The 60,948-nt window shown below is 41.5% G+C and overlaps 1 protein-coding gene and 1 pseudogene across 8 annotated transcripts; one reads left to right on the top strand and one right to left on the bottom strand.

Annotated features, from left to right (window-relative positions):
* The first annotated feature begins 9,140 nt into the window (after window positions 1-9,140).
* SOCS6 (suppressor of cytokine signaling 6) lies at window positions 9,141-48,385 on the top strand. Of its 8 annotated transcripts, none has more exons than XM_077883761.1 (5): window positions 9,141-9,296; window positions 14,797-14,993; window positions 15,120-15,306; window positions 42,308-42,602; window positions 42,760-48,385. In XM_077883761.1, the coding sequence occupies exon 5, from the start codon at window positions 42,885-42,887 to the stop codon at window positions 44,490-44,492; it is 1,608 nt and encodes a 535-aa protein (XP_077739887.1). In that variant the 5' UTR covers window positions 9,141-9,296; window positions 14,797-14,993; window positions 15,120-15,306; window positions 42,308-42,602; window positions 42,760-42,884; the 3' UTR covers window positions 44,493-48,385. The 8 variants fall into 8 exon arrangements, with proteins under 8 accessions (XP_077739887.1, XP_077740079.1, XP_077739901.1 ...); XM_077883700.1 differs by lacking the exon at window positions 9,141-9,296 and adding an exon at window positions 9,678-9,786 and having other exon boundaries at window positions 14,801-14,993; XM_077883882.1 differs by lacking the exon at window positions 9,141-9,296 and adding an exon at window positions 9,679-9,786 and having other exon boundaries at window positions 42,386-42,602.
* A 1,050-nt stretch (window positions 48,386-49,435) lies between these two features.
* LOC144323819 (large ribosomal subunit protein eL31 pseudogene) lies at window positions 49,436-49,962 on the bottom strand (annotated as a pseudogene).
* Window positions 49,963-60,948: the final 10,986 nt, after the last annotated feature.

Genomic DNA, 60,948 nt, shown 5'->3' with positions numbered 1-60,948 from the left:
CCTCATTGAAGGATGGGACACGCAAGCTTCTTTTCTTCTGTACCCCGAAGCTAGGTGGGTTGGTTAATTCAGGCAAAACAGGTTTGGAGCCACTCCTTTTGCATGTCTGGCATAGATCTGGCATAGATTAGCACTTAATGTGGGGGGCCCTTAGCACCTATTGTTCCAACCTCCACCGAAACTCTGAAACTCTGAACCGAAGGGACATTAAAATGGATGCTGGCGGGAAACCATTCACTGAAAACATTTTTACACTTCCTTCCAAGAGAGTGCCTTTTGATGTCAAGTCCTTTGACCAGCCACTGCTAAGATTTGACTCAGGATAGGGAATTTTATTCATACCAATACCAAAGGTATGCTCATTATTGTTATGCAACAAGATGTTTGCATGACCAATATTTTTCCTTCCCACTCCCCCAAACCTCCTACTTTTCAAATGTCTGCTGTTAATTGAAAAGACTAAAATTACTTCTATATAAAGTATAATTAGTGTAAATGCCTTACTAACCATTGACTGGTGACCTTACGTATTTACTTACATTCTACATATTTGCCTTGGGTTCCTCACTTAGTGATATAATGCTACCTTTTTTACAGTTCCAATGTCTGACCCTTGCAGTATTTTCTCTGAGATAAATCTGACTTTCAGCACATTTAAGGTATGCTGTAACCTTCAAGAATGTAGCTGAATAGTAAATTCTAAGATAGCTACCCTAAAATCGCTGTAGCAGTTTTTAATTTCTGAGGGTGGCCAGTGTATACCATGCCAAGGTATGTCCCTTGGGCATAGTGATTGATGCTTTTGAGCTAAAGGTAATTGGAAACAGCAGACACAGGAATGGCTCTTTCCCTCCTCCTTTCTTCCAAAAAGCAGGGCACATTTTTCCCTCTGTAAAGGTGATATACATTTCTATTTGTAGGGTGTTCTTTCCAGGAGGATCAGAGAGGCCCTGAGATGAGAAGAGATGAGATGAGTCTGTGTAACAAACCTTATTCTTAATCACTGTGTAGTTCCTAGTCTCCTTCCCACAATTTATTTCCCTAGAGCACAGTCACTCTTCCTCTGTCTAGTTACTTCTCTACAATTTATTGCCCTTTCTTAAAATTGCATATAAGCCCAATTCTAAATGCTTCTTTGGGTTTTTACTTTTTTTGGGGGGGGGTTACTTTTTTACTTTTTTTGAGGGAGAGAGAGAGAGAGAGCAGGTGTACATCAGCAGGGAGAAGAGGAAGAAAGAGAGGGAGAGACAAAACCCCAAACAGTGTCCACGCCCAGCTCAGAGCCCATGCAGGGGCTCGATCTCATGACCCTGACATCATGAGACCTCATGACCAGAGCCGAAATCAAAGTCTGCTGCTTAACCCACCGAGCCACCCAGGTGCTTCTGGGTTCTTATTTCTTTTCCGTGAAGCCCATGCCCATAAAAATATTAACATCAATAAAAAATATATGCCTTTTTGCCTGTTATTTTGTCTTTTTGTCAGTTTAATTTGCAGGATTATGATTGAAGAGGTCAGAAGAGAAGTTTTTCTTCTACACTTTGGGTTTATATCCTTTGAAAAATGACAGTGGAAAAACAAAATTTCTGGTAAGGAATTAGGCTTTTATTGGTGGGATTCAGGTCATCCTAACCCCAAATATATGACTCCTTGACATACTGAATGTTTGAAGCTGAAGGAGTTCCTGGGCTTCGCCCAAAGCCGGTCAGAGGTGTTCTATCACAGAGGAAAGGAGCATCGTCATCTCCAGAGATAAAGGGACACTGAGAGGGCTCTGAACACCTTGCTAAGTTTCCTCCAGTTTGCGCCACTTAACTCAAACTCTTTGTTTTGTCATATCTTGATGTGACTTTTCACCATCCACCATACTCAGGGTGGAAACTCAGTTTTCACCAATCCTTCACGTCTTCATTTCCTTATGGAGACCCCTGGGCAGCATAAACTTTCTCTTAAATAAATTTGCTTTGTTTATTCAAAGAGAGTCATAACAGCCCAAATTCAAGGGGAGGAGAGTGTCAAAGAACTTCTAGATGTGTATTAGAATCACCAGAACTCCTTCGTCTTGCTCTTGACTTAGTTGCACACCTCTTTTTAAGGTCCTAATGAGCAAATCGAATTCAGTTTACTTCTGTGACCTCCACCCCATTCCAAACTGCCATCACCCCTCCTCGAGGCTCCTACTCTTCTTACTTCTCACCTTTAGTCCTGAGAAAATCCATTCTCCATTCGGGGAGAAGACAGATCTGTTAAAGTGTGCACTAGTTTGCACCAACCCCCGATTAACATCCCCTTGTTACTGCCCATCACTCAGAATAAAACTAAAACTCCCTATGTATAAGACTGAAATGATTTACCACCCCCCCCCCGCCCCATTCCCCTTCATCTCTTCCTGACCCATTACCATGTTCCAGCCATGCCAGTTTGCTTTTGCCCAGAAATATGCCAAATTTTGTTACACCTCGGAGATTTTCCCAAAAGGCTTCCCTGCCTAGATCTCCACATTTTTTTCTCATCCTCATCCTTCGAGGCTCAGAATGAGGATGACTTCCTCAGAGAGGCCCTTCTGGATTGACTCATACAAGGGCCACCAATCCTTGCCCAGTTACTATCTACCTCATCAGTAGCACATTTGTAATCTAGGCCTTTCTGTTCATTTGCTTACTTATTTCGTGTCAACTCTTTCCTCCCCTTTCTTCCCCCATTCCTATTAAATTAATCCCTTTAAGGGCACTTTAAATAACGTCCTTTATTCCTTATCTACCACACCAAGAACTGTGACTACGATACAGTGGGTGCTCTGTTAACATTTGCTGAAATATCCCCTCCACTCAGGACGTAGTGTATGTCCTGGAACATAGATGCTCAAGAAATACTTGTTGGATATTGAATGAGTTGGAAGGTGCAGTCTTGCTCCACGCAACTCAGCAGTCTCCACGACTGGGTCTCTGCCTTAGAATGAGAGGGCCCTGTAAATTGCCTGTGTTCTTTCCTAGGGATGCTGTAGCAAAGTACCACCACCTGGGTGGCTTGGAACAGTAGGAATGCATTCTCTCCTAGCTCAGGAGGCTCTAAGTCTGAAATCAAGGTGTCGGCAGGCAGGGCCATGGTCCCTCCAAGGGCTCTAGGCCAGAATCTGTCCTTGCCTCTTGCAGCTTCTGGTCCTCATTAGCAGTTGTTGGCATTCCTTTGATTAGAGCTGCAGTACTCTATTCTCTGCACACCCCTTCCATCTTTGCGCTCCCTGTGTTTCTTTTTTTAAAGATTATATTTATTTATTCATGAGAGACTCAGAGAGAGAGAGAGAGGCAGAGACACAGGCAGAGGGAGAAGTAGGCTCCCTGCGGGGGAGATTAATGGGGGACTGGAGCCCAATGGAGGACTCTATCCCAGGACTCTGGGATCACAACCTGAGCTGAAGGCAGATGCTAAACCCCTGCGCTACCCAGGTGTCCACCCCTGTGTGTTTTTATTCAGATTTCCCCCATGCAAGGATCTGTCAGTGGAATAGGGTCCACCCAAATCCAGTTTGGTCTCAATCTAAGTTGATTACATCTGCAAAGACCCTATTTTCAGAAAAAGTCACATTCACTAGTATGGAGGTTAGGACTTCAGCATATCTTTTGGGAGATGTGATTTAACTCACACCAGTACCTAACACAATACTTATACTAGGGGCTCCAAAGGGAAATTTTCCTTTCAACCTTGACTTTTCTCTGACCCCTACTTGAATTTTCCTGCTTAGATTGGAAGGCAGCCCTAGCCCTGAATCTAGGCAGTTCCCTTATCCAAGGCTCTGATACCCTCTGGGCCCTTGAAAGCCCGTCCTACTGGGGGCTCAGGCCTGATGCATTTATTGAACCCTGTGGTTCCCAGCTGCTACACATTCCTTTGGAGCCTACTACTAACATGCTAGGATAGCTTTCACATGGTATATCTTGTATTGGATCACTAAGAGAATTTAATATTCATTCTAGTTGTATAATTTCATTGTATGATAAGCTTTTTTGTTGGGTAGAGGAGAAAATCTGGGAATCTAATGACCATTTAAACATTGCATTTTTCCTTAGAAACATTACATTGTAAATTGAATTTATAATCTAAATTACAAATAAACTCTTAGAATGGAATTGCACAGGTAAATTGGGGAACACCTAGATAAAAAAGGTTAAAAATGATGCAAGAATCAAATAACACTATGATCGTAATGTATAGATCACAGGGTAATGACACCTGAAAGTGATATTGCTTCTAGGAGTGTATTTGTACTTCAATCACTCCAAATCTAAAGGAATGAAGTTCTAATATAGAATATTAATCAATGGCAGAGGAAGCACAGTATTTTTTTCTTTTTTATGGTTTGTCAGGACTTTTTAGTGTTTTAGAATCTCAAACGTAGGTAGAAGTTTATTTTTCTGTAAATGTTGGCCCTAGCTTTTGAACCCAGTGAGCTAGCAACTCACTCTGTCCTGCCATAGAAAGGGGATTCTCTAAGAAATGGGAATGTGTCCAGGTAGTAGTGTCACCCAGAGCAGCGATGGCAGTTCAAGACTACCCTGAGCTGGCCATAGGAGTTCTGGCTCTCTGCTGACTCTAGGGAAGAATTCTAAAACATTCTTCCATTGCTGGCTTAATGGAGGGGCGGGGGTTATTCTCTGGAATAGAACATGCCTCCTAAATGTCTAGGAGGCAAATACATTGCCATCAACTCCTCACAATAAAGGGTATTTTGCATATATATATATATATATTTTTTTTTTTTTCTTTTTTTTTTTTTTTTGCCGTAAATCAACAGGATTGTGTTACATAAGTGCAAGATTCCGAAGCAATCAGAGGGGCCCTGGATCCTGGAAGTGGAGAGGGTAAGAAAGAGTGAGCTATTTCTTTAAATTGTCTGCAAATAGGAATCTTTGATGTGAAATAGAGAACAACGTGAAGCTAAGCCTGATGTGCCAAGGACTCCTAGAGGAACAATGTTTTGTTCGAGTGTCACCTTTCTGAGTCAACAGGTACCCACATACCTTCTATCAGATCTTAAACATCCTCAGAGCTCATTGTTCTGGAACATAGGCATCGTTCCTTTGACTTCAGCACGTTCCCAGCTTGCAGGATCTAGCTGCTGTTCAAAATAGCACATTTTCCCAGAAAGCAGGTATGTGTCACTTTGAAAAGGACAAACTAGCCACCCTATATCTTGAAGTGGATCTTTAAAAGGGTTTTGAAAGCCCATTTATCACCAGGCTATTCTTAAGTAGATGGAGAGAGGAATAGAATATTCATATTTATTTATCAAACATTTCTTGAATCCCTATTATGTGAAAATTCTTCACTCAAGGTACTAGCAGCATCATGCAAAGATGATAAGACAAAACATCTGCTGGGAAGCCTGAGTGGCTCAGTTGGTTAAATGTTTGCCTTGGGCTAGGTCATGATCTCAGGATCCTGGGATCCAGCCCCACCCTGGGCTCCCTGCTCAGTGGAGAGCCTGCTTCTCCCTCTCTCTCTGCCCATCCCCCAGCTTGTGCTTTTTCTCTCTCTCTCTAATTAATAAATAAATAAATAAATAAATAAATAAATAAATAAATAAATAAATAAAATCTTAAAAAAAAAAAAAAAGGCAAAGCATCTGCATTCCAAGAAGGATAGAGAATTATTGCAATTTAGGGGAAAGTGTGAAGGGTGCTCTAAAAGAAGTTGAACCCAAGGTGGGGTTTCTAAATAGGATGACATCACTTCTGACAGGGCAGACCTGAACTTTGACAATAAGATTAACAATAAACAGAAATAATCAGAAGGTAGGGGAGGGGTGAAATGGATGAACTTTCTCAGAAGGGAGAAAAGCATGAGTGAAGGCACAGGGCTGGGCCTCTCTGGAGACAGAGTTAGCCAGTGTGGCCTAGCCAGTGCTGGCCTAGCCAAGTGTGATATCGAGAAGAAATAGACCATGAGGCTGGAGAAGTAGGTTGGGTCCAATTCTCAAAGAGCTTTGATGTTAGGTTAACTGAGTCACAGTTTTACAGGTTAGGAGAAAGGCAAGGTGCACATGGAATTTATTGTCTGAGCTGGAACAGTTTTGAGGTGACAAGTGGCACTATGAACTTTTGTGCCAGAACAACAGTCATAACCTGGTACTGGTCTGGGCAAACTGGGACCTATGGTCACTCTAGTAACCGGGAGGCTGTCCAGAGAGAAGCTAGAATTGGGAGGAGACTTCCAGAGTGCAGGCACATGGGGCGGGTGGGCCTAGGAGTCCTGTATTCATTCCCCACGGTGGCCACCACAAAGTACCACAAACTGGAAGCTTAACACAGCACATGTATATTCTTTCATGATTATGAGAGCTTGAAGTACAAAGTCAAGGTGTTGGTAGGGCTGTGCTGTCTCTGAAGGCTCTAGGGGAGAATGCTTTCTGGCCTCTTCTTGGCTCCTGGTGGCTGCCAGCCATCCTTGAATTCCTTGGCCTGTGGGCGAATTGATGCAGTCTCTGCCTTCCTAGAGTTCTCCCTGTGTGTCTTTATGTTGTCTTCCCCTACTTATCTGCTTCTGTGTCTCTTCTCTCATAAAGACACCAATTATGTAGGATAAGGGTCTCATCCTACTCCTGTATGAGCTCATACCCACTTACCCGCATCTGCAAAGATGCCACTTCCAAACAAAGGCACATTCTGAGGTTCTAAGCAGGTTGTGAATCTTCGGGGGACATTCTTTAACACAGTGTAAGTACCAACAAGGAACCTGAACGAGTGGAGGACAGCTTGAGACCTTCAAAGACAGGAAGGCAGGAGGCAACAGAAAGGCAATGAAAAGGAGAAAGTCTGGGGATGCTTCTCCCTCCCCCCCCTCGATTCTGGAAAAAGGGAAGACATTTATTTAATACTAGAAATCAAACCAGACTGAAAATGGGGAGATGGAATGACTCAGCTGCTCTTAGCTCTGTCATCTTGGACGAGTCATATGATCTCTGAGTCTGTTCCCTCCTCTATAAAATGAGGATATTGATGTCCAGTAAAGGTCCTTCTGGCTCTAGAAGCTATGACTTTAGGAGGAACAGGTGGAACCATGCTGCCTAAACAGGATAGTTTCAATAAGACCCTTTGCCATTATCATCTTTTAGCAAAATACATATATCTATCAGGCAGCGTTTATGGTTCCATACAACAGAAATTGGTTATCTGGAGCAAAGCGGGAGTTTATTAGGAGGCTATCAGGGGTTGGCACCAGGAACAATCTGATCCAGGTACCCTACTAGGGTGGGTCTTGCACCCTTCCTGTTTGAATCTCCCGCCCCAGGGTTAGAGTCCTGGGCATGAGTGCTATTCCTGGGCACGCCTCTCAGCTGTGCTGAGTAGAAGCAAAGATAAGATTTCTCCCAAAGGGAGATGGAATTGCTGATAGAAAGGAGGCTTGGATGAGAAAACCTGAATATATAGCCAAGACGTGCTTGGAATTCAGCTGAGCATGAAGTTTTTAATAGTGTATTTAGCCACTAATAATTTACACTATAGTTGTTGCTGTACTACTAATATTATTACCACTATTATTTTAATCTAGTGTTTAAGATCTCATATTCTGGAGTCAGAACTAAGTCTGAATCTCAGCTCTGCCCCGTAGTAGCCGTGTGATGCTGACCAGCTGTGACAGACTCAGAAGCCCAAGGTGTGATCCTCTCTGCTGGAGAAGTTAGGTGCTTGCTAGCTCTGCTCACCAGGCCCGCTGCGTAGATCTCTAATCCATCTCACCCATTCTCTTTCGGAGGGGGCTTAAAACAAGAAGGGGTGGGGTTGAAAAGTTTGCTTATTATTACTTGGTATTCCTGCTAACCTCTCTGACCATTCTATTTTTTTTTAATTTTTTTAAATAAATTTTACTTATTTATTCATGAGAGACACATACACAGAGAGGCAGAGACACAGGCAGAGGGAGAAACAGGCTCCATGCAGGGAGCCTGATGTGGGACTTGGTCTCCAGGATCACGCCCTGGGCTGAAGGCGGCCCTAAACTGCTGGGCCACCTGGGCTACCCCCCTTTTTTTTTTTTTTTTAAGATTTTATTTATTTATTCATGAGAGACACACACAGAGAGAGAGAGAGGCAGAGACATAGGCAGAGGGAGCTGCAGGCTCCATGCAGCTTGATGTGGGACTTGATCCTGGGACTCCAGGATCATGCTCTGGGCCAAAGACAGGCACCAAACCTCTGAGCCACCCAGGTGCCCCTCTGACCATTCTATTTTTTTTTTTTAAACCATTTAGCACTTTATTTAATTTTTTTAATAATAAATTTATTTTTTTATTGTTGTTTAATTTGCCAACGTACAGAATACCACCCAGTGCTCATCCCGTCAAGTGCCCCCCTCAGTGCCTGACACCCGGTCACCCCCACCCCCTGCCCTCCTCCCCCTCCACCACCCCTAGTTCGTTTGCCAGAGTTAGGAGTCTCTCATGTTCTGTCTCCCTTTCTGACCTTTCCCATTCTATTTTGATTACACTCACTGCAATTAGATCTTTGAGAATTGAGTCGCACTTATATCAGGATAACAATAAGGGTACAGGTTTACACATAAATTCAGGTTAAGAACCGAAGATAACAAGGGTCTGGTGAATCACACACAGCCAATGACACCAGCCTTACAGGTGCCATCCAGTCATAAAAAGCGATCAAATCTCCTGATAATCCAATTTTCAAATTATTAATCTAGATTTTGTTTAGGCGAATACTGTAATTAGACGTTTATAGTAATTAAGATCAATTACTTGAACCTTTTCTAACTAGCAGCTTTATTGAGATGTAATTCAGATATAAATTCCCACTTGAACATTCCTTTTCTCCCCTAGCCTTGTTTTTTTTTTTTTAAAAGGCCCTATTAAAGAAACACAACTTTGAAAGTCAACCATCCTGAAGTTAGATTTTAAGGACACCTATCTTGAACCACTTTCCACCGAAAGAGGAACGCACGTTTTTGTCCTGTAGCTTCTCATTGACAAAAATAAAATTTGCTGTTCTTGCCGTGCGTCAGGGGCACCTTCATCAGTTTCCAAAGAAGTGAGTCAAGCTGCCCACGACGCAACTTTCCATCAGCCGCCGTGAGACCCAGCGGCGGAGCATCGCGCACCGCGCTCCGCGGGGTGAAACGCTCAAGCGCCGAGGGGAGAAGTGGCCGGCGGGGGGCAAGCGGCGGGCTCGCGCCCAGGCCAGCTTCGCCATGAGGCTGCAGAAGGGGCGGGGAAGGAAGGACGGGCTCCCTCCCCGGGCCCCGGTGCCGCCAGGAGCCCGCTGCGCCCGGGCCAGGGCCGCCGCCAGGTGCGCTTCGCCGCCGCGCCGAGGGGGAGCCGGAGCCCCGGGCCCCGAGGGCTTCCCCGCGCCGGGGGGGGGGGGGGGGGAGGGGGAGGGGCGGGGAGGGGGAGGGGCGGGGAGGGGCGGGGGGCGCAGGGCCGGACGCCGCTCCGACCCCCGCGCCCTCGGCCGCCCCGCCCCGCCCCCCGCGCCCCCCGCGCCCTCGGCCGCCCCCCGCGCCCCCGCTCGGCCCGCCCCGCCCCGCCCCCCGCGCCCGGACGCCCGCCTGCGCCACGGGCCGACTGGAGGGCGCGGGGCGGCCCGCTCGGCTCCTCCGCTCCCGCCCGGCGCTCGGGCCCAGCCGCCGCCGCCGCCGCCGCCGCGCGCCCCTCCTGGAGGAGGAGGAGGAGGAGGAGGAGGAGGAGGAAGGAGGCGGGAGGAGGAGTTGCGGGAGAGGAGGGCCGAGCGCGGCAGTCGCGCCGGCGCTGGGCGAGGAAGCGGAGCGGGCCGCCGCCGGGTGAGCGTCCGCGGAGCCGCGTCGGAGGCTGGTCTGGGCTTCGCTTTCCGCCGCGTCGGCCGCGAGGCCGGGGCGGGGGCCGCTTCTCCCGTCGCGCGGCCCGGGGTCGGGGAGGCGGCCCGGCCGGCGCGCCTGCAGCCGAGGTCCCCGCGCGAGGCCCGGCCGGCGGGGAGCGGCGCCGGGGAGGCCGGGCCGGGCGGGGGCCGGGCGGGGGCCGGGCGCGGAGGGCCGAGGCCTGCTTCCGCCGAGCGCCGCGCGACCCCTCGGCCTCCCGGTGCGCCGCGCGCCGGCCGGGCCTCCGCCTTTGTTGCCCGCGGCCCCGCCGGCGAGAGGCCGGGGCTCGGCGAGGCCTGGGGCGGCGGCGCGGGGCCTGCGCGGCTCCCCCCGCCCCCCCCCCCGGGCTGCGCCGGCCGGTCGGTCGGTCCTGGCCGTGGGCTCGGCCCCGGCGGGTCGGGAGGCCCAGGCCCCGCCGCCGCCCCCTCCCCCGCCCCCGCCCCCGGGAGGCCGCGCGGGCCGGGGGGAGCGGGCAGCGGGGAGCGGGGAGGGCGGCGCGTGACGGGGCCGCTGGGGCTGCGGGGGAGCGGCGGCCGCGGAGCCCACAGGCCTCGGTTTTCAGTTGCCCCCGGAGTTGGCAACTTGGTGCCACGGTGGGGGCTCGCGTCGGGCGCAGCCACCGGCGTCCCCGGCGGCGGGTCCTGGCGCAAAACTTGGGCTGCGAGCGGCGGGCGGGCGCCAACTCCCGCGTGGGGGTGCGGCCCCGGCTCCCGGCTCCCGGCTCCCGGCCCCGCTGCTCGGCACTGAGGGCCGAGGGCCCGCTGGGCGTGAGCGCTGGAGCCCGGGCTGCCGGGAGCGGCGCGCACAGTGTCGGGGCCGGTCGGCCTGGGCGAGGCCGTGCACGAGGCGGCCCGCGGCGCGGCGCGGTGCGGACCCGGCGGCTGCGGGAGGCGCGGGGCGCTCCCAGACGCCGCCCTCCCTGGTCGCGCGTTTCTTGGAGTCGCGGCCCGTTCGCAGCCCGACCGAGTGCGGTGCCGGCCCCTCAGCACCAGGAGTGTGACGGGCTCCCCGCCGTGGGACGCACACCTGGATCCTGACTTTCAAAGACCCAACGCGCTCCGGCATGAGATCCGCGGCGCTTATTTGAATGAGTGAATTTTAAAGGGAATACCTAGTGCCGTGGGGAATCGCCATTTATTTCATCTTAAGATTTTATTTATTCATGAGAGACCCAGAGACACAGGCCGAGGGAGAAGCAGGCTCCATGCAGGGAGCCCGGGGCGGGACTCGATCCCGGGACCCCAGCGTCCCGCCCTGGGCCGAAGGCGGGCGCTCAGCCGCGGAGCCACCCGGGCCTCCCGAATCATCCTCGTTGTTTAAAAGCATCCGTGGGGGCGGCCTGGGTGGCGCAGCGGTTGAGCACCTGCCTTCGGCCCAGGGCGCGATCCTGGAGACCCGGGATCGAGTCCCACGTCGGGCTCCCGGTGCATGGAGCCTGCTTCTCCAGCTCTGCCTGTGTCTCCGCCTCTCTCATGAATGAATAAATAAAATCTTTAAAAAGAAAAATAAAAGCATCAGTGGTATTGTTTACAAGTTTCACAGGCAGCCTGTGGTGCTTCTCTTTTCCTGTGTGCTTTCTAGTTTTCCTCACTGCTGCATCACCTGGCAGTGGATGCCTTAACTTTCACCGTCTGCCCCTGTTCTGAACCCAGCGGGTCACCCCAGCCCCTTCTGGACCTTCCCTGGTGTTTGCTCCTTGTCTTTGGGGAAGCTGGCTCACCGACCGTCCCTTGATAACGATTCTCAGAAGAACTTACTCTCTGGGGTTTGACGAGTACTTTCCACTGTTTGTTCTGGTTAAGGATGAACCTTTACCCTTTAAGGGTCTCCAGGCAACATCTCTTTTGAAATACTTTTCCCTTTTATTATTAGGCTCTTTAGATGCCACCTAAATTGGTACGGGGTACCTGGCACTGCCCATTTCCCCATCTTTTAGTGAGAAGATAGGGGCTCCCCAGGACTTAGGGGCTCACCCTCAGTGTCAGGTGGTACCTTCCCAAGGCAGCACCTTCCAGGGAGTGAGAGGGGGAGGGGTTTGGGTGTCCTTGACCTAGGCCGCGCCACGACCTGGGAGGACAAGGTCTGCTGTGCTGCCTGGGGTCCTACCCATTTTGCCATCTGAGTATCCCTTTCAGTGGCCGTTTTGGGGAACAGAAACAAGGTCTGCCTAAGACTGTCTTGTGTAACTTCTCAGAGAAAACTACCAGAGTTTTCTCCGTTGTGATCAGTTTTCAGGAAACGTTTGTGTTATTAATAGTAAATATCAGGTGCCTGCATGGCTCACAGTTGAGCATCTGCCTTTGGCTTGCATGATCCCAGGGTCCTGGGATCGAACCCTGTGTTAGGCTTCCTCTCCCTCTGCCTGCTGCTCCCCCTGCTTGTGTCTTCTCTCTCTGTCAAATGAGTAAATAAAATCTTTTTAAAAAATAGTAAATATTTTTTATTTTGCTCGTAGAAGTAATTGCATGATCTTACTTAAAAGTCACAATATAGTCTGAAAAAAGGAAATGTTATGTCCATTTCTGAATTTGTGGTAGTTACTGTCTTTCAAGAACATACCATCATGTGGAATGGGTTGATACACAAGTATGTTGACTATGAGGTCAGGCACCCCATGTTATTTATATGTAGTATAACTAGTAGTGTGCATGCATTGATTTTGACATTTAATAGGGTAGGTAGGTAAGTAAATGACCAAGCGAAGATCACCTTTTGCTGTTTTGTTTGTTGCATCTTTTATGGGAAGTGAAGATTATTTCAGTTCTTGGTCCTCATCCCTAATCTTTTTCCAGTTTTGGAAATGGCACATCTGTGGTGCCTGAGTATTTTTGTAAAATTACTGCTTTTACAAGGGAGACATTTATAATACTAGTGTATGTCATAGAAAGGGGGAACTTTCTTGTATGACTAGACAGATCGAAAGAGTAGTTCACACAGTAAAAGTGAAACCGCATTGGGACATATTTTAAATTGTATAGACAGTGAAATTGTCATTAATGTTTTTGTGGTTAATTTGGTATTCTGTAGAGTACACTGGTTTAGCTTAACAAAAAGTGAAGGCATTAGAACCAAGGGCACATTTTACTTTAAACCCACTTGAGGGTCTCTGATGACACATACAAACATGACATTTTTCTTGATTATTTTTTGGTGGCCGTTGGTCTTACTGATGTTTGAAGAGTAGACATATTCAGATAAAGTCCTTTAAGATTTGAATTCTTGTGTTCCATACTGAGGACTTTTTGGAGGTGTTTGATCTTTAGTATACATTACTAGCTTTGTGACCTTGAACACATTTTACCTCCTCTCCGAGCCTTACTTCTTCTGTGGGGCTCAAGTGAGGGTATTAAATCTGCCTGACAGAGTTGTTGTGAACATATATTGTGTTTAAAGTAAAATCCAGGGCGGCCCTGGTGGCTTAGCAGTTTAGGGCCGCCTTCTGCCCAGGGCGTGATCCTGGAGACCCGGGATCAAGTCCCACGTCGGGCTCCCTGCATGGAGCCTGCTTCTCCCTCTGCTTGTGTGTCTGCCCCCCCCCCCCCCCCCCTCTCTCTGTCTGTCTCTAATAAATAAATAAAAAATCTTTTAAAAAAATAAAGTAAAATCCAAACTCTCCGCCATGGGCCATGTGATTTCTGCCTAGTTCTTCAGTTCATCTTGACCAACTCTCTCTTCCTCACCACGGAGTCACCCTGTAGCCCTTCTGTTCTCTCACATTCCAGGCTGCTGCTGGCTTCCTCATCTTTCATAGGGTAGTTCTGTTTGCCTAGAACGTTCTTCTTATGGTTGATTCCTTCTCAGATCTTAATGCCAGGTTCACCGCATCAGGGAAGTCTCTCCTGACTACTCCTCATACAGCTCCTTCAGTGGTCCCATCTTCCCTGTTTGTATGTTTCCATCATAACATTTACCGCAGTCTGTAACTACTTTTTCTTTTGGTCTTTCTCCTTATATAAGTCCCACATGGGCAGAATGTGGTCCTCCGTGGTTCTTCTGTGTCTCCCTAACACATCCTGTGGGGACGCGATACAGAAAGTGCCAGTTGTATTTACGTTATTATCTACACATTAAAGGCAGGGATGTGCTGTGTAGATGGTGAGAAATCTGTTGGTTTTTTTTTGTGTTGCTTATTTATGCCATTCTGAGCTGATCTGCTCACCTGAATAAATCACAGCATGAATAAGACCAAAATTATTATAACTTTAGGCCCCAGGTCACCCTACCTACACACAGAGAACTGTTGTGTTTTTTGTTTTGTTTTGTTTTGTTTTTTAAGTCAGCTCTACTTCCAGCAGGGGTCCCAAATTCACGACCCCAAGATCAAGAGTTGCATACTCAACTGATGGAGCCAGCCAGATACCCCAAGAACTGTCTTTGACTGTAGAGCCATAACATGGGTCTGATTGATTTACATGTCCAACTGGCCGTTCACGAAGATCCACAGGCCTTTGTCACTTCTGGAAGCATAGTTATCTATAGCGTGTGGAGAGTCACAGCTCCAAAGCACATTTCCCTTGATGTTAGCTCACGTAGATTGGTAAGGTAAACCCTCGGTTATCTGGAACCTCTGGCATCCTCAGCTACATGTTGCGGAATTCAGCAGGAGGAAAAAAGCCTCGAAAAACCTCAGTTGGAATCAGACAAGTCGGAGGCTTAGATAACTGACTGGCTAGTGAAGGCAGTCTTTCAGAAGTCTGCAGATCTAGCTCTGTGACTTTATAGGGTAGGTTTTTAAAATATATTCTGTCCAATTGCTTTATCCATAAAATAATAATAGTGCCTTTCTCAGCGTTGTTGTGGAAATTAAATGAGAAAATGCATGTAAATGTATGGGTTCAGTGCCTGGAATATAGTAAATGCTAATAGTAATAATTAGTTTAAAATAAACTGAGTAGTTAAAGGGAGCAGTCTGGGTAATCGGTAACATGTATGTAAGACTTGGTTTTTCTTGTTAAGGAAGCCTTGTGGGGGGAAAGGGCATAAGACCAAGGAGACAAGAAAAACGAAAATAAAGGAGGAAAGACAGTGGGAGCCCACAGAAGTATTAACGGCGCCAGCTACTAAAATCGGGAAGGTTACAAATGTGAGCAGCTATTGAGTTGCTTGGCACTGGGTCACTGCAGTCAGGTGATGGAAGATGTAGAACAAAAAAGGTACTGCTCTCAGCCTTCTGCAAAGCTTCAGGCTCTTGTTTTCACACTGTTGTGATATATATGTATTTTTTTTTTATCACTGTTAACAGCCATCAGACTGAAATGTTTTCTTAAAATTATTAAAAGGGCATCACACTTGGAGACTATGTTTGGGGAGCGGTGGCTATCCCATTGTCCTTGGGAGCAGACTGTTTAGTAGAGAAGAAAGAAAGAAGAAAAGACGGCATATCTCTGAAGGCCCGGGAGACAAACCGTTATCTGAGCATCAGTAAACCTGAAGACGTCACTATGCCATCCTGAAATTTTCCAACAGGTAAATTTGGTCATTTATAGAGGCATCTGTCTATATATAGCACTTCAGTGACAGCATGAGATTATATTGGATATACATGCTTGTGTTTAAGGGTTCCCTTTTAAGAGAACAGAGGAATATATGGCTCCTAATAGGAAAGATTTCCATCAAAAACAATTTTAAGAATTTGATGTTATTCTGTAGAACGATTTAGAAAAGGTGTATTCGTCACATGCTCTGGATAGCCTATTATTTGGCAGTGCTGATGGTGGTTCTTCTAGCGATAGGTGTTATTCTGGGTACCCCAGAAGCACTGGATGGTTGAAGCAGCAAGGTGAATACACCTGGAAGTAAGGTGAATTCTCTTGGGGAGACTGTTACTTTGTATGATTTTCCTTTTGCAAATTTTGTTTTGGTGTTTCTAGTAATGAGATGATTCTTACTGAAGCTTAATTTTGGTTTTAAAGGAAATGTCATCCCCGCGACAACAGTCATTTTTATCTGTTGACATTGCTTTTGAAAGTGGAAAAAAATATACTTAGGGAATAATATTATTACCAAATGTCACAGACTGTCAGGATATGTAAGCATGTAACACATAGAATTGTTTTAGGATTTTAGTAGTTTTGTGCATTTGCAGAATTATTGCATCTTAGAATTGTAAGGAAGCTTCTGATTCATCCTTACATAGATGTTGGAGAAAGAGACTAAGGGTGATTAAGTAATCAGCCCAAAGTCCTGTTCCACATTCTAGCAGGTTTTAGAATGGAGCCTGAATGTGCAGCTCTTCTTGTGGTTGGTGCGGATGTTTTCATTTACTCCTTGGAGGTGGGGAATTTGGGTTTGTGTCTTCATGGAGGAGGTCACCACTGACCTGTGTTTGGGAAGAGCCATGGGCGGCAGGGACTGTATCTCAAACAGGCTGAGCAGCTGGAACTGTAACATCAACCTACAGATTCTTTTCTCCTCTTTCCTAAGTGAGGTGATCTGCATTCTGTTTCTTACTTTACTTCCTTGATTTGATGGAGCTCATTCTCTTAGTAACTTCCTGAGAAAGGTGATGAAGAAGTTGGGTTTTTTTTTAGACCTTATCAGAAAACATGTATGTTCCAGATATGTAACTTACAGTCTGGCTGTGTATAGAAATCTAGATTATTGTTTCAGTCAGGATGGAATAGGTGATGCTGCAGTGACAGATTAACTCTGAAATTTTAGTGTGGAAAGAGAGGTTATTTCTTGCTTTCACCAAGTCTGCACTAGGCCTAAGGCTCCTCTGGCGTCTTCCTTGGAATCTGGTCTGCTTTCACCTGGAGATCTCCCCATGACGAGGAGTCGCTGTGAGTGCGTGCCATATTGAAAATAAATTTTCTCTTGGTATTTTGAAGACGTTGTACCACCGACTTCCAGCTTTCAGTATTACTAAGTTAGTTGCTGTCTGTTTCCCAATCATTTGTATGTTATTTTTTCCTCTTTTTGGAGAAGCTTTTAGTACCATTTTATTATCTCCTAAAAATTTCATCATGGCGTGCCTGATTATTGTTTGTTCTTTGTATTGAGCCTTCCATGGATCCTTTCAGTCTTGAGCTCTGTGTTGTTCAGTTACAGGAAAATTTTCAAGGTTTCTTTTATCATTTCTTCGCTTTCATTTTCTTCTCTTGACTGAAGCTCTTCTTCATCAGATATTGGACCTCTTGGATCAATATCTTGATTTTTTTTTTTTTAAGTTTTTCCCTCAATATGTAAAGCCAGATGAAAAAAGCAGCAGACATAGATCTTTGGGCCTTACTTGTTACTAGTTTGTAAAAAAAAAAAAAAAGAAAAATTTCAAAGGGTCTTTTCTACTGGGTACTTTAACCAATGAGTCCATTCTGTGTCATAGGCAGTAAGAGTTGTGAAATTGTTTAGGAACTTGCTCAGTTTTTAGCTGTTACATCGGTAAGTGTCTAGACAGGTATAAAAAGGTACACACTAAAAATTTAATATGTATATACCTAATAGTGATAAACTGGTATATAGGTCTGCTTTTTTCATTTTTTAAATAATATTTTATTTTATTTATTTTTAAAAAGATTTTATTTATTCATGAGAGACCGAGAGAGAGAGAGAGAGAGAGAGAGAGGGGCAGAGATACAGGCAGAGGGAGAAGCAGGCTCCATGCAGGGAGCCCGATGTGGGACTCGATCCCGGGACTCCAGGATCATGCCCTGTGTTGAAGGCAGATGCTCAACCGCTGAGCCACCCAGGCATCCCAATATTTTATTTTTTATTTAATCTCTGCACCCAATATGGGGCTTGACCTTATGACCTAAGATCAAAAGTCACCTGCTCCACCACCTGAACCAGCCAGGTACCCCAAGTGTGCTTTTTAAATCTTTAAATGATAGGGCAGCCCGGGTGGTTCAGCGCCACCTTCAGCCCAGGGCCTGATCCTGGAGACCCGGAATCGAGTCCCACGTCGGGCTCCCTGCATGGAACCTGCTTCTGTCTCTGCCTCTCTCTCGAATGAATAAATAAAATCTTTAAAAATAAATAAATAAGTAAATAAATAAATCTTTAAATGTTAAAATCTGAATTAAAAAATTAAGGAGGAGTGAATTTATTTTCATTAGTCAATTCTTATAAGCCAGTTCCCTTAACATTTTGAATGATTGGATTTATAAACATTTTCATACTCAGCTTAATAGAAATGTATTGAACACAGTTAAAAAGATGCTTAGAAATGCTCATGTAAAATTTTGTGCTCTGCAGGTTAAAAAGTCTGCATATTTTTATTTCTGCTGAATCAGATACTTTTAGAGCTAGACATGCTTTAGATGTCTACCTCTTTATTTTATGTAGGAAAACAGACTCACCAAGTAGATAGTCAGTGTCAAACAGCAAACTAGTGCTATCCTATATTTTTGTGTCAGTAACCTACAGAGTGGGAGAGAATCACTTGAAAATTTATTAGAGCTGTAATTATAAATTTATTCTTAATTCATTAACTTTTAAATTAAATGACAATTTTAAGTCCATTTTTCTTAACTTGATTATCTTTGAATTTCTTTATTTACCTCTGTAACCATGCAAATATTCATGTTTTAATTTATTTTTTATTTTTATTATTTCTTAAAGATTTTATTTATTTATGAGAGATAGAGAGGCAGAGACGTAGGCAGAGGGAGAAAGGAGGCTCCATGTGGGGAGCCTGATGTGGGATTCAATCCCAGAACCCAGGGATCACGACCTGAGCCAAAGGCAGATGTCAACCGCTGAGTCACCCAGGTGTCCCCAAGATTTTATTTATTTGAGAGAGACACCGAGATAGTGAGAGCATGAGCATGGAGGAGAGGAAGCCTGACACTGGGCTTGTTCCCAGGACCCTGGGATCTTGACCTTAGCCAAAGGCAGATGCTTAACTGACTGAGCCACCCAGGCACACCTCATTCATTACTTTTTAAAATAACACTTATTATGTAAGATTTGGAGGCCCTAAAAAGAAGTCAAAGCAATTCTATTACACTTACTATTTTTCATTTATTTTTATTTGCATGTAGTTGTTAAGAACTGTGATGAGTAGAGATTTCACCCAGTGTGCAAGCCTGGCAGTTTCATGATGTTGCCAGAAGATAAGATGCTCCTGGGTCAGAGAGAAGGGACTTCATTACTCGGCACTATCAGCATTTGTGCCAATTCCCTAAGCACCAGTGCCATGTGGAGAAAAGCATGGAGGGGCCAAAGGAAGAAGCAAGGAAACAAATTGGGAGGCAGTTAAGTAATGCAGATGAGAGAGGATAGTAGCATGGGGCAGCGTGCTGGCAGCCACAAGTGATTGGACTCTGTGTGGTACATGAGACAGGACGCTGGGTGCGATGTGTGAGAGAGAGGAGCCATGGATGATTGTGGAGGTTTTGATCTGAGCCGTTGGAAGAACAGAGTAACCATAGACTGAAGTGGGAAAGGCTGCATGTAGAGCAGGTGTGGAGAGGGATGGAAAAGATCCAGAGTGTAGTATTGAGCGTGTTTAGGCTCGGGTATCCCGAAGACCATGAAGACCATGGCAGTGTCAGGAAGGGAGTGGACTTAAAACTAGTCTAACTAGAGATGTGGATTTGGGAGTAGGGGACACATCAGTGCTATTTCAGGCATGAGAGTGAGTGAGGTCACTGGGGCGTGAGTGTAGATGGAGAAAAAATGTCCAGACATGAGTGCTGGGCTGTCCTGCGTGTCGTCTGGGAAGGACTGATGAGCTGTGTCCCATGCTGCTGGGAGAGCATCTCAGGTAAGACCCGAGAATCGTTGCCGGATTGGCAGTGGACACGTCACTGGGGACCTTGACTCGAGTAGTTCCTGTCTCTGATGTGGGCAGAAGGGAAAACAGGAGGAAAGGAAGAGTAGGCCTCCAGTAAGCACGTCTTTCCCAAGGTGTTTTGTTGCAAAGGGGATTAAAGAGACAGAACCAGAGTTGGCAGGGAAGGTAGGGTTGAGACAGGTTTGTTCGTGTATCTGAGAAATGATGTTTTTAGAAGCGATACAGTAGAGAGGGGGCCTTGGGAGGTGAGGGAGATCTAGTACATGAATGGAGGGTGCCCCGAGGAGAGGGGCATGGATCGCTAGAGCAGCGGGATGGTTTTGTCCAAAGTTGTCTTCCCGTGTCCTGATTTTCTCAGTGAAGTAAGAAGCGGGGCCACGGGCTGAGATTAAACAGAGGGGGTCAGTGTTATGGCGCCAGCAAACACATAGAACGGGACGGTGGATGCATCGGGGAGATGTGGTTTGACTTCCAGGCAGCCTGAAGGCTCCACCTGACGTTCATGGTCATGACTTTCAGTGAGACCAGGCAGAGTGGTGTGTGTTTGTGCAGCCACACTTTCCTGTGCGGGGCGGGCGCGGCGTGGGCAGAGCCGGAGTTCAGCAGTGTTGTTGTTTTGCCAAGACAGTATTTCAGAGTAAGAGTGGGAAAGGGAATTGAGGCTACTTGCTAGGGAATGAAGACGATTGAGCGTGGAGTAGAAGCTGACCAGGGAGTAAAGATGGTCATTGAAAAGCTGGTGAGTTTATTACTCTTTTAGGGTTAATATTTATATAGTAAGTCTGTATTAATTAGCTCTATGTTGATGTAATACTTAGACTGAGTATTTCAGGCCAGGCCCTGACTATATACACACCAATCAAAATTAAATGTCAGATTGGCAAAGACTAGTTTTGGGTGGAGTGAGGAGAAAGAAGGCTGCCTAGGTTCTCCTAAAAAAAAAGAAAATACAGAATTCTTAACTATTGATTTATATTTCTGTTCAGCCGTGGCCTAACTGAAAGCCAAGAAAAGGCCTTGCATTTTGCTTTATCCTGATGGATTTACTCAGCTATTCCCTTTAGCAAAGTAACTAAAGAACAAACAAACTCACAGACCTCCTTATACAACCTCCATATTTACAGATTATTTTGAAAATAAAGTATTGAAAGTAGTATTTACAGAGCATTCTGTGGCCCAGATGGTGGTTCTGCTGCATTTCTTTCTGGTCTGGTGTGCCTCCCTATTTTTCCTACATAATCGAGACCACACTGTACATATGATTTTGTTTCCTGTGTTTGCACTTAACAAATGAACAATATGAACTTTTCCCTCATGTTATTTATAACCGTGTATAAATATCAATTTTAGTGGTTCCCTAAGGTTCCATTGTGTAGATGTGCTGGCATTTTGTTGACAGTTCTCAGACTGTTGGAAATTAGAATGTTTCTTTCTTTCTTTTTTTTTAAAGAGATTTTATTTATTCATGAGAGAGACAGAGAGAGAGAGGCAGAGACAGGCAGAGGAAGAAGCAGGCCCTATGCAGGGAGCCCCATGTGGGATTCGATCCCAGGTCTCCAGGATCACGCCCTGGGCTGAAGGCAGACGCTTAACAGTTGAGCCACCCAGGAGTCCCATGAATATTTTCTAATTCTTAAAATGAAAATTTATTTTTGTATCATATGTGATAATGTGGGGGACATTGTTATGCTTTTGTGTTATTTCTTTAAGAGTTATAAAAACAGCATTATTGGGTCAAAGAGTATGAATATTTTTAAGAGTTGCATAGAACCAAGTTTTTTTTTTAAGACATTTTCAAGTCATCATTTAGAAGAATCTCTGCTAATTTGAGTTGTGAAAAGTCATTTCTATTTTAATTTGCATTTTTTTATTCTTATCAGGGTCAGTATTTTTTTTTTTAAGGTTGATTTATTCATTTTAGAGAAGGAGGGAGAGTGTGTGTGAGTGAAGGTGGTGGGGGCAGAGTGTGAGAATCTTTCATGCAGACCCCCGTGAGCCGGGAGCCTTGGGCAGGGCTCGATCTTAGGGCCCATAGGATCATAACCTGAGCTGAAACCAAAACTGAGGTTTGGAGGCTTCACCGATTGAGCCCCTAGGCGCCTCAGGGTCAGTATTTGTGTGTATGTGTGTGAGTGTGTTAAGCCAGTTGGTTGTCCACGTGGAAAGATGGGAATTAACCCTTACCTTCTATAAATCAATACTAAGTTAATCAAGGGCTTACACGTGAAAAACAAAACTTCAGTACTTTTTTAGGAAATACGGAAGAGTTTATGATTTCAGCATTGGGAAGATATCTTAAGAAAAAGCGCAAACAATAAAAGGCTGAGAGTCAGCTAAAATAAAATGAGAAACTTCTCAAGGAAGAGTAAAGTTATTATACCAGCACCAGGCAGCTGGGGACAAAGGAAGTGGGTTACCTGCACAGATTCCTAGGGGTCTGACATGGACCTGCTATATCTTAGATCTCTTTGTTCTATGTATTTAGCCACATATTTTAACTTTTTTATCAGAGTAATGAAAATAGAAAAAATGTGTAAAAGTCAAACTGTTCTGCATTCCCTGCAGCGATGTACGGAGGTTCCAGTTTCTCTAGAACTTGTCAACATGAGGTGTGGTCATTCGAGTGGGTGTGTAGTGGCGTCTCTACAAATTAGCTTGTACAACTTCTTTGGTAAAAGATCTATTCATGTCTTTTGCCCATTTAAAAAATTAGGTTGTCTTAGTTCATTTGTAAGAGTTCTTTATTTGTTGTGCATAAGGATGTTATATCAGATATGTGATATACGAGTATGTTTTCCTAGTCTGTGACTTGCTTTCTCTTGATATGTTTTGGATTATAAAAATTTGTAATTTTAATGAAGTCCCAAAGTTGAGTGGTTTTCACGGATATGTTTCTTAGTTCTTACATGCTGTTAGTTTATCTCCAAAGTGCTAAACTGGTTGCTTTTGACACAATTTTGTGGTTGCCTTTTGCAGAGAGGATTTATCAACCTTCTCATGCCAACGTGCCTTCTCATGCCATCATGCCAGAAGGGAGTTCCCCTGGGTAGTTAAATGTTTGATTTCCATGTTCAGGTGATAAAACTGAGGCATGGATGCCCACGGTCATTAGGAAATGCTGGCTGAGATTGGAACTCAGACGGTGTGGCTGCAGGATCTGCACTAAGCTCTGCCCTGCCATTCCCCATGTTCTGCTCATCATCAGAAAAGGAGGCAGTTTCTAGATCATGCACCATGGGTCAGCACTCGTGTCTGTTTCTTGGCCCCTTCCCTTGTGACTTTGGACATATTGTTAAACTTTTTTTTTCTAAGATTTTATTTATATATTAACTTTAGAGAGAGCATGCTCACGAGTGGGGGAGGGGAAGAGGGAGGGAATCCTTGGGCAGACCCTGCACTAAGCGCAGAGCCTGATGTGGGGTTTGAACTCACGACACTGAGATCATGACCTGAGCCAAAACTGAGTCAGATGCTTACCTGACTGAGCCACCCAGGTACCCTAAATTGTTAAGCTTTCTAAGATTTAGTTTCCTCTTCTATAAAATGGAGATAGAGATATAAAGATAGTATCTTCCAGAAAGAGTTCTTATGAAGATTCAAGAAGATTAATGTACATTTTTTAGGATGTCGTCACCTCTGAATGGGCGGTGGTCGTGCTGATATTGGTAGTAGAAGTCGTATGGGAGCAGAGGTAGTAACTGGTGGCAGGACGCCTCCCTCTTCTTGGGTTTCTGTCCTCTGAATGGGGGTAGTAGCATCCTAAATAACTCTGTGCCTTTGCAGCCTTTCCCTCCGTCTTCAGCAAATGTCTGCTTATAGTCTGTCCTAGATCTGAGGTCCTTGAGGGTAAGGACTTTGTCTTTCATCGCTGTGATTTTACGGAGGGGTGGCAGCGTCCCTTTATAATTTTCAAGGAAGTGCTGTGTTTTATCAGTGTCAAGACAAGGGTGTCACCTGGAATGATAAATAAGGTGGGAGAGGAAGGCACAGAGGTGGTATGAGTTCAGGAAGCTTACAGAAATCCTAGTGAATGATGAGAAGCACTTGCTATATGGGTGAGCCCCAGGGTGCCAAGATGGCCAGACATCAGGGATTTGGGTTGCAAAGATGTCCATTCCCGGTACGCCTGGGGAACAGAGCTGCTGGAGGGGTCCCACTTACGAGCAGGGAAGCAAAGGACTGAAATAAGAGGGTGAGGTACATGACATGGCACATCACGAGATGAACAGCTGGGGAGAATTGAGAACAGTTTGGGAAGGTTTAGGGGGAGAGATGGGTTTAGGAAAACTGTTGAGACCTTTGACCCTGAGTGTATCTGAGTCTCCTGCTTTTCCAGATAAGAGGTGACTGAAACACACAGGTGCATATTTTACCTACATTGCCTGTTTTCTTTTCTCTGTGTGTGGTGGGGTGGTGGTTTTGTAGTAAAGTGAAATGCGCTTACAGGTTACGGAAAGATCTAACACAGGATTCCCCCCAGTCTGAATGCAGAGCGTTCCTGTGAAACCCTTTAGGAACCAAAGCCTCTTATGGTACGTACAGGAAAGAAACAGTTACCGATCTATATGGATAATGTTTTGAGCAGTTCCAGACCCAAAAAATAACCTGTTTTAGGCTTTTCTGAGACCGTAGAACACATCTTGCAAGCGGATGCCCAGAATACACCGGGATAAAGCACACACACTCCGAGACACGGTTCAAAGTGCTGGCGGCTGGATGCCCAGATGCCGCGTGCAGTTCCGGGGAAGGAACTGCTCGGGGTTGGTGTGGCCTCCCACCTGCTTGCTGCAAAGCAAACACTGAATGCTGTTTTTTGCTTTTTGCCTTTTCCATACAAGCAAAAATCCTCTTTGGATTTCTTTCGGTCAGCAAAAACAGGTACTGACGTCGATCTTTTTGTCAAAGCAACATGGGATAAGGCACAGTCCAACAGGCAGAGGATGCCTGGGTAGGAAACAGGCTATTGGGCGTCCTGACCCCTCTCCTTACCCACTAGGGTTGCAGTCATTGATATTTGGTTATTCTTTGAGACATTTACTATGTATATGCAGGGAAATAAATTCACAAACGGGATCATGTTTGCATTGCATTTTGTTTTGTAGCTTGTACTTTACCAACAATGCATCTTGGACCTCTTTATCTACGTGGTAGTCCATCGTATTGGTAGATGATAATTTATCAAACTAGTCTACTGTTTTTTTTTTTTGTTTTTTTTGTTTTTTTATTTATGATAGTCACAGAGAGAGAGAGAGAGAGAGAGAGAGGCAGAGACACAGGCAGAGGGAGAAGCAGGCTCCATGCACCGGGAGCCCGATGTGGGACTCGATCCCGGGTCTCCAGGATCGCGCCCTGGGCCAAAGGCAGGCGCCAAACCGCTGCGCCACCCAGGGATCCCAGTCTACTGGTTTTTGTTGTGTATCATTTTTGTTTCCTGATATTAAGGTTAACTGCGCATTTTTGCCAAAATAAATTATTTAGTAAATGTCTGAATAGTGAATAAATGGGCTCATTTTGTAAAATCAGTTCTTTGATCTTAAGCGTACCCTTAATCACTGCCTCAGCTTTCCATCTTTACAGCAGTAATATTACTGGTTTTATTACTATTTTAGCTGCAAACACATATATAGCCTAATATGTGCTAGGTGGTGTTGTGAGGACATCACATATATTACCACATTTAAACTTGCAACTAATTTAAGTGGTACATACCGCTATTTAGAAGATCACACAGCTGTTAAATCATGGACCCAGGAAATACATGAACTCATGCTTTCTGGTTCCAGAGAAATGCTTCCCACTATGTTGTACTGCTTTGTTCGTAGTACCAAATTTAGAGTTATAAGGATTAAAAGAGATGCAATATATTCAGAAGGCTTAAACCAAACCTGGCATATACTAGATCCATATGTGACCTGTATTTACCAGTACTAGGTAAATGGTCAAGTAATACTAGCTTTTACAAATTTTAATGCTGTAGGGAACATCATTTTCCATATATCCTTGTTTTTGGCATGAGTATAGATCCAAAACACAAGTCCCTGATCACATAATTACATCGTTAAAGCATATGTGAATTCAAAATTTTGATAAATATTTCCAAATAATTCTTCACAAATTGTACCAATTTATACTTCAGTAACGAGTTACGAGTGCTCAGTTTTTCATACCCTTGCCAACATTGTTATTAACTTTTTCAAACTCATAGATAAGAGATACTATCATTTTGTTTTCCTTTTCAGTGCATTTTTAAAGTTGGGTTAGAAAATACCTACAGGGAGGGGCACCTGGGTAGCACCTGACTTCTCTTGATTTCAGGTCAGGTCACAATCGATTGCAGGGTCATGAGATTGAGTCTTGTGTTGGGCTCACGCTGGGTGTGGAGTCTGCTTGTCCCTCTCCTGCCCCCCACATTCCTGAGTGTATGTGCTCTCTCTCTCAAATAAAAATCTTAGAATATACCTACATGAAAGTCAACCTTTTTAGCGTGTAGTCTGTTGAGTTTTAACAAGTGTATTCAGTCATGTAAACACTACCACAATCAAGATACAGAACAGTTCCCAGCACCCCAGATTCCCTTTGTTATGAATGAATTGAGAATCTTTTCGGTGATGATTACACACTTGAATTTGTTTTCTTCCTTGTTTGCTTGATTTCTCATTTTCTTGCCTTTCTTCCTTCTTCCTTTCTCCCGTTATTCTTTTTGTGTGAACTGTTCTCTATATTGTGGCCTTTTGCTTATAGGATTGTGTGCCTGTCTCATACTGATTTCTAAAAGCACAGTATGTGTGACAGAAATTAATCCTTTGTCATATGTTTGCCATTTTCCTCCAGTTTATCTTTTGGCTTTAAGTTACACCATTCTTCTGGTTCTCCAGAAATTTATAAATTTTGCATTGTTAGATTGTCAGTCTTTTCCTCTGTGGTTGCAGGGCTTTATGTTATGCATTAAAAAGGCTTTCTGAAGTGTAAAGGTTTGTTTAAAGATTTTTCTCCAACTTTTATATTTTTTAATGTTTGCATATTTGATCCTTCTACACAGTATTTTTATATAAGAAAATAAAAGCCTTGCTTTCTCCACCATTCTCAAATGGTTATCCAACCTGCTCTTCATCATTTCTTGAATAATCCATCTTTCCCCCCAGTCGTCTAATGTGTCCTCTTGGACACATACACTTTTCATATGTGTTTTGGTCTATTTCTTGACTTGCAAGTTTTTTTTTTCCCCCTCCAGTTTTAAGCTGTGTGTTTTCATATCTTGGATCACTCATTCTCCCTCAGTTGTCCTTTAGATTTTTTTCTTACCCTTTTCATTGTTTTCATGTCCAAATTAATTTCAGTATCACTTTATGTGGTTTCTTTATTTTTAAATTATTTTATCTAGTTTCTTGCAAAAATGTCATTGATATTTTCTTGAGATCTTGAGTTAATGTTTCGACAGGATTTGTTTTATATAAGAATAAGATGTATCTTTTTTATGTATGGAAGACTGTTATGGTCCTCTAAGGAGTTTTAAAGTTTTTCATGTAGTTCTGGACATTTAAAAAAAATTAATGTAATCTTTTTTTGGAAACTATTATAAGTTGAATCTGGTCTCTTATTTGCCTGCCAGCTTTTTAAAAATAATTACTAGTGATTTTTACATATAAATTTTGTAAGCAGTCACTAGAATGAATTTTTTTTTTCCCCTTGTAGTTGTTCATCTGCATCTGTTGTATTTTAGGTATTCACTCCTGTCATCTGTAAATAATGACAATTTGTATCCTCCTTTCCAATATTTATACTTACTTCTTACTCTTGCCTAATTAATTAGCTACTATGTTGAAAATAATGCTAATTAATACTTGTTAATTGGCATCTTTGTTGCTGTCTTTCAGCATTTCTTTATTATTCATATGACTGTTAATTTTGTTATATGTTCCATGTTAAATGTCCATGTTTTTCTATTTTATAGAGCTTTTTTGAGGGGGTTAGGATTGATGTTATTTTTTTTTCTGATCTTTTTTTTGTGTGTGTGATTTATAGCTGTGACTGTATAATTTTGCTCCTTTACCATAAATTATGGTAAATTTACAAATAATCAGCTGTGCTGGCGATTCTGGGATGTACCTCACCTGGTTGAATGATTTCCCCACACCATTCCAATGTTTGCTGATATTTAAGATTTGTTTTCAGTATTCATAAGTGAGATCAGTGGAGTTTTGTTTTGTTTTTAACGTGTTGTCTTTGTCCAGTGGTGGTATCAGTATTCTTTGGCTTCAGAAATAAATTTGGGAGATTTCTTTTTCTATGTCCTAAAGTAGCTTAGTAAGTATTGTATTTAATGTCTTTAGTGACTTGTCCCTTTTTCTCTCTAAAGGAAGAAGGAGCCATGGTGGTTCTGTGAGGATGTTCTCAGGTTATTTGACAACTATTCATCACTTTTGGGTTCCTGCCTCTTCTGAGGCAAATTTTAGTAATATATATTTTGCCACAAAATTACCCATTTCATCTGAATTTCACATTTTTTAAAAAAGATTTTATTTATTTATTCATGACAGACACACAGAGAGAGAAGCAGAGACACAGGCAGAGGGAGAAGCAGGTTCCCTACAGGGAGCCTGACGTGGGACTCGATCCCGGGTCTCCAGGATCACACTCTGGGCTGAAGGGGATGCTAAACCGCGGAGCTACTTGGGCTGCCCTGAATTTCACATTTTTACTGAGTTTTCAAAGTACTCCTATATTTTGACTTCTTGACTTCTTGTGGATCTTTTGTTACTTCATTTCTAATTCATATAAATACATTGTCCCTTTTTCTTGATTAAATGAAAGCTAGTTGTTCATTGATTAAGTTTTTGTGCTCTGATCAAAGAATTAACTCTTAACTCTTTTAATGTTTACTACTGCTGGGTTATTTATTTATTTTTATTTTTTATTTTTGGTTCTCATTACTGACTTCTGGAATTGAATGCTTACTTTAATTCCTTACTGTTTACTTTTGTAAACCTTTAAGGCTTCGAAGTTTTCTGTGAGTTTTAGGGTCTTGCAGAATTGCATAGATTTTCATCTGTAGCATATCCATTATTAATATTAGTTTAAAATGTACCATTTTCCCTTTGAGACTTCATCTCTTTGATTCAAAAGGATGTTCAGTGATTTTTATTTTTGTTTTCCTTTTCAGTTTTATTAAAATAATTTGGTGAAATATTTTCTTCCTTTTTTTTTAAGAGGTGGGTAAGGGTCAGAGGGAGAGGGAGAAAGAATCTCAAACAGGCTCATTGCTCAGTGGAGCCCATGATCCTGAGATGACCTGATCCAAAACCAAGAGTCTGACGCCTCTTGAACCAACTGAACCACTCAGACATTCCCTAATGAGATACTTTTCATTATGAGATATCATTATGAGATATTAAATTTACTGATATCTTCGTTGTGACTTAACATATTGTCACGTTTAGTAACTATTCCATAAGCTCTTGAAAAGCAGATATGTTTTCAGTTTTTTTTTTAAAGATTTTATTTATTCATGAGAGAGAGAGAGACAGAGAGATAGAGAAGCGGAGACACAGGCAGAGGGAGAAGCAGGCTCTATGCAGGGAGCCTGATGTGGGTCTTGATCCCGGGTCTCCAGGATCATGCCCTGGGCCAAAGGCAGGCGCTAAACTACTGAGCCACCCAGGGATCCCATATTTTCAGTTTTTAAAAAAGTTTACAGAGTCCCATATAGCTAAAAGATAAAATTATATAATTTAAATCTGCTATATTCTTCATTTTTGTTTATTTTCTTGGGCTGAAAGCAGTATTTTAATATTCCATCTCGTGTGTAAAGATTTTTTTTTTTTTAAAGATATATTTATCTTGGAGGGAGAGAGCAAGATCGGGAGAGGCAGAGGGGGAGAGAGAGGGAGAATCTCAAGTAGACTGTGCTTAGCATGGATGCAGTCATGGAGCTCAGTGTCCCGACCCTGACTGAGATCATGACCTGAGCTGAAACCAAGAGTCGGATGCTTAACTGTCTTTGCCACCCAAGCACCCCTGTGTGTAAAGATTTTTGGCACTTTTATTTTCTTTGTGGATTATACCTTATGTGATATATAACCCCTTTTTATTTGTATGACCATTTTTCTTGAATGTAACACTATCTTACTGTTACACTAGGTTTCTTGTGTTTTTGTTAGCATACTCCTCTTTTCATTCTTTTCTGTTAGAGGATTTTTCTTTCTTTTTAAAAAAATCTTTTTTTATTTATTCATGAGAGACAGAGAGAGAGGCAGAGGCACAGGCAGAGGGAGAAGCAGGCTCCATGCAGGGAGCCTGATGTGGGACTCGATCACAGGACCCCAGGATCACGCCCTGAGCCAAAGGCAGACGCTTTAACCGCTGAGCCACCCAGGCGTCCCTGTTAGAGGATTTTTCCTGAAGCAGTTAAGATTGGTGTTCATCAGTTAATTTAAAAACTTCACCTAACTATGGACTCATGTATTTTTAAATATTTCATTTTTAATTGAAAGAAGTAAATATGTGCTGTTTCATTAATTTCCATATATAGGACCAGTGTCTTTTTTTTTTTTTTTAAGGTCTTATTTATTCATGAGAGACACACAGAGAAAGGCAGAGACATAGGCAGAGGGAGAAGCAGGCTCCCCATGGGGAGCCCAATGCAGGACTTGATCCTAGGAACCCGGGATCATGACCTGAGCCAAAGGCAGAAGCTCAACCACTGAGCCATCCAGGTGCCCCACCAGTGTCTTTTATTTAAATATCCATTGACTGAACTCTTTACCAGTCTGAATTATGTAAAATCTGCCCTTAGATAATGCATTATATGTGATTTCCAACCTGGCACTTTTTAAGTAGAATTAGAAGTTAATCACACTTGCAAAGCAATCTTTCTACAAAGGCCTAGATTTTTTTTTTTTTTTTTTTTTTTTTTTTTTTTTTTTTTTTAGATTTTACTTATTCATGAGAGACACACAGAGAGAGAGGCAGAGACATAGACAGAGAGAAGCAGGCTCCATGTAGAGAGCCCGATGTGGGACTCGATCCCGGGACTCTAGGAGCACGCTCTGGGCTGAAAGCAGGTGCTAAACCCCTGAGCCATCCAGGCGTCCCAGGCCTAGATTTTTATTTAAAAGTCAAATTTTCCTAGGCTTTTAGAGTGATTTTATTTATACTTAAATGCAGATGTCTAAAAAAATTTTCTGTGGAATTATTTAGTGTTTATAAATCAGCTTACTATTTTTGTAGGAAGAACTTAAAAAAATAAAACTTACCTGTTTGCATGTTTAAAACATGCAGTGAATTTAAATTCAGAAAAGTTTGGATGAGCATCAGCCATATGTAGGAGGTACTTTATGTGATGGAGACATAGCCAGGGGTGATGACTAATAATATTCCTGATTTCAAGGAGAATACATGTAAATATGATTCACTTGATGGACTATAGGATAATCACAGGAAAGCTGAAGAAGAGGGTCGTTCAGTAGTGGCTAATAGAGATTTTATGGTATTTTGAAGCTTTCTGAGACCACTGGTTTTAGTGTGTTTCCATATATGATAGGATTTTTAAAACCAGACCTGAAAATCTTTTTTCTAATAGTTGAGTTTATCCCATTCGTATTTATTGGCATAACAAACCCTGGGACCTTATTTCTATCATATTTCATGTTCTGTTGGCCATTGCCCATATTTGCTTTTCTAGTATATGATCTCTTTTCCCTCTTTCTCCTCCCTTTCTGGAAGGATTTTTGTATCTGTCCTTTATTTTTTCCTTATTTTATAAAGTTAATGGTGAGTTATACACTGACAGATTCAGGAACAATGGAGTAGAATAGAAGGAACTGAAATGGAAGGGCATCAACGGTGGCTTGCTAAGAAACTGGCAACATTCAGAGCAGAGACAATAGTGAAACTCCTCATCTTGCTAATTCTTCTGTGGATGTCTTACTTGCCTTAAAGTCTTGCTCTTTGTTCTTTTAAACTGTCTTCACAGATAGTTTAAGCTGGTGGTTCTAAGTATGGTCTGTGGATCCCCTTTGATAATGATGCTAAAACATGATTTGCCATTCCTTGAGGGTGCAGAAGCAATGGTGGATAGAATTGGTGGTGCCCTTCCCCTGCCAGTCAGTGGCACCAGCTGTGGTTGCTTGAACTTGCACAGCAGTCTTTGGTTCTTTACCTCTAAGCACTTGTAAAAAGAAAATCACAGTTACATTTAAGGATGTCATTGAATGAGGCACCTGGGTGGCTCAGTTTTTTGAGCATCTGCTGTCAGCTTATGTCATGATCCCAGGGTCCCGGGATCGGGCTCCGCGTTGGCCTCCCTGCTCAGTGGGCAGGCTGCTTCTCCCTCTCCCTCTGTCGCTCCCCCTGCTTGTGCTCCCTCTCTAGTTCTCTCAAATAAATAAAATCTTAAAACTAATGCCATCAAAGAGGCTGTAAAAATTGTTACATTTATTAAATCTTGGCCTGGAATACACATCTTCTCAGAATCCTTATGATATTCAAGTGTATAGAGCGTGCTTTTTACCACATGCTAATGGAAGAAGGTTGTCTCCAGGGGAAGTGCTTGTGCTGTTGGAGATGCTGAGATAGCTATTTTTTTCATGAAAGGTCACTTTTACCTAAAACAACAGTTGATGGGACTCCTGGCTGGCTCAGTCATGACTCTTGATCTCAGGGTCATGAGTTCAAGCCCCACATTGGGCAAACTTACTTTATAAAAAAACAAAACAAAAACACAACAACTAAATAAATAAAAGAACCGTTGACAAACTATGGTATTTCAGCCCGGGTTTTCAGTAGACAGTATGATATATTCATTGATGGTATTGGTGTTGATAAATTCAAGTGCTCAAGCAGAAATTAGAATTGTGGAGAATGCGTGTCTACCACTATTAGCTTAACTGCCTTCCAGTGTTTATTAGTGTTTTCTGATGAGGTCAGTGGTAGTGATGTTAACATAGGTGATTTCTTTTTTTTGATATTGTATAATGAAGTCACTGATGCATGGTGTTATAAAATCACACATGCATACATACATACATGGAAGATTGATTCAAAATGCGAACTAGACCAATGGATTAGAGTATAATAGAATAAAGAAGTCATTGAAAGGGTTTCTGATTTCCCAGTGCAGCTAACTTTTTAAGATATTACTTGTTGATTTTTGGTATACTATCACAGGAAAGAATATCCACGGTTGTATGAAAAGATTATTAAAGAAAATATTTCTCCCTTTCCCAGCTATAAATCTGTAGGAGGTTGGATTTTCTAATTACACTGAAACAGCATATTGTAACAGATTGAATGCAGATGGAAACAAGAGAGTCCAGCTGTCTTAAGTCAGACAGAAAAAAGATTTACAATAAAGTAAAACAGTGCTACTTCTCTCACTGAATTTTTATTGTTTGGGTAAATATATTTTTCAGGAAAATGTTATTTATGTTAACATGTAATGAGTATATTGTCATTTAAAAATGAATAAATAGGGCAGTCTTGGTGGCTCAGCATTATAGCACCGCCTTCAGCCCAGGGTCTGATCCTGAAAACCTGGGATCGAGTCCCATGTCAGGCTCCCTGCATAGAGCCTGCTTCTCCCTCTGCCTGTGTCTTTGCCTCTCTCTCTCTCTCTCTCTGTCTCTCATGAATAAATAGGATCTTTTAAAAAATGAATAAATGTTTTAAAATCTCAGTTTTAATTTCTACCAGGGTAAATTTCAGTATATTATATAGCTGAAATATATAGCTTTTTGTGGTCTTAAGTAATTTGTAAGACAATGAAGAGATCCCCAGAGATCCCCAGACCAGAAAGTTGGGAACCACGGATTTAGCAACAGGCTGACTGGCTCGGCTGCCTGTCAACAGAGGAGGCAGCCAGGTTCAGATTCCACATCTCCTATCTCCTGGTGACAAATTACTTCACTTTGTTGGGTAAATTCTGATCTCTTTGGGACCTGATTTCCTCACTTGTAAACTGGCAATAATAAAGCTGTTTTATTTGTTGAATGTGAAGTAGTTGATACTGTATTTTAAAGGTTTTCATAAGGTGTTTTAATGACAAGCATGACTGTCTCTGGTCAGTCCTTAAAAAAACAGGCTGTGAAATTGTTTGAAGATGTTATCTTCTGCCTATATGAATAAAGTATTCATGTCTAAAACCTTTTCCCATGAATCTTTATACACATTCTCAAGTATATGTGTAAACTTAAAATTTTACAATTAGAAAAGCAGTAAAACTAATTCAGAACATTTACTTGGGCATGATGAGACAGATGGTAATCCTATAAAAAGAAGGCATATATTTTTGGAAGTGGAAACAGAAAAACAGATACTCTTAAAACTTACAGAGTGATCTTTGCCTAGCAAAAAAGGGAAGAGATAAAAGGCCATATGGCCTAATAGAACTTTTTATAGTTTTTTAATGTTTAGGATTGATTTTTGTTTATTTAATGTTAATGTTGAGTTGCATATGGATTGGTAGTTGAAAAAGGAATAATTACCAAGTAGATAATTAGGTATTTTTACTGTGGTTGTCAGTATCTTGTTTTCTGTGACATGGATGCACTAGTGGGAAGCCTAAGCTTAGGGAGGTTAACTTAAATGTGAATATGTATCCGCTCAGAATCAGTTCCCAGTTCTGCTGGGGCAGTTGTATACATCATGTTGCTTGTCACTGTGGAGCAATGCTCTTCATTTTGCTGCTGTGTTCACGCAACACATTTTTATTGAGTGCCCTATTTTGGGCCAGGTATGTGCTAGGTGATGGGGATAAAATGTAAAAAAAAAATCGACTGATCTTTGCTTCCATGTAGAATATAGAGTCTCCTGGGGTGATAGACCTTAATCACATAGGTTTGTTTGTTTGTTTGTTTGTTTTTAAGATTTTATTTATTCATGAGAGAGAGAGAGAGAGAGGCAGAGATGCAGGCAGAGGGAGAAGCAGGCTCCATGCAGGGATCCCGACGTGGGACTCAATCCCAGGACTCCAGGATCACACCCTGGGCCGAAGGCAGCGGTAAACTGCTGAGCCACCCAGGGATCCCCCTTAATCACATAGTTAATACAGACAGATCTGAGTATATCCATTTCACATGAAAAATCCAGGCGGGAGAGCTATGCAGTGTTCTGAGGTCTTGTACTTGGGGTTTTCATCTACTCAGGAAGAGCAGGATGTGGTTCCTTGAGGAATTGATAGATAAGCTGAAGTGTGAAGGAATTAGTTGGAGATGAGAATGAAAACAACATTTCATATCAAAGGAGCAATATGTTAAAAGTTGTGTTGAATTGAGAATATGGTAAACACGAATGCTTTCTGTGATTAGAGCAGAAATCCCCAAGTAATGACCACCCCATGTTAAGGAGTTTTCTAACTATTGTAAATAATGGCAAATTATGGCTCGAGGTCGCAGTGTGGGAGGTGAAAGTGGGCAAGTTACCTGATCACCATACCTGAGTAGGTTTGTGTGTCTAAAATTGGTTTACTCACAAGTACTGAGCACCTCCTATACCCTTGGTGTGGTCCTAGTCTCTTGGGAGACATGGGTGAATGATCCCTGCTTTTGTGAAGCTTATGTTCTTTAACAAAGTCTGAGGAGGGGAAGAAAAAGCAACATAATAGGAGGACTGTTATTGTGTGCTAGAAAAAAAGAAATGTGATGCAGTAAGGTGGTTTGTATTGCAATCACATGCCCAGTCAGGGCAGATCTCACCAGAAGGTGACAGCTGGGCAAAGACTTGAAGGAAGTGAGGGATTGGTGGGGTTGGGGGTGTGGTATTTGCAGCAGCACCAGTGCCCTAAATGGAGCATGTTTGTGGTAGTCACCGAGCATCAGGTGGAGTGGAGAGAGCGGCCGGCCAAGTAGAGAACGGGAGAGTAACGTTATGTGGGCTCTCACCACTGTAAAAACTTGTGTTTTTACTGAGGCAAATGGAAAGCATTTGGGGTTTTACTTTTCCCGCAGTTTGTCGATTGGATTCGAGAAAGAGCAGAGTGTATGTGGACAGATTCGGCTTTATTGCCTCTGTATGGGCTGCCCTTATCCTCCCCCCTGCTCTTTTGTTGCTCAGGTCTGCTTTCCACATCATGTTCTGGAGCTTTCTTCATCTTCTGTACCTACTTTTCAAAACTTAACCTAATTGTAGATCTCTAAAGCTTAGTCTCACAGCATGTGGCACATCCTCCATGTATTTTCCACCCAACCCCTAGATGAATCTATGTGTATTTCTACTGTATTATCTCTGTCTGCACACAGGTATACAGGTTTCTTTCTTTTTTTTTTTTTTTTTAAAGATTTTATTTACTTATGAGAGAGACAGAGAGAGAGAGAGGGAGAGAGGCAGACACACAGGCAGAGGAAGAAACAGGCTCCATGCAGGGAACCCAAGAGGGAGGGAGGGGGAGAGAGAGAGAGAGAGAATGAGAGAGAGAGAGAGAGAGAGAGAGAGAGGCAGACACACAGGCAGAGGGAGAAGCAGGCTCCATGCAGGGAACCCGACATGGGACTCGATCCTGCGTCTCCAGGATCACACCCTGGGCTGAAGCAGCGCTAAACCGCTGAGCCACCCCGGGCTTCCCTGGTATACAGGTTTCTAACGTAATGACTAGTATATTCAAAACTGCGAACCCAGAAGGGTTTGCAACTATGTTTCCTATCAGAGATCACGTTTTAGCCAATTAACAGTTTTTAATTGAAGTTGAATGTTAATGTCACTAAAATTACATTGCAAAGTAGGGCATTTAGCAAGAATGATTTGTAAATGGAACTTAGATATTAATAAAACCTTTGCTTGCAGTTGATTCATTTCTGGCTCTCTCCAGTGTTCATATAGTAAACCTGAAATTCAACTCAACCATTGTTTAAAATTTATGGGGAGTGCGGTCTACCAGGGAAACTTGGATCGTCCTCTCCTAGAACTAGAGGTAGTTCCAGGTGATTGTTTTAATATCTTAAATTTTATGAAGAAACTGTTCATCTATTTTTTGGGTAAGGTTAAGTGGAGACCTCTGGGTTTTTGTTTTTGAATTCGGTTTTGCCATCCACCTTACAGTCCTCGTGGGTTTGTATGTATATGGTGGTATGCTGGAGAGGACGATGTGTGGGCTTAAAACTGGGAAGTGCATATTCAAACTAGAACATGGTGATAATTGAAATCTTTTCATTTTTTTCTAATATTTATTTATTTTTAGAGCATGCATGTGGTGGGGGGGCAAAGGGAGAGGGAGAGAGAATCTGAAACAGACTCTGTGGTGAGCGTGGAGCCCCATGTGGGGCTCGATTTCACGACCCTGAGATAATGACCTGAGCTGGAATCAAGAGTCAGATGCTTCACAGACTGGGCCACCCGGGTGCCCCCGAAACCTTTCATGCTTCTGAATGCGCTTAGAATCAGACCCGTATCCCTCAACATACCGCCTCAGCGCCCGCCACCCCCCCCCCCCCCCACACACACACACCATTCACCTCCGGCACAGCGGGCTTCTCAGGGTTTGCATCTGCAGTTCCCACCTCAGCCTGTGAGCTTAGCCTTCCCTCGGTCTCTCCACCTTAGCCTTCCTTTGCATGACTGGCTTGTCAGAGAGGCCGGGGAGGGGGGCCTAGGTGTTATGGAGTCCAGAGTAGGAACCCCAGTATTCTCTGATTGCTGCCTTCTCCTCATGGTATCTCTCACACTCACTAATTATGTCTTCCTGGGCTTACTTGTTTCCTGTCTGTACGGCCCAGACAGCCTCTCCCAAAATAGTGACCCCCGTTGGCTGTGTTGCTACCCGGGGGTGTTCTTCTTTCCCCTTACAAGGTTTTCTCTGAAGACAGACTTTTTGTGGGTCGAGACTCCTCAAGGATCTGATGATAGTGATAAAAAGAACAAGGACAAAATATTTGGTCTGAGTCCAAGGCCTTCTCAAAGCCACTAGGACCTGCCTCTGGGTTTATCCACACCCTGCCATGTGGACAGTCAGGGGCAGTGGGAAAGCAAAGCTAGGAGTCCACGAACCCTCCCCTGTCTCTTTGTTTACAGTCTAGTCTGACTTAAAGCTTTTAATTGTTGGTCGTGTTCAGAGTTTACTGCTCAAGAATATGATCTCAGACTGCCTCTGTCCAGCCTTTTCCTGTCATTTCTTTGACCTGTCTTGGAGCTCACAGATGTCATCTGTTAGTTTTGTATCAAACAGCGTAACTTCTCTTGGATCCAATGGAGTATCTTACACATGGAGGAGGAAGGGACTTTATGAAAAATAGCTTACTGCAGAAAGGACGTTCTGAGTACCTACTGTAAGATTCATATACTCAGTACCTCTTTTATTTCCTGAGATAGCATCATTCATATATATGTAATACCATGAGTGCTGTTTTTCACCCATGCTCAACTGTCCAAAAGCAAAAAGATTTTTATTTCTAGATGTACTTCTGTAACTATGTGGAGGTAAGTGATGAGGGGGAGGGTGGCACTTAATATTTTTATTTCCTTCTCTTCACTGGTGTTTATCTGATTGAATTTCTTCAGTAGTCTTACATACCTGAGCACAGAACACATGCCACATGAAAGTCCGGGGATAGATTCTGTGTGGTGGAACTCGCTCACCGACAGGCAGGTGTTCTTCTCCTTGGCCTGTTTCATTTGTAGCAATGACTTTTGATTTTGTAGGAGATAGACTGCTCCGTTTTGATAAGAGGAGACTTAGCCAGTTTTGCACAGTGTGGTTCTCCTATCTCATCATTCCTATTATGTACTTAATAGTCAAGGAATATTTACTTGGTATCAAAGAATTTAGGCAGTATATATTAAATATGTAATGGTAGTTCCTGGTTAGGAATATAAAAATGAATGAGACGTGTCTCTTATCTTCAAACACTACAATCTGGGGAGATAAGATATGAATAGAATGCAAGCAGTTCTAGGTCACTGTGTGACATACTATTAAGTAAGTGCAGGTTGAGTATTTGGAGTTCAGACAAGGGGGGAGTGAGCTCCCTTCAGGCCGGATGATTAGAGCAGACTTCAGGAAGAAGTATAATTTCTTAAGGAGTTCTCTGAAACATGGATTAGGAAAAAGAAAGGAAATATTTATCAGGAGGAGGGAATAGCATTAGCAGGCACAGAAGCAGGAAAACAAAAGCCTTTGTAATTATGATTGAAATTGAACTAACATTTTATTCCAGCCCTAGCTAGTTAACTGGGCTTGACCCTACGGGTCAGGCTTTAGGTTGGCTGACATGCTTGAGTTTGACAGATGTTGGAATGACAACTCCAGACAGACCATATATAAGCCATTCTGGATGTTGACCCATTGATCTAGTGCGTCAAGAATTTGCTGATTTTCAGTGATTATTGTAAATACTTTCTTTGTAACATCTCTGTTACTGGGGCTGAACATGTTTGTTTTGTCTCATGTTTATATCCTTTAGTTTTCTATTTTATAGCTATTGGTAATTAAGTTTTCTTATTCTCTGTGTGAATTGATGCCCAGTTCTTTTATGAACAAAATTGGATTTGTTGCTAGTGAGCCAGAAAATTATCACTAATACAGGAGGTTTTATTAGTCTTCAGGTCACTATTTCAGCCTGTTAAGGCAAATAAATGCAATTTCTACTGCTATGAGGAATTGTACTTAAAAGTTCTCTCTGATTGAGAGAAGTTAACGGACCTTCTGGTATACTTAGGTTATCCTGTTTTTCTCAGCTCCACAAAAGAATTTGACAGAGGAGATCTGTCCCTTTGTAGTATCTTTTGAACTGAAGTCTTACTCTTTTATTTTTTTTTTTAAGTTTTTATTTTTTAAAGTAACCTCTGTAGCAAGCATGGGACTAACCCCAAGATCAGGAGTCGCATGCTTTTCCAACAGAGCCAGCCAGGTGCCTCTGCAGTTTTATTCTTTGTCCTTTCGGTGCCGGGTTTAAGACATTTATTTCTATCTCAAAGTCTTAAAGATATTTTGTATTTTATTCTAACTAAACTGAGATTTTCACTATTAGATTTTTAATCTACTTATCATTTATTTTCACTGCTGGTGTGAGGTATGGAGTCCAGTTTTCTCATTTTTCCAGATGTATAACCAGTTGTCTTAGCACTGTGGAGAAACTGTGTCCTTTGCTGTTGGTTTGCCTTCTGTTATATGTCAGTTTCCCATGTATGCCTGGGCCTGCTTCTGTGTGTGATAGTGTTTCTTTATTTGCAAAGATTTCTGCAAATATTTCCATGGTATACACATATGTAATACTACAGAATTATTTCATGTTACTCTTGAGTAGTATTTAGTTGCAGCAGAATGTATAACTGACTTTTAGGCATTTGAAAAACTTGTTTGTGTCATGGAGCGTGCACATGCAATGTACAGATTTTCATGAAGGTACTTTTGCCTCCCTAAACTACTCTGTAGAAAGGCAAGTTGATATGGAATTAGTATGTAAATGCTAAGTATAGTAGGTTATGTGACCTCATTGGTTGACGACCCCAGGAGCAGGTGGATAGTTTGTTGGGGTGCAGGGTGCTGCGGCCAGGGCTGGGGCTTGCTCATCTGCAGGCCCATGGATTGGGCTCATGTGATGCAAACACATTATACTGATTTTTACCAGAAAGCCACTTTGTTCATTTTTTTAAAAAAGATTATTTATTTATTCATAAGAGACATGGGGAGGGGGGTGGGGCAGAGACACTAGCAGACGGAGAAGCAGGCTCCATGCAGGGAGCCCGACATGGGACTCAATCCTGGGTCTCCTTCAGAGGGAGTGGCAGGCAGTGAGCCCGTGGATGGTGCGTGCACGTGCTCTCCTGGCTGCTCTTACCCCCCTGGGTTTCCTCCACACCAAGGCTGTCTACCTCTGATCATCTTAGACCCAGCCACACTCCCTGCTTGGTGATCTGCAGGTGTCTGGAGGTGATGGCATTTTGTGGGGGGAAAAAAAAAAAAAAAGGATCACACCCTGGGCCAAGGGTGGCGCTGAACCACTGAGCCACTCGGGATGTCCCACTTTGTTCATTTTTACTAACTGTTTATTTCCATGATGTACAGGATATTGGCTCCTTTCTACTTATTTTTTTCTTACTCATTGACCTTTTAAAATTTCAACGTAATTTTACACATACTGTTATTCCCAAGGAAACAGCTTATTTTACTTACATTTCATATCAGCCTTTTTCTAATGGCAGGTCCTAATTCATCTTAATCACATATCAACAAAATATCTACATTCTACGGCATGGTGGTTTTACATTTACAAATGTACCTGTCACAACCGCAGTGTGAGCAGGGATTGTTCTTCTTGTCAGTAGAGATTAGATATTGGAATCTGTCTTTGGCTACAAACCTATCATGTCTACTCAAAAGGAGTGACTTTGCCAGCTAAAGCATGTGGTCATTCTCTGTTTCATGTTTATGAATGGCCATATTTTTGTCAAATTAAGAATGTTAATAACTTAAATATTACATGTTCATACTTAAGTAGATGATAATGGTACTTGGGTAGTGAGTTCATCTAATACACAACTTGTTATAATGTTTAAAAATGACTGGGACTCCAAATACTTATATGCGTTTTATTTTTTACAACTTGCTCAAAAACATAGTACACGACAGTAAGACTTTAAAATTGCTTTTTCCTTTATGGAGATGATATTGCTGATCCCCTGACAGATTGTCTGATCTGAGTGGTTTTTATTAAAAATGATTTCATGCAGATTCTTTGTGCACAGTAACCAAATTCTATCTGTAAAGCAAATGTTGGTAAGATACCTCTCCCTTCATTTGCCACCGTGTTATCATCAGTATATTACTAATAGGTTTGTCTTATAAATTATCCATTCATACATCTCCCTCTGCTCCTGGATTATGAGGCAATAAACGATTTATTAATCTGCGTATGACCATACAGTGCTAGGTATGTAGCGGGGACTTGGTAAACGCATAATGAATTACTGAATGTCATCGAGCTTAGGGCTCCAGTCTTTTGCCAAGAAACCGAGTGATGCTAAACTGATGGGTGGGGAGATTGGAATCTTGCTCTTACTTTTATTAGCATTTTGCATGAGTTGAGCTAATCATCCTGTTAGGGCATTATAGATACTCTGATGGTTGCAGAAACTGCAGAGCACAAATAGAGAGGAAATAAAACATGATGTGTAGTTTCAACAGAATGTCTTTGCAATGTAGTTATGACTGTTATGAGCATTACTTCTGGGACCAAAGTTTTTCCTATAAAATGACATTCAGAAAGTCTTTACAGGGACGGCTCAGTAGTTGAGTGTCTGCCTTCGGCGCAGGGTGTGATCTCCGGGGGTCCTGGGATCGAGTCCCACATCGGGCTCCCTGCAGGGAGCCTGCTTCTCTCTCGGCCTATGTCTCTGCTTCTCTCTCTGTGTCTCTCATGCATAAATAAATAAAATCTTTAAAAAAAAAAAAGTCTTTACAGAATTAAAATCCTCTTTTCAACAATGGAATGTTGTACAAGATAGTTTAGAAAATATATTTTTGGACATAGAAATAAAAATTTGTCAGGAAAACTACAAAAAAAAAGATGAAGAAATAATAATTCTGGAAATAGGCTTCATAATCTTCTTTGAAATAGACCCACAAGTTGACATATCTACTTTCCTGGGCGTACCCCCAGGCGAGCAGGCCGCAGGCTATGCTCGGCGCTATAAATGTGAAGGTGAAAGAACCTTCTTGTCAAGGAACCCACAAATATGAGGGGACATGTCTAGACTTTTTTCCCAGGTTATTACAGATTTTGGGATTGTTTCTGTGTATTTTTACAGATGTTTAAATATTTGAAAGTGTGTATAAATTGTTGAGCAATCAACCAGACTCGCTACATGGCCACTTCGCCTTGGCAGCATCCTCTTGAGCGTGCGTGGCTGGTGACACAGGCGGCGGCGGGGCCCGTGCGAGTTCGTGCAGAGGCTGAGTGTCGGCCGGTAGAAGAGCGTTAGGAGAGACAAGGACATGGATTCATACTCAAAAGCAAGGTGCAGAGAGGAAGGAGGAAGACTCGGGTTTGTTCTAGTGTTACGAGATGTTTGGAGTGGACAGTGAGCTTCTCGTGTGCCGGCGGTGAGTGGAAAGCACCCCAGCCCCAGTGGGGCTGACCTCGTTGTCCATGCGCTCGCGTGTCCTTGTTCCGGAGCTCAAGGAGCAAAATAAAACTTCTGTGGAAATATTTTTTAATGTGGCTTTTTTTTTTTTTTAACTGTATGTTTTATTTTTTTAGAGCATGGCTCCAAAGGGTCTATGAAGCTGGAAGAGTACCTAGATGCAGCATTGCAGCCCCTCCAGATGTGTGAGGAGAGTCTTCTGGAGAGAAAGTGATCCTCTTGCAGTAGGTAACTAGTCATAATGAAGAAAATTAGTCTTAAAACCTTCCGAAAATCTTTCAACTTGAATAAAAGTAAAGAAGAAACGGATTTCATGGTCGTACAGCAACCGTCGCTAGGCAGTGATTTTGGAAAAGATGATTCCTTGTTTGGTAGCTGCTACGGGAAAGATATGGCCAGCTGTGATATCACTAATGAAGACGAGAAAGGTGGGAAGGGCAGATCGAAAAGCGAAAGCCTAATGGGTACGTTAAAACGACGGCTGTCTGCAAAACAAAAGCAGAAAGGCAAGGGCAGCACACCGTCCGGGAGCTCTGCCGACGAGGACACCTTCTCCTCCTCCTCGGCACCCCTGGTCTTCAAGGACGTGCGAGCGCAGAGGCCCATCAGGTCCACGTCGCTCCGCAGCCACCACTACAGTCCCACGCCATGGCCTCTGCGACCCACAAACTCTGAGGAGACGTGCATCAAAATGGAGGTGAGAGTCAAAGCCTTGGTTCACTCTTCCAGTCCGAGCCCAGCCCTGAATGGGGTCCGGAAGGATTTTCACGACCTTCAGGCTGACACCGTGTGCCAGGAACAGAGCAATTCCCTGAAGAGTTCGGAATCTCAGAATGGAGACTTGCATCTTCACCTTGACGAACATGTGCCTGTAGTTATCGGACTTATGCCTCAGGACTACATTCAGTACACCGTGCCTTTAGATGAGGGGATGTACCCTTTGGAAGGACCGCGTAGCTATTGTCTGGACGGTTCTTCTCCCATGGAAGTGTCTGCGGTCCCCCCGCAAGTGGGCGGGAGCTCCTTCGCCGAAGACGAGAATCAGGTAGAGCAGGACCTCGTGGTGGCCCCGGAGATCTTTGTGGATCAGGCGGTGAACGGCTTGTTGATTGGCACCACAGGAGTCATGTTGCAGAGCCCCAGAGCGAGTCATGACGACGCCCCCCCACTCTCACCGTTGCTACCTCCAATGCAGACCAGTCAAATCCAAAGGAACTTCAGTGGGCTCACCGGCACAGATGCCCACGTGGCTGAAAGTATGCGCTGTCATTTGAATTTTGACCCTAATTCTGCCCCTGGGGTCGCTAGAGTGTATGACTCCGTGCAGAGCAGTGGTCCCATGGTCGTGACAAGCCTTACAGAGGAGCTGAAAAAACTCGCGAAACAAGGATGGTACTGGGGACCGATCACACGCTGGGAGGCAGAAGGGAAACTAGCAAACGTGCCGGATGGCTCTTTTCTTGTTCGGGATAGTTCTGACGACCGTTACCTTTTAAGCTTGAGCTTTCGCTCCCATGGCAAAACACTTCACACGAGAATTGAACACTCAAATGGTAGGTTTAGCTTTTATGAACAACCAGATGTGGAAGGACATACGTCTATAGTTGATCTAATCGAGCATTCGATCAGGGACTCTGAAAACGGAGCTTTTTGTTATTCACGATCTCGGTTGCCTGGATCTGCGACTTACCCGGTCAGGCTGACCAATCCAGTATCACGGTTCATGCAGGTGCGTTCGTTGCAGTACCTGTGTCGGTTTGTTATACGTCAGTACACCAGGATAGACTTGATTCAGAAACTGCCTTTGCCAAACAAAATGAAGGATTACTTACAGGAGAAGCACTACTGAAAGATTATGAGAACCCTGCATCTTGCACTTTGGGATTTAGAAAAAGAGATTGAAATACAGTTTACAAACTTTCATTGCTATCAAAATCTTTTGCTGCCATACTATTTCAGTTTTATGTGTAAAAGTAATCAATTTGTTTAGGGGTGGGGAAACGTGTCAGCAAGGTGTCTTGGGTTTATTTTGGTTCTTTAAAAAGGGAAGTCTTGAGGTTTTGGAAGTGTGAATTATCTTTCATAAATGTGCAGAATAAATCACAATGTGAATTATCAGATTCTCCTTAACCACCCCCCTCAAGTCCTTTGCTGCTATCCACTGTGATTTTTATGCATTAAAAGCACATTTCATGTGTATTTGACCCTAAGTAAAGTTGAATGAAACTTACAGAATGAATATCGTTATGTCTCTTTAAATGGCCTGTTTTCAAAGATCGTGTTGAATAAACATACCCGTATGATAAAACGCAGGATTTACACATACACTGAAAATGATTTTTAATCTCATACTTTAGAAAGATTTATTTAGAATTATGATTTGACATAATCTTGGGTATTGGAATGCAGAACTGCAACATATCTTTTATGACATTTCTAAATTGTTTTTGAGGTTGTGCTGTTTTTTGGTTGTGAAAAGTTGAATTTTTCTGTTGCCTTCATTTTCATCTTGTGGTTCGTCTCTTAATAAATGGCCTTACATTAAAAAAAAAAAAACATAAAGAAGTGTATACCACCAATTTAGAAATTGTTGCCTTTTCTGTCATTAAGCTCTGGTATAAATTGGCATAACATAGAAAGACCTATGAGACTGGAACTATTATTGAAGAGATGCTAGATGATCATAGTTTCCTGTGATAGTAATGTTTTTGCGTTAATTATACTTTCCTTTGGTAAGGTGTTTTCTCTGTGATTCCTTTAGCTTAGCCAGCATTTTCTTTGGGTGAACTTGATGTAGAACAGATTTTCATAAAAGGACTAGATTCTCTTGCAAAATTTAAGTTTATATAAAGTTTTAAATTGATTTGAGTAGAAACATTGTTTTAGAGTTGGATTTATATTCTTTTACATAGTCACTATTGAGATGTGCTAGATTTGATCCTCCCTTTTCTCCATCAAAAACACAAAAAAACCCCAATGACTCTAGTTGAAAAACTGTGGAAATTGCAGAGCATCATGTAAGAAGAATATTGAGACCTTATCAGATGTATGGAAGTCTTGTTGCCTACCGTATATACTGCCATTTAAAAATAGTTTTTTTTGTTTTGTTTTAAATTTAGCTAAGTCTTAAGTAAATTGGCAGGCATCCTTAGTTATTTTATCTGAATCAGTTTCTTGGGTTGAGGGGCGAAGAGGAGTGTGTTATCCCCAGGACTTTAGTTATTTTGAAATTCAGTGTTTATTTGCTTCAGTGAGTATTTTGGAAGCACCCCATCTAGAAAATGTTTCCATGTCAGATGAAACCTATGATTTAAGACATTTATTCCCTTGTCATTCAGTTATCCTATCTTTTACCCCTCAATTAAAAAGATGAGTAAAGGTCTTAGGTCAACCTTAATGGCTTTGTAATTCAGACACACCAGTATCCCTGTTTTTTTTTTTTTTTGTGGTTGTTATTGTTTTTTTTCTGTTTTCTAGGGTCAGAACTGAGAAATACGAAGAAAAGGCACAATAATATCATGTTCTGGTATTTTGACTTAAAGGGGAAAAGGTACTTAATTTTGGTGGAATGTTGATTGTACCTTGTCACAAAGACTCCTCTTTCATTTTCTGATATGTTTTCAACTAATAAGATGGATTATGGAGTATACTGTAATAATATAATTTAAGTGTTCACTATAAGCTATTTGGATTAAGAACTATTACAGAGTTGTAAACTTATCAAATTAATGCAAGACATTTAAACTATTTTTTTGCGAAACTATTTATTTTTAAACAATTTAAAATATATCTAGGGTGAGTTAAAAGTCCCTGTGCATCTATATTAGATGGCAGGTATTGTCACAGAGTCACTGTGTGTTAATAATAAGTGTTGAAATGGCTTCTCCATGTTTCTAGAAGCATTTACATGAACTCTTCGTGAGATCATGGTGCACAGAGGTCTTTGGACCGCCCTGAACCCTGTCTTCTCATGTGGGTGTAGCCTGTTCCCCACATTTTCCTCATGATACCATGTGTTCAAGATCTAACTGTTAGTTTCAAGTTATTATTTTGATTTTTCATCTAAACGTTTTTAAAATTGTATTTTGTGTTTTATGGGGGGCAAGTCTTGATGCTGTTCTAATTCAGAAAGCCAGTTTTTTACGTGCTTTTGTATATTCATAATATAAAATACTTTAAGGTGAAATGCCCTATCCTAATCCAGTTTGAAATTGCTAGGGTCTGATAGTATATTGATAAACATAAAAGTATTTGCCAAGATATTATTTACAAATAAAGGAGTATTGCAATATTTTCTGCTTTTTTTGTAGAGAGAACTGTTTGGCATACGCAGCACAATAGAATGTGAAAGATTGGCTAAATAAATAGTCTGTTTAAAAATGGAAAGGGGAAGAGATCAATCTCCATCCTATAATTTGGTCTAGATACCGTTTGGGTGAATTTCTGGATTCGACTGAATGGCAGTTTAGATGGCGTGGGCACAACCTGTACGTGATTTTTAAATACGTGCTTCTAAAAATCTGAGCTCAAGGCAAGAAAGAGAGAACAGGAAAGCTGTATCCTTTTGCCATCATACATGAATCAGAGTAATTTTTTTGAATCAACTATTTCATCATAAAACTTGATGGAGGCCAGAAGCAATTCTAGGCTTATCAAGACACTAATATGCATTTGTATAAATAGTAAGAAAGCATAGAAAGTACTTGAAAGATATCTCACTCTTTCTCTAAGGAGAACTGTTCTCTTTCTACTTGGTGCAATAATCTGAAAACCTAGGAGGTCAAAAATATATCACAGGAAATGATCATAGAGCTAAAAATAGTTTTTGAGGAAACCAGCTACAAGGGTAACCATCTTGCTGTTGAAGAAAATCAAGTGCCAAAAGGTTAAATCATTGGCATATAGGAAATAAACATCAAGTATACATTATAATTTCTGAGCCAGTATTACTGAAACAGGATAAAAAATTACTAAAATCTTAAATAGGTGATATACAGTGTCCCTGCTAACTATAAATCTAAATATCTTAACAATGCTTTCAGAAATGCCAATTTTAATCATTGTACATTTCACATTATATATGAAAGATAATTTGCTTTGTGAATGATTCAAAATAATAGAAATTAAATCTTAATGGCTTTTCATCGAATGTGAAGTCTTAATTTGAAAATGAAATCGCACTACCAGCAACAGACAGTTTTGTTGAAAACTCTAATAAGGAACAATTGCCAGTTCCATAAATAACTTTAAAATTCCAAAATAAAGTATTGGTATGCTAGTAATCACAAATTTGGTTTCTTTTAATACTTTTTAAAATCCTATTAAGGTTTTTATTTTAAATAAACATTCTTTTTATTAGTCATAACATGGTGACTGTGTAGTTGCTGTTTCTGAAAAGTGATCCAAACTCTACATCCAGAGATGAAAAATTCTTATAGAATTTTGTAATAAGTATACATGTTGGGTTAAAGAAATTTTATAGTCGTTGGAGTGCCATGAAATTAATACTTGCAATCCAGATTGCTGTAGTTTACACTTTTTCTGTATGTTTCAAATCAGGTGTGTACCATTTGTACTGAGAACACCACAGAATGAATTATCCAAAGTCCATTGATTTTACTATGTGTTTTGGTTTGTAAACAAATTATAGTAATTTCTTGCACATTTTTGGAAATTAATTGTATAAGAATTTATGTATCTGCTTCTAGATACAGTATGTAAATAAAAATTTCGTTCACAAGATCTGCCTTGTAGTCCATTTAATACCTGGATACAGAGTCTGATTTATTTTTTTTAAAGATTTTATTTATTTATTCATGAGAATACACAGAGAGGAGAGAGACAGAGAGAGAGAGAGAGAGAGAGAGGCAGAGACACAGGCAGAGGGAGAAGCAGGCTCCATGCAGGAAGCCCGATGTGGGACTTGATCCTGGGTCTCCGGGATCACACCCTGAGCTGAAGGCAGACACTTAACCACTGAGCCACCCAGGCGTCCCACAGAGTCTGATTTTAACTAAATCAGGTTAACTGGGTAGTTTTTGGATGCCCCATAAACTGGGCAGAGACTAGAGGGAAGTGACCAGCAAATTTAGTGGAAAAAAAAGAAAAATTGAACTAGTATTGCTCATGGGAGACAGGAAATGAATGAAGAATCAGCTAATGTTACTACTGTTCTAAAGCCCTCAACATACAGGAGTGAGCTGAAGAACACCTACTAGACAAAGACTGCTTAAAATTAGCATAATAAAACTTCACTACAGGAAGGTAGTGCTGAATGATGAAATGTTTAGAGTGTGATAATTTTTAAAAATGTCCCTATTAATAGTATTTAGTAGAAATAGGAGATGATCAAATTTTCTTTAATTCTTTTAACTTTCTCATCTTGCAGTTACGAGTTTTAAGGGTTTCTTAACCTTCTGAAATGTCTTTTAAAAAAATTGTTTTCTTTCTCTTTTTGTGACTTGTCTTGCTAATGGATGATTTATACCAGTTGCTCTGTTCCCACCCTCCTTCCCCCCAGAGCCGCCTTCTCCCCAAAGTCCATGGCTCGGTAACACCTGGGCCTGACGCTGGCAGAGAACCCAGTAAACCCAGTAGTAGTGGCGTCTGAATAAAGTATCCATTTCTTTTCTTTCTTTTCTTTTCTTTTCTTTTCTTTTCTTTTCTTTTCTTTTCTTTTCTTTTCTTTTCTTTTCTTTTCTTCTTTTCTTTTCCTTCCTTTTCCTTTTCCTTTTCCTTTTCCTTTTCCTTTTTTTTTTTAGCAGTTTTATACCTTTATTTGACAATCAGCAATTAGTTCTCAACCACATTAACAGTCTGAAGATTTTTGAAAGTGGTGACAGGTATGTGGGTAACAAGCGTGTAGAGCTTGTTTGGTAAATCTTCATCCTCGTTCCGTTTTCTGGACAACCGCACACGGATACGGTATGGAACATTCCTTATTCCTTTGGCCCAGACAGCTTTGTTGAGCCTGGTGTCAGTGCGCACATCTGGAGTTACCATCTCCTTCATGGCATTGCCGGATCTCTTTCCGTGCCCAAGGGGCACGCTTCTTCAAACCCACTCCATGGATACGTTTGTGAATGTTGATGGTGTATTCTCTGGTCATTACCTCGTTAATAGCAGAACGGCCCTTCTCACCACCCGTTTTTGTGAGAGCCATTCTGGGCCCTGCTTGGAAAGGACAAAGTTCTCCGTTTCTGAACACAGTTGACTTTGCACCCAAACTCCTGGAGTTATACTTTTTTCTTCAACTGTATTTTCCCTACTCAATACCAGGCAGCTTTGCCACCTAAGGAGTCAGAAGAGAGTCCTCTTGGGAAAGGCTGCCTTAGGTTGTGAGAGCCAAAGAGAGGTTGGCCAGAGCAGGGACTAGAGAAATAAAGGGTTTATGAGCAGGGCCAGTTGCTTTGCCCAGAGGTCATCCCAGGCCATCAAATCCTGCCCTTGTTGACTGGCTTGCAAATAATGGTAAATCTTAAAAGGGAGACTCTCTTTGATCTTAAGAGGTGGTTTTCCTCACACCGAGAAACTTCTAGGAGGTTCGGGTCCATATAGGAGGCTGCCTTTTTTCTGGTCTCTGCCTTGCTTCTGTGAGTCAGACACTTAATGTAGGACTTGATCACACCAGCTTAGGTCACAAGTGAATTTATAAAACGTTCTCTTAAATACATGGAATTCAAGGTACCTGGGTGGCTCAGTGGGTTAAGTGTCCAACTCTAATTTTAGCTCAGGTCATGATCTCAAGGTTGGAAGATCAAGCCCCCGTGTTGAACTCTGTGCTGAGCGTGAAGTCTACCTAAGATTCTCTGCCTCTCCCTCTGCTTCTGCATCTCCCCCTGCTCTCGCACTCATGCATGCTCTCAAAAAAAATTATCGATCGATCGATCTATGAAATTCTACTGAAGAAACCTATGGGAGAAAGCCTCTCTTCCCTTCTGCAACTAATCTCTCTCTAGCCCTTCCTTATCCCTGACAATGTTTGTTTGTTTGTTTGTTTTGGAGCCCAGTGTGGGACTTGAACTCGACCCTCAGACCAAGACCTGTGCTGAGTTCAAGAGTCAGACACTTAACTGAGCTATCCAGGTGTCCCGCCCCTAAGAATTTTAAGAGGTGGCATCTCTGCCCCCTTCCACTGGGAACTCATCCTGAAGCCACCTGTTTTTTTTGTTTTTTGTTTTTTAAAGATTTTATTTATTCATGAGAGACACAGGGAGAGAGAGGCAGAGACACAGGCAGAGGGAGAAGCAGGCTCCATGTAGGGAGCCAGATGTGGGACTTGATCCCGGGACTCCAGGATCACACCCTGGGTCAAAGGCAGGCGCTAAACTGCTGAGCCACCTAGGGATCCCCTGAAGCCACCTGTTTACCTACTGCCTTTGCCACAGCCCATTTCCCTCTCCTCACTGTAGTCCTTGGCATTCTTGTTTTCTTACAATTGGCAAGGGTTGAGCTTCATTTGTCCCGGAGAATTTCCATCCTAATAGTGGCTGTGGGGTGTAACAATTGCCTAGAAAACCAATGGATGGATGTGGATCTTTTAGTACAGAAGAATCCATTGCTCTGCAATACACAGTTTCTTCTGGAATCAATAGATGAAACTGGAGAGCTGAATTTTACATCATTCATCTCTTAATAATCATACCAAACATTAATTTTGCTAATATGTATTTTACATCTTCAAAACAGCCCACTGTAAGGCAGGCGCCTTAGCATCATAAAGAAAAAAACAGACACATGGTGAACCTCACAAGGTCACAAAGATACTAAGTGACAGAACCAGGTTATAAGCTCATGCAGTTTGGTTCCATGCTATCGTCCAGTATGATACACTTTCTCTACTCGGTGGTTTCTGTTGTTTAGAGTGTTTATCTCTGATTATCACAGGGAATCTTTAACAGAAGCAAATGAATTCCTACTGCTTTCTACTCCAGGGGACTACTCCAGCTCAAACCAAAGATGCTGGGACACTTGGGTTGCTCAGCGTTTGAGCGTCTGCCTTCAGCTTGGGACATGATCCTGGGTCTGGGGATGGAGTCCCACATTGGGCTCCCTGCATGGAGCCTGCTTCTTCCTCTGCCTGTGTCTCTGCCTCTCTCTCTCTCTCTCTCTGTGTGTGTGTGTCTCTCTCATGAATAAATAAATAAAATCTTTAAGAAAAATACATAAACCAAGGATGTCCTGACTAGGCATTGGCGGGTAACCATTTCCGGGGCCTGACTTGTGGTGTACCTTATGGGCTTCATCTTTGAATCCTGAAGAAGGGAACACAGCTTTCCCTTGCATGGCCTTGGAAAGGTTCACTTAAAAGAAAACTGCCTAATATACGAATAGAGGAACATGATTAGGTAGAGTTGAATTGTAATTCTTGGGAGGCCTTCTCCATATGTTTGGTGCATAAAGGAAAATGTTATTTCTGCTTTTTGGCTAATGTGTTGGATCAGATTGCCACAGACATTCATTGTGCCCTGTTGTGCTTGGAGCCACAATTTTGTGCTTTATAGCAGACAAAGGAATCCACCCTTTCTCATTTCCTATGTCCATGCTCAGCCAGTTCTCTTAAACTTCCTGTCATTTTGTAGTAAGCATATCCTGAACAAGAACTTCTTTCTGGAAGTAGTTCTAACTATACTTATACTCTACATTCTAGCTTCTTTGCCTGCACCTACGTGGATAGAAAAAAAAAAAAAATCACCACCTCTGTTCCTCTGGTAATCATCATGATGAATTCAAGGTAAATTCCCTTCCCCACTTCTGTTCTGGGAAATAGCCATTTAATTTATACCTAGCCCATATAATTAAAATGGAAATAACCTCTTTGTTATAGACTTTGAATAGTCTTCCTAAACCCTATCAACACATGACTAGCCTGGAAATTTTAGAGACCATTTTAGGACAATTAAGTGAACCTGAAACTAACTAAATCCTATTTAAAACACATTTCAAGAGGCACCCGGGTGGCTCAGTTTGGTGTCTACTCCTAGTTTTGGCTCAGGTCATGGTCTCAGGATTCTGAGATCAAGCCCTGTGTTGAATTCTGTAATCAGCAGAGAGTCTGCTTGAAGATTTTCTTCCTCTGCCCCTCCCATCACTTGCACACACACCCTCTCTCTATGTAAAAGAAATAAACCTTAAAAAAACAAACACAAAACAACCCACACATTTCAGTGTTTCCAGTGGTATAAGTCTGAGGGCAATTAATTCTCTCACCTTTTGTTTAACTGAATTATCTTTATTTTACCCTTTGTTTTTGAAAGATACTTTCACTAGATATAGAATTCTAGGTTGACTTTTTCTTTTGCTTGTAACTATTTCAGAATATCATTCCATTGTCTTCTGGACCCTGTTGTTCCTGATGCTGCCATTTGCACTGTCCTTTCTCTGTAAATTATGTGTAATCCTATCACTCCCCCCACCACATGACTTTTCAGATTTTTTCCTTTATTTTAATTTTTTATTTATTCATGGGAAACACAAAGAGAGGGGGAGACACAGGCTCCAGGGAGCCCAATGTGGGACTCGATCCCAGGACCCCGGGACCACGACCTGAGCCCAAGGCAGACACTCAACCACTGAGCCACCAGGCATCCCTCTCTTTATTATTTTATATTTTAGTTTTTCTTTGTCTTTATTTTTCAGCAGTCCAATTAATGATGTGCTGAGGTATGGTTCTCCTTGTATTTATCCTACTCGGGATTTATTGTACTTCTTGGATCTGTAAGTCTTTTTGTCAACTTTAGGAAATTTTTAGTCATTATGTCTTTAATTTCTTTTTCTATCTCTTTCTTGTTCTGCTGTCCCTGTAGAATTCCAATTTCATATGTTTGATATTTTCCTAAATATCAGTGAAGCTTCTATTTTTTCGACCATTCTCTCATCTTTTCAGATGTATTTTGAGTTATCTAATACTCTCACCTGTGATTTCCAATTTGTGGTTAGGCCTCGTTAATTTTTAATGATATTCTTTGATTCCGGTTTCCATTTTGTTCCCTTTGGTAGTTTCCATTTTTCAGCTGAGATGTTTCATCTGGGCCCATCTCTATTGTCTGTTCTTTCCTTATTGCCTGGTTTGGGATCCCTTGGCTCTTTTTTGCTGTTTCTTTGTTGTTGTTTTTAAGCACTCCTGATAATTTTTGATTGGTTGATAAATATCATGGATGAAAATTTTAAGGACTCTGGACTATTACTATCTTCCTCTGAAGAGGGATAATTTTCTTCTGGAAGTCAGCTAGAAAATTGACAAAATTGACAGTCTTGATTCCTTTGAAACATGATTGTGAGCATTGTTAAGTCTGGCTGTTTATTGTCTTCTTAGTTTTATGACATAGCCATTGCTCCTTGGCCACTCTAGGATCTCAACTTCAAACTTGAGTGTTTACCAAGATCAGTCCCCCTTGAACTCTGACCTCTCCTTCCCCAGTAATTCTTAGCTGTTAAAGGCTTTGTTTGTTTCTTTAGACACCCTGTTGCTATTTTTTTTTTTTCCAGGGTTCTTTATTTATTTTCTTCTTCAGGAAGGTTTACACCGTCCATGAAAAATGTAAGTGTCAGGCAATGACTTAAGGGGAATTTGTATGAAGATCTTTAGCCTTTTTCTCTGTGATTCTCTTCCGTCTTTGGTTTTGCCTCTCAAGTCCAAAATGCTTTGACAGCTCCAAATACTGATTGTTGTCTCTTTACCTGGTAAGACTGCCAGACACTTTTCCTATGTGCTGCCTTTTAGAAAATGTGCTTAGGGAAAATGCCAGGGTAAATGTGAATCTCCTGTGTTCTGCTTTGATCATTGTAATCTGTCAAAATTGGTTGCTCACCACTGCCTTCTTCATGTTTTCCTATAGTTGTTTTTGATGAGATAGTTAATCAGATATGAAATGGTTTATTCATGGCCAGAACTGGAGGCCCAGTCTGACAGAGTACATGTTTATTTGTTGACATGTTTATTGTCTGTCTACCCCCTGTCTCTTTTCTTTGATAAGAAAATCTGTCTTAGCTTGGGCTGCTATAACCAAATACCAGAGACTTAATGGCTTAAACAATGTGAGAAAACATTTATTTCTCACAGTTTTGGTGACTAACAGTTCAAGATCAAGGTGCCCGCAGGATCCATGTCTGGCAAGGCTTCTTTTGTTGGGTTGCTCACAGCACTTTCTTGCTGCATCCTCACATGGCTTTTCCTCCATATGTACAGGCAGAGGAAGCAAGCTCCCTGGGGGTCTTTTCTTGTAAGGACACTAATCCTATCATGAGAGCCCACCCTCATGACCTCACCTAAATCTGTTTACCACCCAAAGTTCTCACCTCCAAATACCATCACTTTGGGTAACGTTAGGGTTCCAACATTGGAGTTTTAGGGGGGGCACAGACATTCAGTCCATAACAGTTGGGGTGGCTCATATCCCGCTTGGTAGCTGGGAGACCCATTTTTCCAGCTTTTTTAACCCAAAATCTCTTGCCCCATTTGTGTAGTCCCCTCTCTCCACAGGACCTTCATTTTCTTTGAGTGTTAGGTGCTTAAAGAAGTACTTAAAGACACCTCTCAAAGTGAGCTCTAAATTACTGTGTTCCTGTGTCTACTAATTCAACTTCACTAACTGTATGGTACAGTTCAGTGTTAATGAATTCATCAATTCATTCATTCATTCATTCACTCAGAAAATATTTATTTATTGAGCTCATATTATGTGTCAGGACTGTAAGTAATTGTAAGGGAGATGAATGTCAAGGAAAGGTAGGGTTTGGTAAGACCTAATTTGATTTTGTGGGGAGTGGTGGAGATCAGGAAATGGAATGTAGCTTAGTCCATCTTTAAAGACAGAATGCCCTTATTTTCCCAAACATAGATTCTAATTTGTGGCTCGGTGGGTGGGTCTTGGGAACTCAAACTGGGAAGTTTGTGTTGTCCTGAGCCTGTGGTCTGCACATCAATTTTATTATCTTAAGCTTTTCCATGTGGTGGGGAGGCTAGCTACTGGCAGCCCTGGGGTCACATTGTTAGAGTTGTGTAATCAGCAGAGAACAGGAATTTCTTTCCACTAAGGTCCAGCAGGGAGATCCCAGCCAAGACTCCACATTGCTTAACTGGATCACATGTTTATGCTTCACTGTGGCCAGAATGATGGGTCATATGGCTACTCCTGTGGTTGGGAGACAGAAATCTATTCCAAGAGTTGCTCCCTTCTTACTCAGAGTAAGAAAGGTGGTATCTGAATGTGTCAGTCAAGGTAGATATGTTAATGAATAAAGAAAATCTGCTAATAAAATAACATTTAAATGTATATAAAAATGTAGGCAGTTTACCACTAATGGTTTTGTATTAAATAGGATCATTTTATATGAAATATATTTAAATATTGTGGCATGCTTCACATTAATTTTTTCTGAGGCGATACTACTTACAGACATACTTGAATTTTTTTTTTTTTTTTTTTGTGGAATAGAGAAATTATCTGGCCTATTGAATAAAGTATCTGGAATGTAGAGATGTGAGACAGTATATCAGTTTTGACTGTTTCTTGGAAAATTATGTGAAACATTTGAAATCTTTTAAGTGTTATGTGATTTAAAAAAACTTTATTGATTTATTAATGGCTGAAAAAAGCTTACTGATTGAGAAGTTTCCTTTCTGTGTTCATTCCGAGAGAGCTCACTTCTAGTCAGAGATTGTTTTGTTATATCTCCAACTACTATTTATTAACTTTGTAAATCTGTTGATTATATCACTCAGTGCACATGAGTTTGATAGAGATCAAAGAAAATGTAAAAATCACGTAAAAATAAAGCCTTTTCTAATTGTTTGGGCCAAGAGAGTGAGAAGAAAAAGGAATGCGCTATTTAGAATTCTTAATTTAAAAAATCAGTGCTTTGGGGCAGCCCTGGTGGCCCAGAGGTTTAGCGCCGCCTTTGGCCCAGGGTGTGATCTTGGAGACCCGGAATCGAGTTCCACATCAGGCTCCTTGCATGGAGCCTGCTTCTCCCTCTGTCTGTGTCTCTGCCTCTGTCTCTCATGAATAAATAAATAAAATCTTAAAAAAAAAAATCAGTGCTTTTTAAGGAGCATTAAGATGAGGAACAGAGAGGGGAGCTTATTTGAACTTTGCTATTGGATTTACTACATTTAAATTTTAGTAAATATTGTCTAAAGTAAAACATTTAAAAAATCAAAAGTATCTTAATTAAGTACAATTCTGATTAACAGTCTTTCAATAGCTAGCAATTTTCAGATATATGAATTGCCGAAAATTTCCTATAGCATCTGCCCAGAATCAACTCTATACAACAATAACAGATATTGCTTGTACCTGTTGACCCATTTATGGAAACAAAGAAAAGTATTTGTCTTACTAGATTATTTAAGCTGGTGACATTTATGATAACAATTTTAAGAATTTAGTATTGTCTGATGGGAAGAACTTAATTTTTTTTCCTCCTCTAGTTAAATATCTCCTTGTGATGACATTTTTCACGGGCATATGACCATATAATGGTATTTTGGTTGTTTAAAAATTGTAGACAAACCCAATTCAGAACCAAGGGAACTTTTTCCCCTTTCATTGTCAGTAGATGAATCCACTTTGGATGGAAAACATCCTGTAGTTAATTTGCTTTTACTGCACTCTTGTGGCCTCCTTCCCAGGAGTCTTTCAACCCCAACCCAGCCTTTGTTTTTATTCCAGAGATAGCATTTTTACTCATTCTGTTCGCACTTGGGCATGATATTCCAGTATCTAACAAAAGTCCCTTTTCGAAAACAAGTATTGATTTTTTGGGAGTAGAAATTCAATCCCAAAATATTTCCTCTGGTTTTAGCATATGAATAGATTAAAAGCTAAAAGGAAATTTAAGTTGCTGAAATTATTCCATTAAAGGTTAAAATATACAACCCCCTTCCCCTTCCTTTGGTACACCACTGTTCTTCCTTATGGATCTCCAAATGAAATGATTGTAATGGAAAAAAAAAATATGGCAAAGCACAAGGCAACAATATACAACTTTGCTATGACCTTGGGACTCTCAATAAAATGTACTTGCATGTCCTTAAATAATTTGCAAAATGAGTTTTTTTCATGGCTTTGATCACCTTCTGAGCTGGTTTCTCAATTTACCCAGGCGATGGCCTCATTGTCACAAGAGAATACCTCTTCAGGAGGCTACAAGATTGTGAAACCATACTTTGATCTGCATCCTTTGATTATGGGAAAATATAAGTATAATTCACTTATTAGAAACCATGTAATTTTAGGAGACTTCAGTTGGGAAGTAGAGCCAAGGCATGGAATACAGAAGTTGATATTTATACTTTGAGGTTTCACTCAAATCCTGACTGCTTATTTCCCCAGCAATGATGTTTGATGGTTGGCTTTGATTGCTTTAAAAAGAGATTTAGTTTCTTTTCTTTTCTTTTTTTTTTTTTTCCACTACTTCTGAGGAAGCAGTTTTTCACTGTTTAGAATTTAAAGACAATTGGTGGAATCCAGAAATTCAGCAAATGCCAAATGGAAAGGGAAATCTGAACTTTAGTTTTTAGAACAATTTGGACCAGATCTTGATTTTTTTTTTTCCTTGCTGCTTTCTATACTGAAATTCCTGCACATTTACATTGTTTCTACATTTATGCTTTTCAAGCTGTCTACATTTGCTATGTGATAGGGAGATCGAATGCGAATTCTGCATTTAACTAAATGAAAATGAGTTGTTATTAGTTCAAGGACATGAAAGTGTTCATCCATGTTCATTAAATATGTAACATTGATGAAACTATTAAATTGCCAAACTTCATCATTAATTGATGGAATCTGGATTTTAATCATGTTAACTGTTTTAGTTGAAAGGATTTCTCTATAGAACTGGGTGATAAGGCTGTAACAGGGTGGGAATATATTTCTATTGTTCTCAGAGGAAGTTAAAATGCAAGAGGTCTAAATGTACAAATAAAACCCTTAGTAAAAATCTGGGTAAAAGAAATGAATATACTTATTTTCTTCAGTTTTCATTTCCATGTTAGCTTTAGGGTAAAAATTCAATTTTAATACCATAATGTTTGCTTCTATTCAGAACTTGTGGTAGAAATGAATAGGCTTGCACCCAGAGGTTGAATACATATTAAGATAATCTGTTTGAGTTTTACGCTCTATTTTTCAATTGCATTTCTTACCACCTTACAGCTTAGTAACTTTTATTTTTTATTTAAGAAGATTATAGAATAAAGTTCTGGAGCACATTTGCTAATAACGTAGGTCTTCCATGATACTGAGTCACATATGTTTATAACTCTCATTTTAGCAATTAATCATAGACTGCTTAACTATTTATTGTAAGACGGTCTGGTTTCCCCAAGAAGATTATAAAAACCTAGAAGGTAAGGTTATAACATTGCCATAATATCCAGTGTCTTGGACTTGATTACTTTCTTTAAAACTTGACTAAAATTAATAGTAATTCTCATTAACAGAAACATATGCCAAAATTGTTCATGATAAAGTTTAGAAAATCATTGAAGTCTTTCTTTTTTTCTCTTATCTTGAATCTTTAAAAATCATCTTTCAAAAAAAATTATATATATTTATTAAATTATTCATATCTTGCAAAGGGGACCATATAACTCTGCTATAAATTTTAAAGGAAAAAATAAATGAAAATTGTGATTATTGGTGATTTTATTTGAGTATTCTAGACGCTCAGGAAATTTAGTTTATTAAGCACAGACTCATAAAGAAGCCATTAAACCACTTTTATGGGGTGGAAGGAGGATGTGATATAGAAGAAAGAAATAACTTTTTTTTTCTTTTCCTAAAGCTTTTTGTTTCAGGTCTTGAGGCTTGGTAAGGGAAAAAGAGTGAGACAATCAGTATTTTTTTAGAAAGACTTTACTTATTCATGAGAGACACACACACACAGAGAGGCACAGACACAGGCAGAGGGAGAAGCAGGTTCCATGCAGGGAGCCTGATGTGGGACTCGATTCCGGGTCTCCAGGATCACAACCTGGGCTAAAAGTGGTGCTAAACCACTGAGCCACCCAGGCTGCCCACAACCAGTATTTTTTGTCTCTACCCATTGGGTCCCACATTTCCAGGAAGAGTTGATGCTTTAGAACAGCAGATTTCAAATTGGTTAAGTATATGAAAGTCTAGAGTTCAAGTACATGAAAACTATTTGAAAATATGCAAGCATAGATGGTTTAAAGGAATCATTTCCCAGATTCTCAAATACCATCTGCTCTTTTCTAAAAATGATGTGCCTGAGAACATACTTGTGGTGGAGATACCATGCCAGTTAACTCCTCCTTCACAATTGACCTTCTCTGTTACTCCATTGCTGTAAGGTAACTATATAGGCCACTCCCCATGCTATCCTCACTCAAATCTTGAGATCATTTTAGAGATGGAGGAGCAAGATTTCCAACCCAGCATAGTACACAAAGCCTAAACATTAAGTGTGAGGATAGAATAAAAAAAAAGATTTTTAAGATGTGCAAACTAAAAAAAAAAATAAAAATAAAATTATGCACCTTTCTCAGAGAGTTACTGGAGCATGTGCTCCAGCAAAAAGAGGGAGTAGACCAAGAGACAGGTGATCTTCAACATAGGAGAAACGAAAAGGCAATCCTGAAAGTGGTACTAAGAGAATATTTCCAGTTCAATAACTATAAAGATTGGAGAACAATCAAAGTTCAAATGAAAGGGAATAAAGCCAAGGACTGATGTTTTCAAGCAAGGAGAAATATTGATAGGTTTCTTGCTGTGTTCAAATGTATTAAGAAATGATTTCCAATTCTGATGAAAACTTCCAAGGTGATCAATATGTAGAAAATTAAGTGACTGAAAGAAAGGCGACAAATAGTGACTGTAATTCTACAGGAAAAAAATAATCATTGCATGATACATGTTTTTAGTTATAAAAATATTTACTTGCTTAGGGGTGCCTGGGTAGCTCAGTCAACTGAGTGTCTGGGTCAGATCACTATCTTGGGGTCCTGGGATCAAGTCCCATGCTGGGCTCCCTTCTCAGCAAGGAGTCTGCTTCTCTTCCCTCTGTTTCTCCCCCAAGCTTGTGCCCCACCCCCGCAACCTCAAATAAATCAATGAAATATTTTTAAAAAAATTTACTTGCTTATAATAATGCAAACTGCTGGATGATGATTTATTTTTTTATTTTTATTTATTTTTTAAATGATTTATTTTTTAAAGGTTTTATTTATTCATGAGAGAGAGAGAGAGAGGCAGAGACACAGGCAGAGACACAAGCAGAAGGAGAAAGGAGCCACATGCAGGGAGCCTGATGTGGGACTCGATCCCAGGTCTTCAAGA

Source organism: Canis aureus, chromosome 1 (genome assembly GCF_053574225.1).
Source record: "Canis aureus isolate CA01 chromosome 1, VMU_Caureus_v.1.0, whole genome shotgun sequence".
Classification (NCBI taxonomy): Eukaryota; Metazoa; Chordata; class Mammalia; order Carnivora; family Canidae; genus Canis; species Canis aureus.
The sequence above is the reverse complement of the archived record's forward strand: the minus strand, read 5'-3'. Positions and strand labels throughout refer to the sequence as shown.

What these genes read in the sequence shown, in the direction of transcription:
- SOCS6 (XM_077883953.1), top strand. Translation starts at nt 42,885, where the DNA reads ATGAAGAAAATTAGTCTTAAAACCTTCCGAAAATCTTTCAACTTGAAT.